Source organism: Megalobrama amblycephala, linkage group LG10 (assembly GCF_018812025.1).
Source record: "Megalobrama amblycephala isolate DHTTF-2021 linkage group LG10, ASM1881202v1, whole genome shotgun sequence".
Classification (NCBI taxonomy): domain Eukaryota; kingdom Metazoa; phylum Chordata; class Actinopteri; order Cypriniformes; family Xenocyprididae; genus Megalobrama; species Megalobrama amblycephala.
Genome location: NC_063053.1, coordinates 20,893,064 through 20,965,152, shown reverse-complemented (window position 1 = coordinate 20,965,152; position 72,089 = coordinate 20,893,064). Strand labels below are relative to the sequence as shown.

Here is a 72,089-nt window from a genome sequence, read left to right as displayed (position 1 = left end):
TTGTGTATTTAAAACAATTGTATCACAAGTTTCCTTGATCTTTGAGATAAAAGCTCATTGTATGGTGGAAACAGAATGATTAAAAACATCTCTAATGTTTTAACAATGAATTCTGGTTTTACAAAGAGACTTATTGAAAATAGGGGCAGTTAAAAACTATATTGAACATGACAACAAACCTGTAACTTAATAAGTTCAGCAAAACATGTGAAGAGGGCCTTTGAATAGGAGTCCGAAGGGTCAGTTAGAGGGTAGAAAGTGGGCATGAACAGATTATTTTTTTTTAGCAAAAAACTTGTTTAACATTTTAAGTGGAACAAAATCTATAATAAAAAGTATGGTCTGTAAACACCTTAAAGGGATAGTAATTTGATGTTTATCTGCTTACCCCCAGGGCATCCAAGATGTAGGTGACTTTGTTTCTTCAGTAGAACACAAATGATGATTTTTAACTCCAACCGCTGCCGTCTGTCAGTCAAATAATGCATGTGAATGGGAACTCTATCAATAAGAGTCGAAAAAACTTGCATAGACAAATCCAAATTAAACCCTTGGCTCGTGACGACCTAAGACACGAAACAATTGGTTTGTGCGAGAAACCAAACCGTATTTATATCATTTTTTAAAACACCACTATGTCCAACTGCGTTCAGCACTCGCTTAGTGAGGTCTTATCGCGCTCTGACAACGGCAGTGATGTCTAGCGCACTCATTGAAGTCTATGCGCGAGACATCACTGCCATTGTCAGAGCGCGATAAGACCTCACCAACCGAGTGCTGAACGCAGTTGGACATAGTGGTGTATTAGAGGTAAAAAATGATATAAATACTGTTCGGTTTCTCACACAAACTGATCATTTTGTGTCTTAGGACATCAATGTGTCGTCACGAGCCGCAGGGTTTAATTTGGATTTGTCTGTGCATGTTTTTTTTTTTTTTTTTTTACTCTCATAGATTTTGTTACCATTGATATGCATTATACGACTGACAGACTGCAACGGTTGCAGTTAAAAATCATCATTTGTGTTCTACTGAAGAAACAAAGTGACCTACATCTTGGATGTGCTGGGGGTAAGCAGATAAACATCAAATTTTCATTTTTGGGTGAACTATCCCTTTAAATTAAGAGATATAAAAAAGATAAAATAAAAGGTATTGTCTCAACCCATTTTCATTGTGTTTATTCAGAGGTAAGTTGACCAAAATGTAACTGCTGGCTCATTAAAATTCAGTGAAAGGAAAGTAATATCCATACAATCCCACTTCTTTAGTTCTCATCTTTTCATTTCTCTCTGTTTCTCCTTGCATTTCCTCTTTTCTCAGCGTTCACCATTCAGAGCAGAGAGTTGCTCTCCACAGCAGTCATTCAGATCTCCTCTATTGTCACAGCTATTTAAAACATCTAGTTTTACTGTAGCCTCTCTCTCTGGATGGTCAGCGTCTGTTTTTGTGTTTATTTGTTTATATTTGTTGGTCGACTAAGGCCTGAGGGACAACAGAAGACGACCCTTGGGTGAGACTCCACCTCTCTGATTTCATTCATTTTTCCAAAGTGAATATATTTGGATGATACGGTGTATTACAGATTTCTGCAAAACTGATTCAAGAATAAATCAGTGAATGGAAATAGTGGATTTTTGCAGCAGTGTTTATTGTTACACTATGAGAGAAATACACAGGGTTTGTAGAGATTAAGAATGTGCCAGGTCAATACTAACATTAAAAAGTGTAATAATAATACAAGTCAAATCGGTACCCAAGGGCTGTCTGACTGACAGGTGCGTATATCTGTGTGTGAACGGTCAGTTCTTGGTCAAAATGGACGTTCTGGAGAGGTATTCGTTAAAAGGGTCAGTTTGTCTTATATGAATGGACAAAAATATCTTTGCGGTGTAAGTGCAGCCAAATAGATGTTGCTGTTTATTATGTTTTTAATATTAATCAAACACTTCTGTTTACTCTAATAATTAAGCTAAAAAAGCTTTATTTTAATTTAATATTTATATCAATATTTTTACTGTTTAAATAAATGTGCGTAAAGTGTGCATATATGTATGTTTGTATATAAATGTAATGTATGTATACACTACCGTTTAAATGTTTTGGGTCAGCAAGATTTGTATTCATTATTAAATTTTCTAAAGAAATGTATTCTTTTATTCAGCAACAATGTATAAAATTTATCAAAAGTGAAAGTAAAGACATTTATGATGTTCCAAAAAAATCCCATTTCAATTTTTTTTATGAACTTTGTTCATCAAATAATCCTGAAAAAAAAAGTCATGGTTTCCACAAAAATATTGCACAATTGTTTTTAACTGATGATGATAGGAAATATTTCTGAGCACCAAATCAGCATATTAGAATGATTTCTGAAGGATCATGTGACACTGAAGACTGGAGTAATGGTGCTGAAAATTCAGCTTTGCCATCACAGGAACAAATTACATTTTAAAAGATATTAGAATAGAATTTTTTACATATCACAGTTTTAAAATAAATGCAGCCTTGGAGAGCATAAAATACTTTTTTTCAAACACATGAAAAAAATCTTACTGACCGGAAACTTTTGAATGTTGTGTATTTATAAAGCATATTAGTTTTTGCTGTGGTAATGAAATTGATATTGATAATTCAACTCTTATTGGTACTTATTTACAGAAATGGTATCGCAGCAATCCTGGGAGGGAGAATGCTTAAATATATTTTTGTGTATGTGAACTGACCCATCTTTCCTCCTTAAGGCCTAGTTTTAATGTAATTTTTGGCAATAAAGCAATCTCTGACCGCAGAGTGAAAATTCTGCCACAGGCAACGGTGAAATCTTTTTAGGTCAATCAGAGAGAAAGTATCTTTAGTTTAGTGTGGTCTGTTTAAATGCGATCAATATTATTACTCTATTTTAAATATTTCAGATGTTATAATAATAGGATCATATTTTCATCTAATCATGTAGGATGATATTTTTACTGAAGTATCCAATATAATGTAGAATGAGACTTTATATATGAAACTTTATATGGGAGAGGAATACAGTGTATGTGTCTGTTTGAGATTTTCATCACACTGAGACACTGGCTTCATTATTTTAAATTCTGTTTCCAGGGAGATTCTGGAACTTTGCTCTTGTTCTATATGTGTTCTCACACTTACATGAACTAATCTCTCTCTTTCCCCACCGGAACCCTGCAGAAACTAGAGGAGGAGAAGGAGAGAGAAAAACAGCAGATTGAGAAAGAGAGGAAAGAAAGAGATAAAGAGAGGGAGCGAGAGAAAGAGCGACGTGAACGAGAGAGAGAGAAGGAGCGGGAGAGAGAGCGACAGAAGGAGAGAGAAAAGGAGCGAGAGAGAGAGCGAGACCGCGAACGTGAAAGAACAAAGGAGAAAGAGCGGGAGAAAGAGAGAAGTCGTGATCGCAGTAAAGACAGAAGCAGATCAAGGTGTGTATTACTATATAGTCTTTACAAACATCCTATTTGAACTTTGACTGACACGTTACTTAATAAAGGTGTGCAAAGTATGACAGTGCACGATTTTTAAAAAATTTTATTTAGACATTTCCCATATTCCATTTCACTCTTAAATACATCACATTACTTACTATGCAGCGAAATCCCATTCCATGTTATTTTAAAAGACATCATGAAATCGCCTCAGGTTTTGACTGTAACCATGGTTCCCTGAGAAGGGAACGAGATGCTGCGTTTTGGGATGCTATGGGAAAGCTCCTGTGTGATTGCGTCTGAAGCACATGTCCAACTAACTCCAATGTCAATGTCACCCCGTGACGTGTGACTGCATACCACGGAAGCTATAAAGCAGTGGTCTCAAACTGCCGGCCCGCAGCCATTTAGTAAGGTGACTACTATCACTACCTCAATCACACGTGAGCACACAGGTCTTTAGCATCTTTACACTCTCACCGTCCTTCTCAGGTGTACGCTGGTCCGACACAGGATCATTAATACTAACTCAGAGTATTACAGCCTCACCCCGAGGGAGACTCTACAGTCTTCTAACACTATCACTGTCTCTGCTGTGGTCTTTTGAGGGTAGAATCTTTAGTACTTCTATTCCTCTGCTGTGCAGCATACAGGGAGTGCAGAATTATTAGGCAAGTTGATTTTCTGATCATATTTTTTTCCCAAGCACATTTTACCAATTCCAATCCACATCAATCTTAATAACTACTATTAATATTGTTTTTAATCATTTATAAGTGATATATAATTGTTCATGAAGGCTGGAAATGAAAAATGCCTTATATTCAGGTGTGCAGAATTATTAGGCAAGTTTTCTTTTACAGGCAAAATGAGCCAAAAAAGAGATTTAACTCAGACTGAAAAGTCAAAAATTATTAAATACTCATGAGAAGGACGCAATACTAATGCAATACTAGAAATTGCAAAGTTAAAGCATGACCAAGGGACAGCAAAATGCTCATTGGGTCAGTGGGGTCAGACAAAAACAGGTGGAAAAGAAAAGACACGTTAAATGCAAAATAATTAAGAATTATGTGTGAAACCATCAGGAACCCTTTAGTCTCCAGCGCCACCATTTTCCAGAACTGCAACCTACCTGGAGTCTCCAGAAGTGCAAGGTCTCAGGATCTCAGAGACTTAGGTTAGCTAAAGAATCCTAAAAAATGACCCGCACTTGATAAGAATCACAAGCTGAAGTGTTATAAAATACATGAAGACTGGGTTTTTATAGGCCTTATAAACCGACAGCTTGAGAGTGACTCCTGAAGGACCAGCACCACATCCTCTTGTACCACTGTTTGAAGAATTTATCTTCCAGAATCTGGCAGTAAGTTTTGGAAGATCATTTTTAGTCCATCTCTGCAAGACAGACATTTCAGGATAAGAGATGGACTAAAAGTGAACTCAAACACCTTACTGCCAGATTCTGGATAAATTCTTCAAACAGTGGTACAAGAGGATGTGGTGCTGGTCCATCAGGAGTCATTCTCAAGCTGTCTGTCTATAAGCCCTATTAAAACCCAGTCTTCATGTATTTTATAACACTTCAGCTTGTGATTCTTATCAAGTGCAGGTCATTTTTTAGGATTCTTTAGCTAACCTAAGTCTCTGAGATCCTAACACCTTGCACTTCTGGAGACTCCAGGTAGGTTGCAGCTCTGGAAAATGGTGGCGCTGGAGACTAAAGGGTTCCTGATGGTTTCACACTTAATTCTTCACCTTAATTCTTAATTATTTTGCAGTTAACATGTGTCTTTTCTTTTCCACCTGTTTTTGTCTGACCCCGCTGACCCAATGAGCATTTTGCTGTCCCTTGGTCATGCTTTAACTTTGCAATTTCTAGTATTGCATTAGTATTGCGTCCTTCTCATGAGTATTTAATCATTTTTGACTTTTCAGTCTGAGTTAAATCTCTTTTTTGGCTCATTTTGCCTGTAAAAGAAAACTTGCCTAATAATTCTGCACACCTGAATATAAGGCATTTTTCATTTCCAGCCTTCATGAACAATTATATATCACTTATAAATGATTAAAAACAATATTAATAGTAGTTATTAAGATTGATGTGGATTGGAATTGGTAAAATGTGCTTGGGAAAAAAATATGATCAGAAAATCAACTTGCCTAATAATTCTGCACTCCCTGTATACCTGACACGACTTCCAAGTTGCTCTTTGCAGAAATTAAGTTTTATTTACGGCCGGGAGATCACTGGTCAAAACAGCCGAGTGAGTCTCTGATCAGAAAGACACATACAGTTTATAATGATCTGAGCTAATCATGTGACTGTTAGTTCTACTGTGTTAAGTAAGTTTACATGATCTTTGAACTGAGCATCCTTAGTCTGCATTTTCTGTACATTTCATGTTGACATAAAATATTCCTATCACACTATGCAACCATGAACTGTGCTCTCCACGATGACGAGGAAGTTTCAGCAAAAAGAAAAAAAAATTGATTTCTAGTCCTTGCATGAGCTCTACTACTAGATATATTTATGGAGATGAGAAATAAAAACCCGCCCTGTACAGCTATGATCAGCTGTTTGGCTGAGCTTTTGATGTTGTTATGGAAAGGCCGAAGCTCAACGGTTGGTCCTTGTCACATGACCTGCGGTGCGCTTGCAGCATTCTGAAAAGTTGAGATGTTTTCATCTCGCCACGGCATAGGCGTGCCTAGTAAAACGAGCGTGCCGTGTTGCTTCTATTATGAGCATGCTTGCCTAAATTACAGTAAAAGCACTCGTGCACGTTGCGAGCGTTGAATTAAACACCAAACATGCTACCGACAAATGTTACCGATGCTCAAACAGCATCTTGGACAAATGTGGCTCAACTGTGTGAGCAGAAGCGCTGCCAGGTGTCTGGCAAGAAATAGTATAGTGTATAAATGTATTCAGGGATTGCATTTGTTCAGTACAGTGTTGTTCAGTGCAAGATTTTGATGTTATTTAAGCTAAAATAAAGGGAAAATATTTGCTCTAACTGTTAAAAACTAATGCTGTATGTAACAATGATAGAGACACAGCTGTTTAAATTTTTTTTTTAGTATGGCAAAAATATTTTAGTCAATGAAATTTGAAGTAAATGAGAAATAATGCAAAGGAGAGTAAATTTTCAGAAATTTTACGCATTCTTGTGCTTGAATGTTAAAATGGCCCTCCTATGAGGTGTCAATCACAGCAATGGCCCCCAGCCAATTTGAGTCTGATACCCCTATTATAAAAGGTACCCAGAACACAACAGCGTGAGCTTCTGATTGGCTGACACAAGTCCCTCATAGGCATGCAGGAAGTATGGTAAGGCGAAGCAGCATCTCGTTCCCTTTTTGGGGAACTATGGTTACAGTCAGAACTTGAGGCGTTCCCTTTCGAGGGAAGTCTACGCTGTGCCATACTGATGAAATGCCTCTCCTAGTGTGAATCACATGACCACAGCTTAGGACGAAAGCACTTGAGACCATGGTGTAGAGTTCAGATCCAGGGTATAGAATCTGCTGAATGTGTGCAGAAAGGACCAGCCCTCCACATTACACACTTCTTGGAGGGAAACTCCTGATAGAAGAGCCTTTGATGCTGCCATACTTCTGGAGGAATGGGCCCTCACAGCCAGAGGCGAAGGAAGGTCACGCGCCTTGTAGGCAGTAGAGATGGCCTCAACTATCCACTTGCTTGGATGTCCATTTGCAATGTCTGCTTGGAAGCTGGGGAACCCCGTCTTGGTGAAAGCATACCAGCAGTTGTTCAGTCTGAGCAGTCAGACTGCTGAGTGGACGTAACACTCAAAGGCCCTAACGGGGCAAAGTAAGTTTAGCTTCTCTTGGTCCGCCGACATGAATGGTGAAAAGTTAAATGCCTGCAAGTTTAAAGGATGTGCTACATTAGTAGGAACTTTCGGCACATTGCCCAGTCTAGAGTGAAGGATTGCTTTGACCCCACCGGGAGCAAATTCTAGGCAGGGGGAGGCAACTGACAGGGCCTGCAGATCTAGTAATAGTAAGTAATAGTAAGCAGGAGAGCCATCTTATGTGATAGGAACTTTTCTGGAACCGAGTCAATAGGTTCAAAGGGTGCCAGGGATAACCCTTCTAGAACTCACATGATAAGCAAGCCACGAAGGAAAGGAGTTACAAGATAGTGTCTCCCCGAAGACCCATTGCCTAACAGTGCATGGTAAGCAGCTATGGCTGGCACGTAAACCTTAAAGGGATAGTTCACCCAAGAATTAAAATTCTGTCATCTTTTACTCACCCTCAAGTTGTTCCAAACCTGTATACATTTCTTTGTTCTGCTGTACACAAAGGAAGATATTTGGAAGAATGTTTGTAACCAAGCAGATCTCACCCCCCCCATTGACTACCATAATATTTTTTCCCCCTACTATGGTAGTCAATAGGGGACGTGAAGGGGGATAGACCGGCAAAAAACGATCCTGAAGAAACTCCAGCACTGAATCAACTGGGCAGTTAACTGGGTCCAACTGGTGGGTCTAAGATGGAAGACTCTTTATTTCAGGGCATAAAGTTTTCTCATGAAGGGAACTCTAGAGATCAGGATAGTCTCAACAACCTAGTTTGAGAGACCAGCGTTTATGAGTTGATTTCCCTCGGGGCCAGGCCCGCAGTTTCCACTTCTTCTGCGACAGAAGGTCCCTCCTAATTGGAATCTCGTAAGGGAGCCGTCCAGGAGAGATAGGAGGTCCGAGAACCAAACTCGGGCCAGCCAGAATGGGCTACTAGCAGTAGACAAACCCCGTCTTGGTGAACATGCTCTAGAACTCCTGGGAGCAGAGCAATCAGGGGAAAATGTGTACAGACGTAGCTTCGGCATCCAACCCCAGTGGTCTCTTCAACCCTGGGCATCGCCCATAGCCATGCTTATTCAGTTCCATGATCATGGAATAATTTGAAACCATTGGAACTAAAAAGCCTAGTAGAAAACGGCTTATTCCAGGTCCTTGACACCTCAGTGTGGATGTCCAGAAAGAACGGAAGGCCCCGATGTGGAGGCTTTGTTTTGCTGGACAGGAAGCATTTGTCTAGCTTACTTTTTCAACGAACCTCCTGCTTTTCGGCCGGGCAGTCAATGATTAACTTGGCTACGACACGAGTCCGAACCTCAACTAGCTCATCGTATGCAGGGGAGAGAGATGGCAACTCCTCAAACTCCATTGCTTTGATGCTGAAGATATCCACCTCCTCAGAGCTAGATAATGCCAACATCGGGCCTTTACTCTGGGTGGAAGAAACCGCGGAGCGTCCTTCCAGGTCCCGAGTAAAGGCACTGGAGCCCGCAGGTGACAGCTGAGAAAGTGACAGGCCCGTCTCAATTTGCTCTGCAAGCTTCATTTGGGACCTCTATGATCTGACCCGCTGTGCTGCCTTGGCAGACACCGACCCGAACCACGAGGGAAGCGAGCCCACAAACTTAACTGCTTAGTCACCATATTTTTTTTCTAATATTGTATACTATTTCATGTCTATCCATGTCAAAGAGGTTGTTTGTTTGCTAGTGTACTCCTAAAAGTTCAGATATCAGAAATATACACATTAAAATGTATAATCTTTATTCTTCTTCTGTGAAATCAGAAGTGAACAAACCAAAATAATTGTTGATTTGTTCATTTATTTGTGTAGCACCTTTCAAGCAGTGATTCTCGTAGTGCTTCACATGACAGAATATATAGAAAAAAATTAGAGTATAAAATACCTGCTTATATTTGTCGTATTTGTAAAACCATGAAATATTTTAAAGAATAGAGTACGTTTTTTTTTCTAGAAGTTGTTTTTCAAGAGTTCCATCTAAAAGCTTTGTCTAAAATCTTTCTGTATATCCTTGTGTAAGTGTTGTTTATCTTCTGTAAGTAGTGTAATTGCTAGTTTCTAATGTACAGAATAAATGTTGTGTGTGGGCGCATTTTTGTTTTGAAGGGAGAAGAGTCGAGAAGAGAAGAAAAGGGAGCGAGAGGAAGATGAGGAGGAGGCATACGAACGACGGAGGTTGGAGAGGAAACTACGTGAAAAGGAGGCAGCCTATCAGGAGGTTTGAAATCTTTATTTTACTAGAAGACTATAAAGGAACATCAGGGGAAACAACATGATTTATGTGCTCTTTACAAATTAAGAATTTTATATACTTTAAATGGTCATGTTAAAATAAATTATTAGGTTTTGGGCCCATAAAAGTGCAGAAAAGCTGGTGAGACAAAATCTGTGCCGTTTCCAGCTTCTGTTACTTCTTCTGTCTCTGGAGCTCTGTAGTGTCCTGCTTCTAGATCATCTGACCTCCTTTATTCTCAAATGCCAAACAGGACAAACAGAATTGTGCTTGAAACCGAGCACAGTAAAATACTGTGATGTTTGTCTTTCACAGCGCCTGAAGAACTGGGAGATCAGAGAGAGGAAAAAAGCAAGGGATTACAGTAAAGAAACAGAGAGAGAGGAAGAAAGACAGAGAGAGATGGTAAGAATAAATGGATAAAACCATTAGTTATCAGAATGTTTTTATATACATGATGATTCAAGTAGAACATTATTATCTAGTTTTTTTTTGTTCTCTTCTCAGTCAGATAAACCATCATTTTATCCAATCAGTCATTCTAGCTAAATAGATTTAAATTGTTTAGATTATTCAATATTACTTTTTGCATTATTTAAAAATAAACAAGGCATGTTTTCCATACTTTTTTAAAATAGATACATAAATGAGCTCAAGGAAAATATTTAAATTATGTTCATGCATTATTTATATGCACCAATTTAAATTGGTGCATATAAAAATTGCAAAGCTGAATTTTCAGCACCATTACTCCAGTCTTCAGTGTCACATGATCCTTCAATTATCATTCTAATATGCTTATTTGGTGCTCAAGAAATATTTCTTCTTATCAATGTTAAAAACATTGTTTATTCAGAATTTTTTGATGTATATAAAGTCCAAAAGAACAGTTATAAAATATATATTTTTTTCATTAATAAGTAAATTCTTTACTGTCTGCAATGTTTTAAACAGTGGTCATATTTTTACTAAAACATTTTTTGCCATAATTTGTCTGAACAATGTCATGTTTTTGAGTCATAGTACAAGGAGTAAATTAGTCTAATAACTGTAGTTAAAAATTATGTAAGTAAAGCTTTGTTTTTTTTCCTTTAGACTAAAGAAGCCAAGCGCCTGAAAGAGTTCCTGGAGGATTATGACGATGACAGAGATGATCCTAAATACTACAGGTACAAACCTACAGAAATGATGGTATTGCTGCTCTGTTGCATGTCAGGGTAATTGAATAACAGTACTGCAATTTTTAAGGTTTGTAAGATTACACAAAAAGTGTGAAAATATTATTGAAACATAATTATTTTACATTTTAGGTGACTAGTTGGAGAAAAACCCATATATTGTGTTCTTGTTCAATTACGTCTGTCACCCTGTCTGTTTTACTTGTCTTGCTCTCTCTTTGTCTCTCTCAGGGGCAGTGCATTGCAGAAGCGATTGAGAGATAGGGAGAAAGAGCTGGAATTAGATGAAAGAGATCGAAAAAGAGAGAAAGATGAGTTAGAGGAGATCAGACAGAGACTCCTAGCAGAAGGACACCCAGATCCTGATGCTGAACTTCAGAGGGTACATATGTGTGTACGTTTTTATGTCTGCATTTATCTGTGTGTGTGTGTAACTGTGTGTTTTTTGCCTTAAAGATAGAGCAGGAGGCCGAGAAGCAGCGGCAGCCGCCTCTAAATCAAGAGCAGAGTGAGGAGGTGCTGCACGTCTCCCGTGAGGAGCATCAGAGAAAAGAAGGTGTGGAGAAAGAGGCGTACTCCTCAGACAATAACATCACCGACCAAGAGGAAGATGAAGAGGATGATGATGATGATGATGATGATGACCGAGAGGTTAAGCCATGCCTGAAGCCCACACTTAGACCTGTTACTACGGCACCCTCTGTCTCTTCAGCCAGTGGGAATGCCACACCCCTCTCACCCAGCAGCGAATCACCTCGCGGCATCATCGCTCCGAATGAGAACTCTTCACATGAGGTCCCGCCCACAGAGGAGCTCAGGCCTAAAATAGGCCTCAGTCTCAAACTAGGTCTCTGTGTTATTAAAATGACTGTCACAACAACATTTAAGCCGATGTACAATACTGTTCAAAAGTTTGGCTCAGTAAGATTTTTTTATTTATTTATTTTTTTATAAATCTTTTAGAAAGAACTCTCTTATGCTTACCAAAGCTGATTTTTTTTTTTTTTTATTAAAAATAGTCAAAATGGTAATATTTGAAAATTATTACAGTTTAAAAGAACTGTTTTCTGTTTTAATATATATTTTTTAAATATTTAAAATGTATTGATTTGATGCAAAGCTGAATTTTCAGTATCATTACTCCAGTCTTCAGTGTCACATGATCCTTCAGAAATTATTCTAATAGGCTGATTTGATGCTCTAGAAATTGTCTTATTATTAAATATGTTGAAAACAGCTGTGCTGCTTAATATTTTTGTGGAAACCATGATGCATTTTTCCAGGTTTCTTTGATCAATAGAAAGCTTAAAAGCACAGCATTTTTAAATAGAAATATTTTGTAACATTATCAATGTCTTTACTGTCTCTTTTTATCAATCTAATTTGTCCTTTCTGAATAAAAGTATTAATTTATATAAGACAAATACTGACCCCAATCTTTTGAACGGTATTTTAAATTAAGATTGTGAAAACTTCAGCAGTTACTTCAGCCTGAACCACTTAGCAACTTGATTCAAACTTCGTTTTTTTAGTTAATTTTACCCTTATATGTGATGCATTTATTTTTTTAAACTTCTGGTTTACATTGATACAATGTTTAACATTCAACATCTAACTGACAGGTGATGTCATCCAAGTATTTACATACTAAATTGCAGTTGGTCTTTTGTTTTACATTTACATACTGAATTGTGATTGGTCTTGTCTTGTCTTGTTTTCGAATCCATTCAGCCGATCTCCAGGTCTGGCGGTACCACTTTTAGCATAGCTTAGCATAGTTCATTGAATCTGATTAGACCGTTAGCATCTTGCTCAAAAATGACCAAAGAGTTTCAATATTTTTCTATATATATATATATATATTTTTTTTTTTTGTGAGAGACGCTGCATAATATCATTGCTCCTGCTGCACCCATGGTACGACAGCAAAGTTCCTTGATTATTACGCCGGAATGAGAGTATAGCTCCTAGCCATATCGGCCTAGAAAATCACAACTTTTCATTTTCCGTCGGTCTTAGTACACGATGTAACTACAGAAGAGTCAAGTTTTAAATTGGAAAAATATTGAAACTCTTTGGTCATTTTTGAGTGAGATGCTAACGGTCTAATCAGATTCAATGAACTATGCTAAGCTATGCTAAAAGTGGTACCGCCAGACCCGGAGATCGGCTGAATGGATTTCGAAAACGGTAAAACTTTTTAACTCTAGGGGAGTTGGAAAATGAGCCTATTTTCAAAAAAAGTGGAGTGTTCCTTTAAATCACAAAAGTTTTTCTTCTCCTTCACATTAAATTGCTTCTTGTCTCTCAGGTGCTGCAGGAAGTCCTAAAATGCCGCAGGCAGTAAGACGAAAGGCTCTTGCCGTGGTGGACAGCGTCTTTAATAAGTTTGATGATGAGGAGACAGAGGAAGCACCCAAGAAGAGGAAGCTGGTACCTCTCGATTACAGTGAGGATGAGAGGGGAGGCCTTAGCCTAGATGGAGCAGAGGTCACGGGGTCACGGCCTGGTGTAAACACAGAAGAGAAACGAAAACATATCAAGAGTCTGATTGAGAAAATTCCCACAGTCAAACAAGAGCTGTTTAATTATCCACTGGACTGGAACATGGTGGACACGGTGAGAGAAAAAGCTATTAGACAAGCCATTAGAGTGACTGCTTTAAACTGCAGTTTATTTGTTTAATGTGCCCTGTAATTACTCAGCCTAGATATTGAACTGTGTGTTTTTGTAGACATGAATGCAATATATCGATGACTCTTTTTCCCACACAGACATTGATGGACAGGAGGATCCGCCCCTGGATCAATAAGAAAATCATAGAATACATCGGAGAGGAGGAAGCCACACTAGTCGACTTTGTCTGTTCTAAGGTATGTTTGTGTCTCTATCTGGGTGGATATGTTGTCTGTTCTCCTTTCTTGGCATCAGTTTGTTTTTTGTCTTGTTGCAGGTCATGGCTCACAGCACACCAGAGGGAATTCTGGATGATGTTGCCATGGTAAATAGCGCATGGAAAAGTGTCTACACACACACACACACACACACACACACACACACACACACACACACACACACACACACACACCTAATAAATATTATTTGGTGAATCTCACAGAGCTTGTAAAGTCAGTAAATTTAAATGTCAGTATCATATTTCTCCCCAATTCTATTGTATATAGTAGAACCATTAAGGGTTTTTTTGCACTGTAAAATTATTTTCATGACAATTAAGCACATTTATCATTCCCACAGTGTGAAAAATCTTATTGAATCCCATCAAATTATTATTGTTCTCATATCAGTAATGCATAAAAAAATCTATAATTTACAATTATTTAAATGAAATCAGATTTTTATAGTTTTTTATAGTAATACAGTTAATATTACGATTGCAGTAATGATGAGAACTAAAGAGAATAATGGGAAATGTTTCATGTCACAATGTAATAAATCTTAATCGTTCTAAAATAGCCTATATTTTATAAAAAAACACTAGTAACACTTTATTGCAGTGTCCATGTTTTCAATCAGAGCCCGAAAAAGAAAGCATAGTACATGTAGTTCATTAATATTACTCAGAAATATTAATAAGTAGCAAATTTGTGAATACACATGAACACATTTTTTTCTTTAAATTTTGGCTTGAATTGTGACTTGGACATGTTTTTGTGGCATTCATCCTTTTACTGTTTGGATAATCGGAGATGTATTTCCTACAGGTACTGGATGAAGAAGCGGAAGTGTTTATAGTGAAAATGTGGAGACTTCTCATCTACGAAACCGAAGCCAAGAAAATCGGCCTGGTAAAATAACATGAACTGAGAGAGAGAAACAAGCAGGAGAGGGTGAAGTTAACCTGGCTTCTTCTGCTTTTAGAGCCTTTAAATTAAAGTATGGTGGATGAACGCCACAGACTGATGCACTTCAACTCTTCCTATATACTCCAGAGGATTAACTGCACAGCTACTGGTGTGTGTGTGTGTGTGTGTGTGTGTGTGTGTGTGTGTGTGCGTGTGTGCATGTGTACACTGGTATGAGGTTGTGTGTGTGTGTGTGTGTGTGTGTGTGTATAACAGGCATGTGCCAGTTGGTCTGAATGCATTGCCAAAACTGTGTAAAAGTTAAAAGCTTATTTCATGCCCAGATTAAACGGGGAATCTAGTTTGGCTGGCTGTTTTCCATTTGACTTAGTTGTAGGTTTTATTTAACTCTCTCAAGTCTCAATTGTAGCTCAGCCAAGTTCAATCAGCTTACGTTTTTTTCTCCTTTTATTATTTGAGTGAACTCAGTTGGATTTTACTGTCTACCTGCCTCATTACAGAAAAGTATGATAATTTTTGTCTGTGTGTGTGCTGTATCAACAAAAAGTAATGTTTAAATAGGGATTAAATATCTCATTGTAAACAAGCTGAATGAAGCCATACCTGTGGAGATGTGAGATTTTCTCCAAGTTTGTCTGGTTTTGCAGCAGTGGTTTTGAATGTGGTGTATTTTGCACATACCAGCCCATTTGAAGGTTTGTTTCCATGGTGATTGCTTTGACTTTGAAATATTAAAATGTTTGATTTTCTAGACTGGAACCAGTCAGTACTTTTTGCTACTTTTATCTCATTCACTTTATTTTTTTATAGTTTTCAGATCTAAAATCATGCAGATACAAGTTGCTTTGAGATTTCACACTGCCATGTTGACCACAGAAGTCACCAAAGATAAGTAACAGTATTTTTATGACTTATTGGTAAAAGAGATCAGTATTTCATATGTATTTACCAATGAATTGTGGAGAAATGGGGCAAGTTGTCACAAGGCAACTAAGATTATAGGTACACTGTAATCCCCCCCCCCCCCCTCAAATTGTGTTATTCATACAGAGTATTTTTCATAAATGTCATGTGTATTTTTTTATACAATTCATTTTTCATCTTGCAGTTTTCATATATATATATATATATATATATATTTTACTGTTTTCATTTTGCATAAAAGCCTTTCACTAGCAGCTAATATGGAGTTTAATTGCAGGCTCCCATTGTGACCACTTATTTCATATAAAAGCGTGTCAGTAAGTTCGTTTCCTGCGTGGAAATGGCGGAAGTGTTCGATAGTCCTTAATTTTCTTGGTTTGAAAAAACTAACAAACGACACGGCCACATCTATGCTATCTATTATTGTAATTCTACTGAATTTTCTAAGGGTGGCGCAATTACTCGGGGTTGCAGATGGTCGTCTCTTTCTGACAAACCGGGGAGAACTAAATGTTGATTGACTACTAATTCAGAAACGCTCTATTCAGTGTTTGTATTTATCACATGCGTTCTGTCATGTATGAATCAACTTGAACTTGATGGAAGTATCCAGGTTTTTGTCGTGCGCTGTGCATGTATCTCCAGGTGAGTCAAGTGATCAACCAGGGTGTGAATTATTCAAACTGTTGTACTCGGTGCTTTGGTGTCATTTCCTCATGTTGCAACTGCCTGTGAGAAAAGAAAAAAATATGTTCACATGTAATGTGTTTTTCACCATTGTTGTCAAACATCGTTTCAGTAATCACAAAAGTTTAGGGCAACAAGATCGGAGCCCATATTTTCACTTGTCGCCAAATAGACGCCAGTGAACATAAGTAACTACAGTATTTTACTCGCTAGCTTTCCGTGGCGAACAGCGATAAATTGAAAAAGAAAAAAAAAGTCACGTTCCATTAACAACAGTGTATTGTTTAAAAAGTGCTTAACCGATGTGTTTGCGTTGCGCGAGAAAAATCACAACACCTCACTTACCCCGAAATCACATATATATATATATATATATATATATATATATATATATATATATATATATGATAATATAAATAAATTTCCTATATAGAGTTTCTTTTAAACTGATTTAAATGATTTTCTTTAAATTCGCACCCTAATCTAAAAAGGCTGGAAACACCAAGAGAGATAAATTTATTAAGAGTTGGGGGTTATAGAAGGAGAGAGAGAAAAAAAAAGAGAGAGAGAGGTGCGCATGGAGGAGGGGGGAGACCTGTTACTGCTGTGCCAACTGCGCGCTTTCACTGCGCAAAAGCGCACAGAAATGTTACCGGCTCGAATCTAGATATCAGTCTCCCGATTCTTTTCTTATCAAAGCTTTTTCTTATTTACAGAACAAAATGATTTAATTTTACTCTTTAGCATGTCTTCAGTATTTATGAAGTCAGTCCTCTTTTGACATGAGGATCCTGCGTCTCCATGCGCCTTTTCACTACTCATCGTTTCTAACATTTAACTCGTTTTAAATGTTTTGAGACCAGGACTGCGAGGATGTGGACGCTACCGAGGACTCGGTTCGCACACTGTAACGGCTCGTCGAGCAGCGATGAGAAAGAAATCGCCGTGAACATCGGCGGCGTGCGGCTGGTGCTGTGCGGGGACATTCTGAACCGCTATCCGGACAGCAGGCTCGCCGAACTTGTGAACTGCTCAACTCGGAGTTTTGATGTCATTTCATCACTCTGCGATGATTATGACCCTGGGAAACGAGAATTCTACTTCGACAGAGACCCTGACTCGTTCAAATGCATCGTAGAAGTGTACTACTTCGGGGAGATCCATATGAAGCGCGGAATCTGCCCCATTTGTTTTATTAAAGAGATGGAGTTTTGGAAGATTGACTTAAGCTACTTGGACGAATGCTGCAAAAGCAACTTGACCGAGAAGGAGGAAGAGTTGGCGGAGATTGCAGACAAGGTGAAACTGATCCTGGATGATTTGGACTCTGACCCTGACGTGAGCCGCAATGAGAGATGGCAGAAGTTCGTCTGGAAGCTCATGGAGAAACCAGAGTCCTCGCTCCCCGCACGCGTAATTGCCGTCGTGTCGTTCCTGTTCATTCTAGTGTCATCTGTGGTGATGTGTCTCGGGACCATACCGGACCTCCAGGTGGAGGATTCCGAAGGTAACCGCGTTGAGCACCCGACCCTGGATGCTATCGAGACGGCATGCATCGGATGGTTCACGATAGAGTACGTACTGCGCTTCGCATCTTCCCCTAACAAGGTGCGCTTCGCGCTTTCCTTCATGAATATGATAGACTTCCTGGCCATTCTGCCGTTCTACGTGGTGCTGGTTCTCACGTACCTCGGCACGGCCATGATGGAGCTGGTCAACGTGCAGCAGGCGGTGCAGGCGCTCCGCATCATGCGCATTGCACGTATCTTCAAGTTGGCGCGCCATTCTTCTGGCCTACAGACGCTCACGTACGCGCTCAAACGCAGCTTCAAGGAGCTGGGTCTGCTCCTCATGTACATGGGAGTGGGCATCTTCGTCTTCTCCGCACTCGGGTACACCATGGAGCAAAGCCACCCGGAGACGTTGTTCAGAAGCATCCCGCAGTCCTTTTGGTGGGCCATCATCACCATGACCACCGTCGGCTACGGGGACATCTACCCAAAGACCACTCTGGGCCGGTGCAACGCGGCAATCAGTTTTCTGTGCGGGGTGATCGCCATAGCTCTGCCCATACACCCCATCATCAATAACTTTGTCATCTATTACAACAAACAGAAGGTGCTCGAGACCGCCGCTAAGCACGAGCTGGAACTCATGGAGCTGCGCGCGCTCGAACTCGCAGTCAGAAGCGCCTCGCGCAGGTCTGACGCGCCCGGGAACGCGTGGGAAGGTGCCTTGCGAGCATCGCGTAGCGATACATTCATCCCGCTCCTTTCTGGAGCGCACAGAACTGAGAGGGAGCCCGTGAAGAAGAAAAGCCTGACTTAGGACAAAAAGTGAAAGAAACTCGATAGGCACTTTAGGTTTCAAGAGAGCTTGTGTTATTATGGTCATTGTGCGCTATAAACTGCTGTGCTGCAATGTGACCGTCAAGCTGCTTGTGCTGTTTTCACTGGACATCAAAAATGAGTTCCTCTTCAAAGTGTTATTTTGTCTTAATTAAATAAAGTGCATGTCAAACTTCATGCCTAATGTGTTTCAGATAATTATGGCGCAAATAAAATACTTAGACTTATAAATTCAACATTATCAAAATGATCTTTAACAAACACACAATGAGCTACAGGTGTGAAACATGACCTGAGGTCACGGTAGAAGTTGTGTTTGTATCAAGGATTTATAGGACAAACAGCAAATTTGAGGTAAAGTATAATTTCACATTTTTATCATTTGATTTGTGATTATGTTGATGGTGAATGACTGAACTGCATGAATTGGCAGGTTCTGTTGTTTAATTTGACTTAATCAGTTAGAGATGATGGGGGTATAACATAATAAATTATTTTGAACAAGTTACTTTGTTTACAAAAATAAATGCATGCACAAAATATAACATTTTTACATGTTTTTTATTAGTGTTACTACTCTTCCCAGTAGTGGTGTAATTTTCAATAACATCATTATTTGTACTTGCAAAAACTGTTTATATTTGAATATATTTTATAATGTAATTTATTCCTGTGATGCAGCTGAATTTGCAGCAGCCATTACTCCAGTCTTCAGTGTCACATGATCTCCTTCAGACTTCATTCTACTATTTAGATTTGGTGCTTGATTATTATCTGTTATTATTATTATTATTAGTGCTAAAATATTCTATGCTCAAATATAGTTTCTTATTATTATCAAAGTTAAAAAACCTTTTTAATAACAGTTTTTTCTGCTTTTATTGATATATTCTTTGAATAAAAAGTTCAAAAGAACAGCATTTATTGAAAACAGAAATATTTTGTAACATTATGAATGTCTTTACTGTCACCTTTGGTCAATTTAATGCGTCCTTGCTGAGTAAAACCATTAATATCCCCCCCCCCCCCTTTTTTTATTTTTGCTTACACCTAACTTTTGAATTACAGTTATATATATTATAGCATCTTAGAATGATATATTTCACAATATTACTGTTTTTGCTGCCTTGGTGAGCATAAGGAACTTTATATATATATATATAAAATATATAATATATCATGTTGCTAGGAACCTGAGACATGTAAGCACCAAATGTATGTCTGTTATTATAAAGACTTATAAGCATTTAGACATGAAAGACAGATATTCTCAGACATTCTTTACTGGGAGGAAGAATAACTCAGGTGATGGCGGAGTTACAGGTGAGTCTTACGTTCCTCAAATCAAATGAAATAATTCACATAGTCTCTGTTTCTCATTCTCTCTCTCTCTCTCTCTCTCTCTCTCTCTCTCTCTCCCTCCATCTCTGTCTTCTAACCTCTTCACAGTAATCCGATTACTAGTGGTCAGTGCTAAATACAGTTGTATATGGAGTCAAACAATTTCTGTTCAGAGGTCCAAATTCAGAGGTAGTCAGAAATGCATATGACCACGTTGCATTTGTAGTGTAAAAACATGGTCTTTGTCTTTGCATTATAGTGTCATTCTATTGGCTGCAGCCTCTTCCGCCCTCAAGTGCACTGTTTGTCCAGGTTTGCACGCTGTGCAAACGGCCAGCACAACAGATGTCTAAAAAAGTAGGCTGAGATTCTGAAATGTTGCTTTTGCAACTTGCAAGAGATTTACTCTCATCTTTATTCTGATGTCCAATTTCTGACTCAACAATCCAGCACAGAGATAAAAACAAATGAGTCACAGAATCCACCCAAACATGCTGGAATTCAGCAAAGAGTCACCGGAGGCTAAGAATAGGACCTCCAGCATGATGTGGGCTGGTGTCAGTCATGAGAACGATACAGAGCGTTTATGGAGGGAATGTGTGTCTGGTTGTTATATAGAGAAGCATTTGAACATGTCTGCACGGCAGGGGGTTCTCACATACACCCTCGAAACGCTCAGACAAGATGGCTACCCTGGCACCTACAAGCGTGATGAGATAGCTGACATGGTTTAGATTCACAGTGTGAGGAGTATGGGTGTGCTTCTGTGTGGGTTTGTGTGAGTAGTTTAAAGGTTTCTTTCGAGGTGTACATTTATCTTAGCCCCTGCAGTGTGTACTTCATTTGGATAACAGTTTTAAGCGTTCCTGAAAGTTTATCCTGTATCCACCTGTGCTGTTCTCCTATTCCATTCCACCAATCATCTCTCTTGGTCCCCCATCACCATGGGAACTTGGTTAGAGGACTATGGTTAGAGTCCTCAGAACATCTACGCCAATTAACAAGATCTAAATGAAGTTCAGCCATAATGATGCCACCAAAGTTTGTTGTGTGTGACATTCTGCTATTGAGAATTAGAGGTAGAGTGTGTTTCCTGGTGTGTTTCCTGAAATTCCTGTAGAGTATTAATAGAAAAGGTTATGGAATTTTTTTTTGTTGTCAATAATGTGTGGTAACCCATTGTCACAAATTGACATTTCTTATTTTTATATAAGGAATATTGCAGTATTTATTATAAAAGATTTATCCGTGCACATCATTATTTTTAAAAAAAATGTATGTGCCTTGTAATCTTTCATTAAAAAAATATCTTACCCTCCCTCTTGCAACAGCCTCGCTTCTCTTCTCTTCTCTGATACTGAGAGTGAGTAAGACTGCATTGTGATTATATGTACAAGTATGCATGAAGCTACATGTATTGTACATATGCATGCCTTGCATATCACAGCTGTGCATTGGTCCGTGAGATTGAGTAACAGTTTTTGTCCCTGCAGTCACATTCACACATCATTCTCACAGTAAGAGTGTTCACATGCTTTTCTATCTGAACATTACACTTTCCAGTTAATGCTAACATTATTACAGCTATTCCACTGGCATGTTCACAGCATGTTATATAATGGATAAGAAAGTTACTTCCTCATGACTGTGCACAGGTTAGAAATGTGAAGTTTGTTTGTGAGAGAGGCAGAAAAGAAAGCAGTTGGGAGCGCTTAGTGGTATTGTAGATTCACTTAATGAGTGTGGATGTAATAACTCTCTACAGGCCGGTAGCAAACACATACATAAATTGTGAGTTGTTTTCTAATTTAAGAAATTAAAGGCATATTTAAAGGCATTGGCTATTGGCTAAAGGCATTGGCATTATTGGCTATTTTAAAGCATTTAAAATAGCCCTAACCCGTAAGATCTTCGTTCATCTTCAGAACACAAATTAAGATATTTTTTATAAAATCCGATGGCTCAGAGATGCCTCCATTGCCAACAACACAATTAACACTTTCAATGCCCAGAAAGCTACTAAAAACATATTTGAAACGGTTCATGCGACTACAGTGGTTCAACCTTCATGTTATGAAGCAATGAGAATACTTTACAAAATAATGACTTTATTCAACAATATCTAGTGATGGGCGATTTCAAGACACTGCTTCATGGAGCTTTATGAATCTTTTGTTTCGAATCAGTGGTTCGGAGCGTGTATCAAACTGCCAAAGTCACACCCCCTAGTGGTATACCATTGAAATTTCGAAACACTTATGATGTAACAAAGCCTCGTTTACTGAAAAAAATTGACTTTGTCAGTTTGATACACGCTCCGAACCACTAATTCGAAACAAAAAACGTCTGTTGGATCGGACCACATGGGCCAGCCTTCGCTCCACACGTGCATCATTGAGCCTTGGCCACCCATGACCCTGTCGCCGGTTCACCGCTGTTCCTTCCTTGGAGCACTTTTGATAGATACTGAGCACTGCAGACCGGGAACACCCCACAAGAGTTGCAGTTTTGGAGATGCTCTGACCCAGTCGTCTAGCCATCACAATTTGGCCCTTGTCAAACTCACTCAAATCCTTACGCTTGCCCATTTTTCCTGCTTCTAACACATCAACTTTGAGGACAAAATGTTCACTTGCTGCCTAATACAGTATATCCCACCCACTAACAGGTGCCAGGTACTGTGTTGTTCACTTCACCTATCAGTGGTCATAATGTTATGACTGATCGGTGTATATACAAACTTTTTTGTTAGATGCGATTAATCACGATTAATCAATTTGACAGCACAAATTTTTATAATTGTTCATATTTTGTAAGTTTTGCTCACATAATATATATTTTATAACAATATATTTGCTCACATAATACCTTTAACTGTACTAAATGAACTTTAGCTCAGCTGATATATTTTGTTCAATCACCGCAGAGTATCAAAGTGTTTTTGACAATGGCTGTAAGAGAATAATGCCCTACTAAAACTTCCGTTCCTTTTAGTTAATGTCACAGCTGAAAAAAAAAAAAAAAAAAATGGAACCATTTCACTCATTTATCTATGCAATTTAATCATTCTGTCCATTCTGTCCCCCAGCAGCGTAACTGCCATTATGTGACTCAAGTGTTTGTTGACATTTAAACATCCAATTCTGTGTACTCTCAAGCACTTAATGGCATTTAATGCATCGCTAAAAATAAAACTCAGTGTGTTTTGGAATCATGCGGGATAAAGAAAAAACTTTCCAGCATAGATCTTGGTATCTAATGCGCTGTGAAGTTTCTGGAATTGACTCTGTGATAATGAGAAGTAGTTTAGTGAGTCGTTAAATGCTCTTAGTTACTTGGGTGAAATCATCCATCCATCCATCCACCCATTCTCTATAAGTTTTATTCTGTGTCTTCAGTCTCATATGAAAGAAAAATCACAAATGAGATCTCTTTTACCTCCATCTTCTAGACCGCAATCAAAAATGAAAGCTTTGTGTGACCAGACTTCAGTTCAGCTTCACTTAGCTCACTGCAAAGGTGGCATTAGGAGCACAGCTGGGTGTTTTGTGATTTAGAGCTTGGCTGAATGTGTGTGTTTTAGTGTAAAATTTAGGAGACTGCCTGATTGTTAGTGTTCATTGTAAGCACTGATCATGTTCTGCCAGGAGCCGCCAGCTCACGCCTACAGTTCTGCTGCTCGTTAGGGTTCTAACAGCAAAAATAATTAGTCCAAAACTCTGGCAATTCCAGTCCGAGATAATTACTCAAACATGGCACAGTCCTTCACACAGACAGAACAACTTGACCTTTTACTTCAGAGCCCAAGAGAGAAACGAGTAATGATTGTCTTTTATGAGATCGAAAAAAATGCTTTTTACATTGTGCCCTCAACCACCTCAACCATTAAAGAAATGATTAGATGAATGGAGGAGAAGATAGTTGGATGAAATCCTTTTTTCATTAGCATATTTGCTGTTTCTCCTATGTTGTGTATATTTCTGCTTTGTGTCAGATCTGTGCCCAGGAGAGAGGGCAAGCTCTCCACAGGGGCATTACGGGTACTGTCATTATAAACTTAATCAGTGTTGTGTCTATCTGAATATGGTGTGTAGAATGTATGTAGGGTCAGGTTTTGCCATCATCGTGGGACTAAATGTGCCCAAAAGTATAGTTCAACTTGTGATCACCTGCATGGTGGAGAGTGGCTAATGATCCCTATCAGGAAAATAATTTTAATCAAGCATACTAAATAATGTCTTTAAGGCATAGTTCAGCGAAAAATTACAAATCTGTGAACATTTACTCTTCCTCATGTCCTTTAGAACTGTTTTTTTTTCTTCCATAGACCACAAAAGGAAATGTTTGGCAGGAATTTCATTCTCATCAAGAGGTCCCGGGTTCAAATCCCGGACGAGCCCCCATTTGTTACGAGTCCCTCTTTAAAATCACTGGGAGAGAATGAGAGAACCGCCGTCTCCAGGTCCCAGGGCAGGTACAATAATGCTCAATAACACAAGATTCAAAGGTAACAATATAATGTATAATGAAAGTGAATTGTGACCACGGGGCTGTCAAAATCATAAAAAAAGGTCTGTAGGACCTGCACAACATTTTTCTGAAGCCGCAGTTGTGTATAATGAGGTTGAAATTGGCATGTTATGGTTTTTGATGTCAAACCTGGAGTTTTGACATGTGCAAATGTGAATGAAATTTGAGAACTGTGGTAGAAGAGATGTTCAGCGACCTAAATTTTAGTGCTTTCTACATTCTGCTATTTTTGTGTTCCATGAAAAGTATATACAGTCAAACCAAAAGAAACATTTCTTGAACATTTCATTAATACAGTTTATTCACTATAGTTTAAAAAATGGTAATAAAATATGACAAGATCTCAGAGATAAACTGTCAGAAAAAAATAATCTTAATTATGTCAGATAACACTTAAAGGTGCCCTAGATTTAAAAATTGAATTTACCTCGGCATAGTTGAATAACAAGAGTTCAGTACATGGAAATGACATACAGTGAGTCTCAAACTCCATTGTTTCCTCCTTCTTATATAAATCTCATTTGTTTAAAAGACCTCCGAAGAACAGGCGAATCTCAACATAACACCGACTGTTACGTAACAGTCGTGATCATTAATATGTACGCCCCCAATATTTGCATATGCCAGCCCACGTTTCCAACATTATAAAAGGCATTAGACAAGGGCAGCCAGTATTAACGTCTGGATGTGCACAACCAAATCATCAGACTAGGTAAGCAAGCAAGAACAATAGCGAAAAATGGCAGATGGAGCAATAATAACTGACATGATCCATGATAACATGATATTTTTAGTGATATTTGTAAACTGTCTTTCTAAATGTTTCATTAGCATGTTGCTAATGTACTGTTAAATGTGGTTAAAGTTACCATCGGTTATTACTGTATTCACGGAGACAAGAGAGCCGTCGCTATTTTCATTTTTAAACACTTGCAGTCTGTATAATTCATAAACACAACTTCATTCTTTATAAATCTCTCCAACAGTGTAGCATTAGCCGTTAGCCATGGAGCACTATCAAACTCATTCAAAATCAGAAGTAAACAATATAACAGTATACAATACTCACATAATCCGCCGCATGCATGCCGCATGCATGACGAACACTTTGTAAAGATCCATTTTGAGGGTTATATTAGCTGTGTAAACTTTGTTAAGGCACTATTTAAGGCAAGCGCGAGCTCTGTGGGTGGAGAGCATGGGATTTAAAGGGGCTGCAGCATAAAATCGGCGCGTTTATAATGATGCCCCAAAATAGGCAGTTAAAAAAAAATCTATGGGGTATTTTGAGCTGAAACTTCAGACACATTCAGGGGACACCTTAGACTTATATTACATCTTTTAAAAACACAATCTAGGGCACCTTTAAGCAACACTTTTTATCAATTTTACTGGTAGTCCACTGTATGAAGAATTTTTGGGTATAATATGTCACAGTTTACTTTATTTTGCTATCCTCACTTACATAAATGAACTATAGTGTCCTGCACCCACTAGTAAAAATATATAAAAAATTCTGAATATTTTTTGGTTTGACTGTATAGTAGTGGCCAAAAGTGATGTCTGGACAGGATATTTGCTTTTAATGACACTTCAGTTTCTATTAAACAGTCAAAATATGAGGAGTATATTGGGAAGAAGAATACACTAAACTTTAAGGTATTAAAATGGCAAAATTCAGCAATTAAATATGGGTTTAATTGTATTGTGCAAAAATTAGAAAAATAAAAAGCTCAGGAATCTCAGGCAAACATTGACTACAATGTAATCAGTTATTAATATTTTGTCGGTTCATCCTTGTTTTTGTTTACAGCAGCCATAGGCATAACTTTGTGCATGTGTCGTGCTTAACTTATTTCCAACCCTCCTTAAGTTCTTCCCAAAGTTGAGCTTCATTGGAAGACCTTCATGAAGACCTTTTCACAATTCATGTTTCTATTTTCCCAAAGATTTTCAATGGTTTTAAGGTCAGGGGACTGATAAGGTTGGAAAATACACATTTGCTCTCCAAAAAGATCCTCCATACTTGGCTGCATTGTGTTCAGCAGGATTCCCAAGTATTGGTCCATTTTAAAAGTGCCAGCAACTTTGTAGATACTTCCAACACCTGCTGCAGACATGCGTCCAGTACATTTCCCCTACTGTGCTTAATGGCGCCAAGCATGCATTTGGTATTAAAACACTCCAGTCGTTTCCTACTAACATACCTGAAAAGGTTGTCAAATTTTGACTTGTCAGACTGCAGAATGCGGCTCCAATTGTTATACTCCATTTCTAATGTTCTTTGGCAAATGCAAGGTGTTAAGACTAATATATGGTTTCTGTACTGATACACAACTTCCTAATCCATCCTCTTATAGTCATTGGCTTACAGTTAAAGATAAAACTGGAGATTGGAGGTCTCATCCAGTCTTTAGAAGCTGGTCTTTTTGGGGTGGTTCCACATTCAGGTGTTTTCATCCTCCTGTCAAAATGCTCACTAGTCTTCCTTAACCAGCCACAGCGTGTTACATTCCGCATGGCAGTGGTGTCATTGAAATGATTCTGTGGACACTGTGACTATTCACATCCTGCAATATCCAAAACCGACTGACCAGATTTAGCCATTTTAACAATATCCTCCTTCGTTGCAGAGGACAGCCCCTTCCATCTGCCCATTTTCACTAAATACCATCTAATAATATAGCTTATACTTGCCACAACAGTGGTTTATTGAATTATAGGCTGGGAATAATGAGTGCAAGATTGGTATGACCACTTGGCCCAAATTGATGTCCACACAATTTGAATTGTTTCATTGCATCATGACAAATAAAACAGTTAGGATGTGTTTACATTCAGGCACAACTTGTGTACTACTGGCCACTACTGTATCTAAACTCAGCCAAAAAAAGGAAAAGAAAAAAAAAAGTCTTCTTACTTTAAACTGCTTTTTTCCCCCAGCAAATGTCTTAACATGTAATTATTTGTATGCACATAAAAAGATCCAACAACTATCAAAAGTTAGCAGTCAGTATGTGGTGTGGCCTCCAGCTGCTTTAAGTCCTACAGTGCATCTTATCATCATGGACTGAGCCAGATTTGGCCGTTTTTGCTGTGAGATGTTAACATGACATGAGGTTTGGCACTGAAAGCATAATCAGTTTTCCTTTGTATTTTTCTGTAGCACTTTCTTAAATTATGGACATTGCAGTTTATTGTTCTGGCCACATCTGCAGTTCTCATGCCTCCCTGTAGCAGGACTATGGCATGTTCATGCAGGTACAGTGGGGATCGAAAGTTTGGGAACCCCTTTCAGAATCTGTGAAAATGTGAAAATTTTTAACAAAACAAGACAGATCATACAAAATGCATGTTATTTTTTGTTTAGTACTGTCCTGAGTAAGATATTTTACATAAAAGATGTTTACATATAGTCCACAAGACAAAAAAAATAGCTGAATTTTTTAAAATAACCACATTCAAAAGTTTGGGAACCATTGATTCTCAATACTGTGTGTGGTTAACTGATGATCCATGACTGTTTTTATGTTTTGTGATGGTTGTTCATGAGTATCTTGTTTGTCCTGAGCAGTTAAACTGAGCTTTATTCTTCAGAAAAATCCTCCAGGTCCTGCAGATTCTTCAGTTTTCCAGCATCTTTTGCATATTTGAACACTTTCCAGCAGTGACTGTATGATTTTGAGATCTGTGTTTTCATACTGAGGACAACTGAGGGACTCAAACACAACTATTAAAAAAGGTTCAAACATTCACTGATGCTCCAGAAGGAAACACGATGCATTAAGAGCCGAGGGGTGAAAACTTTTGAATTTGAAGATCAAGGTAAATTGTACTTCATTTTTCTTCTGGGAAACATGCATGTATCTTCTGTTGCTTCAGATGGGCAATACTAAATGAAAAAAAAAATATCTTTCAACAAAATAAGAAAAATGTGGACATCTTCATCCTGTTCAAAAGTTTTCACCCCCCAGATCTTATTGCATCGTGTTTCCTTCTGGAGCATCAGTGAATGTTTAAACCTTTTTTAATAGTTGTGTTTGAGTCCCTCAATTGTCCTCAGTGTCAAAAGATGAATCTCAAAATCATACAGTCACTGCTGGAAAGGGTTCAAATATGCAAAAGATGCTGGAAAACTGAAGGATTTGCAGGACCTGGAGGATTTTTCTGAAGAACAGAGCTCAGTTTAACTGCTCAGGACAAACAAGAGACTCATGAACAACCATCACAAAACATAAAAACAGTCATGGATCATCAGGTAACCACACACAGTATTAAGATCCAAGGGTTCCCAAACTTTTGAAAGGGGTTATTTTAATAAATTCAGCTATTTTTTTGTCTTGTGGACTATATGTAAACATCTTTTATGTAAAATATCTTACTCAGGACAATACTAAACAAAAAATAACATGCATTTTGCATGATCTCTGTTGTTTTGTTAAAAATTTTCACATTTTCACAGATTCTGAAAGGGGTTCCCAAACTTTCGATCCCCACTGTAATTAAGGACTCTGGGCAACATTTTTCTGGTGTTTTCAGTGTCAATAGAAAGGTCTCTTTAGTGTCCTAAGTTACTGGAACTGTGACCTTATTGTCTACTGCCTGTAAACTGTTAGTACCTTAAGAACTCTTCAGGTGCATCTGCAATAATTGTTTATGGTTCACTGAACAAGCGTGAGCATGAACAAATTTTTGTTTAAATCTATTCCAACAAAATTTTCTCTAAAATTCAGTATCCTGAAAAAAGGATGTTTCTTTTTTTAAAATGTATATGTATACTGTGTGTATATAATATACACACCCGAGATGTACACTCTTTACAAAGGCACACACTGTATAAAGGTCTTAAATCATGTAACTGTTTTATGGATTTTTTTTTTTTCTGGAAGACGTTTTGTCAGCTAAACAATTGTTAAACGCAATGTATTCTTTCCCTCGCAGCCTCGTTTTCATTCTTGTCAGAAATGAAATATAGCGCTACCCTGACTAAGGTCTATCATTTGATTCACATAAACCCCGTCCCTTTTGTACAATTGACTACAAGCTTGCATTCAGATCTGCTGCCATCCAGTCAACAGATGATGAATTCACTCTGATTCTTTTGGAAGAAAGGATCTGTTGCAACTTCAGTATTAACTTTAAATAAAAAAAATCCAAAATCCAAAAAATACTTCTGTGAGGGAGAGGCTTAGGGTTAAGCAATAGAAAATATAATTAGCTCAGCTTAAAAACAGTTGAAATCAAAGAAAGTGTGTGTAGCAGAGAGAACTGAATACATGTTAAATGGCAAGATAGATGTGAGTGTGGGCTGTGAGAGAAAAACAGTCAGGAGGTTCAACTCATGGATTTATTGACTGATTCCTGGACAGACAGACAAAGAATAATGTTGGTGTTTGTTGACAGAGCTTAGATTGTGAGCAACAGAAGACTGACGAGGAAAAAAAAAACAGCAATTCATTATTTAGCTATCTAAATTTAATCTGGTATGTTTAAAAAAAAAGAGCCAGGAGATAAAATGTTATACAGATGGACAATGAATAACCGATCACTTCAATTAACCTGTTTAGTGGTGCAGGAAGTGAGACTGTTAGGGGAATGATCGAAAGTCACATTTAATTAGTTCCAAGGACTGTGATTACTTGCTTCAGTACCCAGCTGACAAGAAGAGTCAGTGAATAATCTTGCAAAAAATTAGGAATACGGATCTGCTGGCATCTTGTTCTGACTGAAGATTCTTCAGAAAGGACAAAGAAAAAATGACAGAAGATTCACATTGAGATCAATGATAACAGCATGCAGGTGTCTAATGAACTGCCTAGACTTAGCAGGGCATGAAATAGCAGTGCAGCTTTCAGTATGAGCACACACAGGGATGCTGAGATCTGCTTTCTAATATGCTGCTGGTTTTGGAAATGCAAACAGTGGGCGGGGCTTAGAGGGAGCGGGATGGAAGATGTGACATATCTGTCAATGATAATAATGTATAGGTGTGTTGTTTAAAAATGTTCAGTGCTGACTGATGCAGTTACATATATAATCGTTTTTTCCCTGTATGCATCTCTCTCTTACAGTTTACACATTGGAAACCATTAATCCAGGATGATCAATACAGTCTGACAGAGTCGACATGTTCCTCATTTTAGGCATGCACGAGCACGTAATGCAGAGTGTTTCTGCACTCGTAACCTGTCAACTGGATCATTAATTATTTCTTTGTATAGTGAGGAAATATTGAGATAAAATTAATTGTTTTTATTTGTTTGTTGATTTTTAATGCTGATTTAATGACTTTTAATTGGTCTTGTTGTACTGTATATATTAAGTTCATGTTGATGCAATTTTTATGTACTTGTGTAGACTATAGTATAGATAGTGAAAAGCATAATCTATATCGCAGGAGATTGATATTTGAATTGAATTGGTTCAAATTGCCAAATAACCATTTTTCAATTTATCTGTGCTGGACCATGTTCTCCGAGCCTCTGCTCTACTCTTGTCTGCCCCTTAAGTCTGAGTGGAGTGGCATCCCATAATCCTTTTCAAGATTGAGATCTGCATCTTCAGCCTTTTACAAAGATTACACTTGTTGATTCTGAATAGGGAGAGAGAGTGATTGATGATGGACAGGCTTGAGTTAAAGGACATTTTGAGTTTGATGTTATAGCAGGGACTAAAAAATACCATACCAGCCAAATACAAACAATGTCTGCTGTGTTATCTAGTTCATTTACAGGTAGGCTATATAGATTTTGACAGTGTAATATTTTTATACTACTGTGCAAGATTGTGGTCTGTAAGATGTTTTGATTTTGAAAGAAGTCTTTTAAAGTCCTTGTGTAGTCAATAATTTCATCCCTTAAACCAAAATGAAATCTCCAAAATTACATATTTAAACGTTTTTTTCCTGTGAAAAAAATGCTAATGCCTTAAAATATATTGAATGTAACTCTACACCTTTGCCTCATTCAATATACACGGATCTATGAATATGATAATTAGCCCCGCCTCCACTCACTCGCACGAGCTCAGAGGAGATCCAGTCGGTGAACTTACTGAGGTAAACGCTGCACAATGGTTACGTCGGACACATAACGGTAATTAATATGATTAGTGCTTCGGTTGGCTACATTATTAAACAGCTAATAATGTGTTGCTAATGTTACACAAACCATGTTCACATTCATAAGTCAGACAGCTGCTTTCTAACAATCAGTATCCTTAGAAACGCTTTGAACAACTCAGAACATCAGTGGAGAAAGGCATATAGTTCATAACATTGTAAAATATCATGCCTGTTATATAGACCAATTTGGTGTTTGCAAACAGCGATGACGTTTTTTGTGGGCGGAGCCTAGCTGGTTGCAGAAAATGACAGTTGAGCAGTAGAAGTCTATGGAAGCCACGAAATAAAAGAATAAAAAAAGTTAATTTCGAGTTTATATCTCACAATTCTGACTTTTATTTCTCGCAAATCTGAGTTTACATCTCACATTTCTTACAAAGAAAAACAGAATTGTGAGATATACTCGTTATTCTGTCTTTTCTGAATTGCAATTTATCCCGCAATTCTGACTTTTCCCCCCTCAGAATTGTGAAATAAACTCACAATTGCGAGTTATAAAGTCCGAACTGGGAGCAATAAACACGCAAATGCAAGAAAAAAAAAATAGAATTGTGAAATAAAAATTATTATGTTTAAAAGTTATCTATGTAAAATATTATAGGTTTAAATTATTTTAATTATAATTATTTCATGCCGTGTAACTGCTATGTATGTATGTCCTCTGAGCTGCATATGTGAATTATGTAGACTTACTGTTTACATCAAATTCCTGCTTTAATAGTAGACTAATCCTTGCAGGTGTCATCAGTCCAGTCTGTGAAACGTCTCTGTTTATCTTCAAAGGACGTTTTCAACGATGATTTTCTTTAAAAATGAAGACTATATTTTTTGCATTCCGATTCCAACATCCAGAGGCACAACAAAACATTTTTCTCTTATTCTGTGGATTTTGCACATTTTCCTTCAATTGCTACCACTATTTTTCTGCAACCAGTATGCGCGCGCAGCTGCAAGTGACGTAATTGTGACGTCTGCTCCAAAGTGGTCTATTGCTAAATCTTACCTGATTTTTCATATCAGGAAAAATATACCGGGATAACCTTTTGAGACTCCCTTGCGCGGTCAGTTAATGATATGCTAAGGGCCGCCGGCACGTTGACGTGATTGGTTACAAGGTAGTTTGTGACGTCAGAAACACCAGCGATTTCAAACCGCGTTTTTGAGACTGTCTTTGGTTTACTGCAGTTTTAAAGAGAAAATACTCCTCAATGGTGCTGACTTATGAATTTGCACATGGCTTGTCTTAAAGCATATTAAAAACTCTAGGTAGACATATGAACAACATTAAAAACTTGATTTTCACTACAGGGGGACTTTAATAAAAATTCTTACTACCCAAAACGTTTGAACGTTAGTGTATGTTACACTATTAAATTGGACAACAATCAGTAAATCTGTTAAATGTCTAGGCTGAGAAATACATAATGCAATATGAGCAACTGGTTTTAAAATTTGACAGATGTGGTGACCATAGTATAAATGGCTTGGTGTGACAATGTTAGAGCCCTTTTTCCCTTTGTTTGTTGCTAAATTTAGTATTGACCCGCAAGTCGACCAGCCCCGGTGCTCCCCATGGTCAGCCATTGCCCCCGTACTGATTGATTGGAATTCCTTCTCTGACTGGCCTCTGTCCTTGAGGTCCTGCTGTAATTGAACACACCATTTCATGCCCTCTGCTTCTTTGTGGGTAAGAAAATCAAAGTTCTTTGTACACTAAATGCATACTATAGTATTTTTCAGGAAAACCCCAGATTGAAGAAAAATATGTTAAAGGTGCCGTAGAACGTCTTTTTAAAAGATGTAATATAAGTCTAAGGTGTCCCCTGAATGTGTCTGCGAAGTTTCAGAATACCCCATAGATTTTTTTTAATAAATTTTTTTAACTGCCTATTTTGGGGCATCATTAAATATGAGCCGATTTAGGCTGCGGCCCCTTTAAATGCTCATGCTCCCCGCCCACGGACCTCGCGCTTGCCTTTAACAGCATAAACAAAGTTCACACAGCTAATATAATCCTCAAAATGGATCTTTACAAAGTGTTTGTCATGCAGCATGTCTAATCGCATAAGTATGGTATTTATTTGGATGTTTACATTTGATTCTGAATGAGTTTGAGGCTATGCTCCGTGGCTAACGGCTAATGCTACACTGTTGGAGAGATTTATAAAGAATGAAGTTGTGTTTATGAATTATACAGACTGAAAGTGTTTAAAAATGAAAATAGCGACCGCTTCTCTCTCCGTGAATACAGTAAGAAACGATGGTAACTTTAACCACATTTAACAGTACATTAGCAAAATGCTAAAAAAACATTTAGAAAGACAATTTACAAATATCACTAAAAATATCATGATATCATGGATCATGTCAGTTATTATTGCTCCATCTGCCATTTTTCGCTGTTGTCCTTGCTTGCTTGCTTACCTAGTCTGATGATTCAGCTGTGCACATCCAGATGTCCTGCCCTTGTTTAATGCCTAGATCATGGGCTGGCATATGCAAATATTGGGGGCGTAAATATTAATGATCCCGACTGTTACGTAACAGCCAGTGTTATGTTGAGATTCGCCTGTTCGTCTGAGGTCTTTTAAACAAATGAGATTTATATAAGAAGGAGGAAACAATGGAGTTTGAGACTCACTGTATGTCATTTCCATGTACTGAACTCTTGTTATTTAACTATTCCAAGATAAATTCAATTTTTAATTCTAGGGCACCTTTAAAATTTATGCTACTGTTTAAAAGTTCAAACTTTTTTTGAAAGAAATTGTATTCACCAGGATGTACTAAATTGATCAAAAGTGACAGTGAAGACATTTACAATGTTGTTCTTTTGAACTTTCATCAAAAGAATTCTAGAGAAAAATCTCGTTTTCCACAACAGTATGAAGCAGCACAGCTGTTTTCAGCATTTATAATAATAATAAGAAATGTTTCTGAGCAGCAAATCAGCATATTAGAATGATTTCTGAAGGATCATGTGACACTGAAGACTGGAATAATGATGCTGAAAATTCAGCTTTGCATCACAGGAATAAATGACATTTTTTAATATAACACAATAATAAACACTTGTTTTAAATTGTAATAATTTTTCATAATATTACAGTTTTTACAGTTTTATAAATGCAGTGAGCATGAGAGACTTCTTTCAAAAACGTCAAAAATTTGTACCGACCCCAAACTCTTGAACGGTGTTGTATATTGTTGCCCCTTAAATCTATTGCTCAAAGTCCCTTTTTCTCTGAGTGTTTAAGTCATAAATTTGTCATCTTCTTTTCTCTAAATGTTCCATTAATGTATGGATTTTAAAGTGCTGTGATCCATTTCTGTCTGCTGCTCACTGAATAATTTCCATTTGGGAGCAAAGATGCCTCTGGAATTTGGTTACACTGGTGTCTCGTCTCAGAGAGTGATTTTTTTGGACTGCGATGGATTTGTTTAATCACAAGCCTAGACAAGTGTGTGTTTGTGTGGCCACTGAAGTGTTGACCTCATCCATCTCTCCATACTGTCATTTATTGGTATTGCTTCTCATGTGTGATTCACTTGTGTGATCTGTAATTCACTACAGGACAGCAGTGGCACATATGCATTAATCAGAGAGAGATGTAGACAAAACACACAAGTGTGTGCGTGTGTGCATGTGTTTAAGACACTCATGTCATGTATCACAGAGATTTATGCTGGCTAACAGCGAGAGAAGATCAACCAGTCACTCATATTGATTCACTGTTAGTCTCTTTGACAAACACATACAGAAACCCATGTGCTGTCCATTCTGTTGAAGCTGATGTTAGATTAAACAGGAAGTGTAACAGGCAGAGGGATAAGAGTGTGTAGTTAGTTTGTCATTATTCTGTGTCTGTGTGTTTTGTATGCTGACCCAAAACAGCACAAAAAAAGCAAAATTGGTGGATTTTGCTCTTGTAGCCTTTTGTGTGGGTTTTTATTGTCCATGAATATGCGTGTGCACCAACATGAGGATTGAGTAAGGGTATCTCGAGGAACTATGAATTTTGATTTACAAACTTTTTACAGTGGATGTGCACAGGAAAGGTACTTCACTGTGTTGTGTGTGTGTGTGTGTGTGTGTGTGTGTGGTCAAAATTTCAGTCCCCATCAAATCATCAAATTATGTTTTAGTATGCAGAATGTTTTTCTGAATGGGTAATGTTTAGGGGTAATATTAGCTTTGTTCAGTATAAAAATCATTATGCATTACTATAAATGCATTACTATTAAAATGCATTACTGTCCAATGTTCAAAAGTTTGGGGTCAGTTAAGATTTTTAAATGTTTTTTAAAGAGAAGTCTCCTTTGCTCACCAAGGTTAAATTTATTTGATCAAAAAATACTGTTAAAATGGTAATTTTGTGAAATATTATTACAATTTAAAATAAATGTTTTTAAAAAATATATATTTTAAGATGTAATTTATTCCTGTGATGGGAAAGCTTTATGAGTTTTCAGCAGTAAGTCCGGTCTTCTGTGTCAGGTGATCCTCCAGAAATCTTTTTAAAATGCTGATTTGGTGCACAAGAAACATTTCTTATTATTATCATTAGCTGCGTCTCATTTAGGAGGCTGCGTCCAGAAGATGTCGCATTTGAAGACTACATACGTCATCAAGGATGTCTTATAAGGAAAGTAACTAACAAAATTGACTGTTATTCCTTGTGAGGTGTAAAATACTTTAATTGTTTTCTTAACAGTTATTTTTTCTTAAATGAGACCACTTCGATGACGAATGCAGCCTTCAAATGCAACCTCCGGAGGACGCAGCCTTCGAAATGAGACGCAGCTATTGTTGAAAACAGTTGTGCTACTTAATATTTTTGAGGAAATTCTGATACATTTGTATTTCAGGATTCTTTGATGAATAGAATGTATGAATAAAAAGAACAGCAATTATTTAAAAAAAAAAAAAAAATTGTAGAAGAAATTTATAAATTTCTTCATTGTCACTTTTGATCAATTTAATGCATCCTTGTTAAATAAAAGTATTTGAAAAGTATTTCTTTCAAACAACAACAACAACAACAAAAAACCTTACTAACCCCAAACTTTTGAATTGTCTATTTTTTTAATTCTAAAATTATTTTAAAAATTAAAAAATATAATGTATTTTTAATTATGCATTTTAAAATAATTGTACTTTTTTTGCCTTTATTTAAAGGACAATAGAGCAAACAGAAAAGTATGGAAAGAGGGGGAAAACGGGATCAGGTCACGGCTCAGGTCGAATTCAAATCTGAATTCCTGTGAGCCACAGCTTTTGCGTCGTGAGCTAGTGTACAACCCGCAAAGATTCTCAAAAAATAAAATAAAAAAATAAAGTACAAAATAAAAAAAATAATTATTTTAAGGTTAGCGTTATTCTGTAGTCATTATAATCAGCTTTATAAAAAACAATAAAAGGTATGTCCTAATTTAGGCATGTTTGTGTGAGTTTTGGGGAGGCACAAGCCCTTATTATCATGAGAGTAAAATAAAGGAGAAGAGTCTTATCACATAGAAACAGGTGTGAAAATGACAGTGTGGGGGCGGAAACACTCACGCGCGCTCTCTCTCTCTCTTACACACACACACACACACACACACACACACACACACACACACACACACACACACACAGACACTGTGAACAGGCTTTGAAGCCGTTGTGCCTGCAGGCTCTCTGTCCGCCCTGATGCACATTTATTTCTTGGTAGCAAGTGGTCTGATTGGTGTATGTGTGTGTATGACAAGGTTTTTCTTCCTCCTTTCTTTCCTCTAACAATAGTGTATTGATTTATATTCAGACGGACATACAAAAGTCAGAGCACTGGTAAAAATGCTTCTCGGTTACGATCTTTTCTATTATTTAATACAACATTTAAATTCTTTTTTTAGCACAGCAGTTTGAGTGGAGAGTTAAAGTGAAAATGTTTTAATGAATTACATAATGTCTCAGTATTTGGTTTGTCCCTCATTTGCTTTAATGATAGGACAGCTGCACTTAAGCTGCATGAGCTCCACAAGTTTTTGTAAAACCTGATGATCATGTTCACTAGCATGGTTTGACAGTGAAAAGCATCCTCTCAACAATGTTGTTCACATTAATGTCACAATGTTTTGCAGAATCTGGAATGTTTCTTCTTTTAAATCCGAATTCTTTATTTGCATTTTTGCATCCCGCAAACTAATCACCAATATGAAAACATGCAGAAATCTACAGGTGTGTTTGGATATACTTGTCGCTCATGCACTCCTGCTATCTTTTCAGTGAGATCTGGGAGCAGCAGGTCTCTGAGGGAGCGTTTGTTGGCTCAACAGGGTGCAATAGGTGTTTTTATGGTTACTGGCAGATCCCTTGTGTTTCTGAGAAGTGTGTGTTTGTGTGTGTGTAAACCTCTGCTTTTGTGTGTAGCTGTGATCATCCACCAGAGCCCTGGGAAGACAGCACAAGCTCAGATACACAAAACAGTATATAAATGACACAATGGGATGCATATCTCTCAATTCAATATGATGTCTTAGCCCTGCAGAGTGTTTTGGTTTGTGTGCATCTCACATTCTCTCTTTTTCGAAAAGACAGACTGCGCCATCTCCCTCTGTAACGCAGCAGCAACACAGCAGTAACTCGACACTAACTGTTTGGCAGCACATTTTCCAACTTTTTAAACTTTAAAAAATCTTTATCAGTCAGTAGTAGAGAGTATTTTTTTCTTTGTGGAAGTTTTGCATAGGGATCTTAAAAAGATTATTTTAAAAATTAGACTTTTTTTTTTTAACTCTAGTGTTTTTAATCATTGATGATTTGCTTTGATACTGCACAAGAATATGGAGAATAGCTAATTGTGAGCTTGCCAAAAGGAAGTTTTATTATGTGTGGATATTTTGGATTTTTGGATTGGCCAAGTGTATGGTTCTTTACACGTAGTAACAGTTCTATTTAGAACCGTAACTCTTTATATGCTGAAATGGTTCTTTGTGTTAGAGTTTAGGGTTCTTTTTTCCCGCCTTTTTGGGGTTTTTTTAACTGTCAAAGTTAAAACTGGCAGCCATCCAAAATACACAGACTGCCAACACACTCTTAACTAGTAAATAATTTCTTTCTTAAAATGTCTATAGATTTTAACTTTCAAGTTGGTTTTCTACCAGTAATGTCTTTTTCTCTTTTTAGTTTAGAACATTTAGCTCTATTCACTAAAGGATACTTATCTTCTCTTCTTCCACTAAGTAAGAGAGATATTGAATTCATGATCCATATATTTTTAGATTTTTTTAAATTAGTACTTTTATATATCACTTGTTCCTTTTAACATTGTAAAGGGCTCGCATATTGCCAATTTTTGCTAATTTCGGCCTTAATAAACATTGTTTTTACATAAACAAATAGAAAAGACATACTGTAAATGTAAAGATACTAATATAAAATAAACTATAATAAAAAGGTTATTTATAACATAATTGATGACTTATATAGCACTATCAAAGCATGGTTCTTTATGGAACCTTATAAAAATGGTTCTATTTAGCACCAGAAAGGGTTCTGCTATTGTTACAAGCAGAAGAACCCTAATTTGGTACTGTTTAGAACCATTTTTCTTTAGAGTGTATTGTTCATAAACGAAAACTCAGAACTTGGCGACATTAGGTGAGCATATGCGACATAAGATTCAAAAGAAGCATGTAAACTTTTATGGTGATTGCGCAATAGGTGGTGAATATATACAGGTGCTGGTCATATAATTAGAATATCATCAAAAAGTTGATTTATTTCACTAATTCCATTCAAAAAGTGAAACTTGTATATTATATTCATTCATTACACACAGACTGATATATTTCAAATGTTTATTTCTTTTAATTTTGATGATTATAACTGACAACTAAGGAAAATCCCAAATTCAGTATCTCAGAAAATTAGAATATTGTGAAAAGGTTCAATATTGAAGACACCTGGTGCCACACTTTAATCAGCTAATTAACTCAAAACTCCTGCAAAGGCCTTTAAATGGTCTCTCAGTCTAGTTCTGTAGGCTACACAATCATGGGGAAGACTGCTGACTTGACAGACCATTGACACCTTGCACAAGGAGGGCAAGACACAAAAGGTCATTGCAAAAGAGGCTGTCTGTTCACAGAGCTCTGTGTCCAAGCACATTAATAGAGAGGCGAAGGGAAGGAAAAAATGTGGTAGAAAAAAGTGTACAAGCAATAGGGATAACCGCACCCTGGAGAGGATTGTGAAACAAAACCCATTCAAAAATGTGGGGGAGATTCACAAAGAGTGGACTGCAGCTGGAGTCAGTGCTTCAAGAACCACTACGCACAGACGTATACAAGACATGGGTTTCAGCTGTCGCATTCCTTGTGTCAAGCCACTCTTGAACAACAGACAGCATCAGAAGCGTCTCGCCTGGGCTAAAGACAAAAAGGACTGGACTGCTGCTGAGTGGTCCAAAGTTATGTTCTCTGATGAAAGTAAATTTTGCATTTCCTTTGGAAATCAGGGTTCCAGAGTCTGGAGGAAGAGAGGAGAGGCACACAATCTACGTTGCTTGAGGTCCAGTGTAAAGTTTCCACAGTCAGTGATGGTTTGGGGTGCCATGTCAAATGCTGTTGTTGGTCCACTGTGTTTTCTGAGGTCCAAGGTCAACGCAGCCGTATACCAGGAAGTTTTAGAGCACTTCATGCTTCCTGCTGCTGACCAACATTATGGAGATGCAGATTTCATTTTCCAACAGGACTTGGCACCTGCACACAATGCCAAAGGACCATGGTATCCCTATTCTTAATTGGCCAGCAAACTCGCCTGACCTTAACCCCATAGAAAATCTATGGGGTATTGTGAAGAGGAAGATGCGATATGCCAGACCCAACAATGCAGAAGAGCTGAAGGCCACTATCAGAGCAACCTGGGCTCTCATAACACCTGAGCAGTGCCACAGACTGATCGACTCCATGCCACGCCGCATTGCTGCAGTAATTCAGGCAAAAGGAGCCCCAACTAAGTACTGAGTGCTGTACATGCTCATACTTTTCATGTTCATACTTTTCAGTTGGCCAAGATTTCTAAAAATCCTTTCTTTTTTATTGGTCTTAAGTAATCTAATTTTTTGAGATACTGAATTTGGGATTTTCCTTAGTTGTCAGTTATAATCATCAAAATTAAAAGAAATAAACATTTGAAATATATCAGTCTGTGTGTAATGAATGAATATAATATACAAGTTTCACTTTTTGAATGGAATTAGTGAAATAAATCAACTTTTTGATGATATTCTAATTATATGACCAGCACTTGTATTATATACCAGTTATCACTGTAAAGCTGCTTTGAAACAATCTGCATTGTAAAAAGCACTATATAAATAAAGGTGACTTCACTTAAAGAAACATATTTCCTTAGTTAATTGCTTGTATTGGCCATAAATGGTATTTTCCATCTCAGATAGGTGGTCACAGGCTTGCTAAATGAAACATAATATCTTTTTACACATGTGCTTAAAGGCCTTAAAAAGCTTGAACCCTGTTAATTGCTGCTTGCAGCTATATTCATCTTTGTTTTTCCCTTAATGTTTTAGTAAAGCAATAAGCCACTCAAGCCAATGTGTTACAGTAATTTTTTTTACCATAGCTAAGGGTGAATTTGTACAGAACCTGTCAAAAGTTTGGAAACATTGTATTTTTTATATATTTTTGAAAGATATTTATTTAATCAAAAATACACAAAAACAGTAATGTTGTGAAATATTATTACAATTTCAAGTAATTGTTTTCTATTTTAATAAATTTGAAAATGTAATTTATTCCTGTGATGAAAAGCTGAATTTTCAGTATCATTACTCAAGTCTTCAGTCTCTCATGATCTTTTAATAAGCTGATTTGCTGTTCAAGAAACATTTATTATTATTATCAATGTTGAAAACAGTTTTTCCTGCTTAACATTTTTGGAAACAATGATACAAAAAAAAAAAGAGAGAAATTAATACTTTTATTCATCAAGGATTTATTAAATTGATAAAAAAAAAAGTGACAGTGAACACATTTATAATGTTACAAAAGATTTCTATTTAATAAATGCTTTAATAAATTTAATAAATGCAAATAAATGCTGTTAATTGAACTTTCTATTCATCGAAGAATCAAGAAAAGTGTTAATTCAAAATAGAATTTGGAACTATTTTAGAACTAAAATTCAGTTTTGTAATTGTCTGTTTGATCATTTTTACAATTTTTAAGGGATTGATTTAAAGAAATACCACCTCATAATCACCTCCAAGGTCAACTGGTTTGTGATTTACTGGAGTATCTACCATGACATTCAACATGGCATTGGAACCACGTAGCACTTTTACTGTTCAGGGCCTGTCAGCCAAATTGAATTACAGTCTCTTTAGCTCTTCTTGCTAAGCCAAATCAGATTTACTGATGTTGTATTTAAATATTTATTAGATATATCTATCAGATTCTCAGTCTGAGAAACACCAGCCATTAATCACAGCATAAACTGTTACATATTCAACATGCAACACAATCTCCAGCTGAGGCGACTATACAGGAACCCAAATAGTATTTCAATGTTCTAAACCCCCCATCAGCTCTGTTGTGGCCCCTCTCAACAAACAGATTTTGTTTTTAGCATTTGTAATCTATTGTCTCTTTTTGCTCTTGCTTTCTCTACATGACTTTGCAATTATTTGTACATGTGTGTGTATGATTGGTTGCATCCTCTTTCTACTTAACTGCCATCAACTAATGTTATTTTCTCTGTCTCGGTGTGTGTGTGCATTCTTCTTTGTGTGTGTGTGTGCATCTGTCATTTTCACACTTAATGAGGGCTTGTTTTTTCAGTTCCCATAGTAACGTCAAGATAATGATGCCTCTGTGTCTTGTCAAGATGTCTGACAACACAGTGGGTTGTCTGTGACATCCTAACTTACATAGCATTGTGGGAAATGTCCCATGTGAGCTTGCAAGTGGCACCACTTCACTCATGGGTGAAACTAGAGGAACTCCAATATATCGGAGTCTGTTAAAAATACAAAACGAGGACAGATAGAAAAGTACAATGAGGAAGCGAGACAGATATTTTTCTTGTAAGGTGTAGTTATAGTGAAAAACTTGCTGGTTTAAATCATGACAGCTCTCAGTCTCTGTGGTAACTGCAGACTTTATACCAACACAACAGGTTCAAAACAAAACTGCCTCTACCTACATTTTTGCAAAACTACTAAAATGTACCAATAAATACAATTCGCTGCATTTTCCACCAACATCTTTTATTCTTTTTGACACAAATTGTGATTACAGGGGCATTAATAAAGACTTATTTTATACAATTCCATTCACAATACTGTTTGACCATACTATATGAATGCTTTTGTCCATGATTTGTAAACTAATACATTTTGATGTTTACCTCACATAACTGGCTTTTCTGTCATAGTAAACTTGTTCAGTAGCTCACCCGGTACAGCACTGCATTTGCAATCTGAAGCACTTGTGTACGAGTTTAAAGCAATGTTTGACCAACAGGTAAGAATGTTGAACCAAAACATTTAAAGAGAAGTAATTTCTTGACAATTAAAAGTGTTATATAGCCCACTGAATCATTCTCAGACTTAATGCTGACAACAATGGAAGCACTTGGTAGAGAACTGTCAGGAGACTTATTTCTTAGCACAAAAGAGGACAGTGGTACAAGAGGATTACCAAATCATTGTTTTAAGTCTGAAAATATAGCAAAAGTAACACAGAAATTCAAAAACAATGGACTTGTGACAAGGCCCCTGAAATAATCTGGCCTTCATTTTAAGCTTTCATTTAGTGATGAGGGATTTTTTTGCTAGACAAAGAGCAGGAGAAATACTAAGCGAGTGTCTTAGAGCCAGCAAAAGCTATGAAAAGAGTGACTGTTTATCTCACAGAGTAAGATGCAGCCTGCAGAAATGACATGCATGGTTGTTGTTCTCACTGGAACTACCTACTGTAGCCAAAGCACATTAAAGTCAGCCATTTCCAAAGCCCATATTTACAAAATATAGATTCTGGGAATCAAGACTCATGAGACCAAATCAATAATTTTGGATCTAATAGCATCCAAAATGTTATGGTGTTGCTAGAGGAGTTCACTGGTTCCGTGGTACACTGTTAAAAAATTACTGTAAATTTTACAGTAAAATACTGGCAGCAGGGTTGCCAGCCAGTTAATGTAATTTTTACAGTAGTGTTTCTGTAATTTAATTTACAGAATTTTACTGTATTCTCGATTACAGTAAAATTCTGTAAATTAAATTACAGCAACACTACTGTAAAAATTACAGTAACTGGCTGGCAACCCTGCTGCCAGTATTTTACTGTAAAATTTACAGTAATTTAAATATTTTGTATACTGCATTTTTACAAAAAAATATATTGTATACTGCATTTAACATACTTCTTTAAATAGCAAATACACACATTCAAGTAGTTTAGTCAAGTAGAATATGTAAAATGCAGTATACAATATATTTTAATGACTGAGAGCTGAATTTTAAATTTAAACTATTAACTGCATAAGCTTTAAACAAATTTTAACTGCATAAAGTGTTGTATAATGCATAACTTAATTCACCCCCCCAAAAAATGCTTCTTAATCTTGAAAAACAGGTCAAAATGTAATATATATCTTTCAAATTTACATAAAAAATGCCATAAAAAGTGTATTATTTTGAATTTATTTTTTATTTAGAAAATCATTTTATTTTTTAAATGGACAAAATTTTGTCATGAAAATGTTTTTAAATTACTTATTGGCCATCATGGCCCTTCACAAAATGAAATACAATTATAACTATAACTTGACCAACAGGGTCATATAAAAACATTTCTTAAAATCCGGATCATTTTTATCACTTCATGAACAGACCAACATGGCCAAACAACAAGTCCAACAAACTTGCGATCAAAAAAGAACAGTTCTGCTCCAGATGATGTTCCATCCCAGGATGGTCAAGAGAGGCTAGAAATATTGAAAGGAACAAAGAGGACAATACATTAGATATATTACAAAACATAGTACTTTCAGAGACTGATAGAGGGATGACAGATACAGTCAGTGACAGATAGAGGGATGACAGATACAGTCATATACAGATATAGAATAATAAAAGTATAGAATAAAATAGTGCTGGGCGGTATACCGGTTCATATCGAATACCGGTATTTTTGTTATGATATGAATTTTGATGATACCGCAATACCGGTATGTGTCGCTTAACCAATGTTAGGAACGCGGCGCAGCGTCACTGTTTGAGAGTGTCCCGTTTCACTGTTGCACTGTAGTGAGAGCACAGCTGAGATCGCATCACAGTCTATGGTAAGTCCGAAATCACCCCCTAAAGCCTCGTTCACTATTCTCTATGTTATCCACTTATATTGTTCACTTGAAAGAGTGAATGAAAACGAGTGAGTGAATTCGGACAGCCATTGTGTGTGCATCGGCTGTACACTCATTGCGGTGCAATGTGAGATTGAATGAGTGCACTCAATAACGTCCACTATGGTTTTGGACACCACAACAAATGGCTGTCCCCTCAAATAATGCCCTATTTGAGGTTATAGGGGGCGATTTCAGATTCAGCCCTTGATTACAGCGGGGAATTCAAACTACACGCGGCGCGCGCGAGAGAGCGGTTTCTGTGCGGATTGCCGTGATGAGATTAACAACTTTCTCCACATGGATCATATTATATAGACCGGAGCGAGCGTGTTTAAGTTTTTTATGGACCTATTTCATATACTCTAGTGCTCTAAACATGAACCAGCAGCATGTATGCGCACATATTTCATCACGTCTTCTTTAAATGAAATGTAACGTTATGCAAAGGACACTGAACTTTATGTCTGTTCACGACCGCGATGACACGATGGGTTATTCTGCTACACAGAAGACGATGTAAGTTAATAAATAGACTGACAATTCAAAAAAGAATGGGCAAAAATTTAACTGCTTTATTCTTTCTATGTTAAACTTACGTGTGCCATTTGTTCAGAGACTGTAGTGCTCTTAAATGTACTGAAAATATCCTTAGACAGTTTAAACGTTCTTCCGCGTTTCTCCCTTGTTTTGGCAGTTTGTTGTTATCCGCTTGTTAAATCGTGACGTAAAGAACGCCGTTTCCGGGTCCAAGCCTCGACTCGTTTCACTTGAGAATGCCATCGACGGCCGTTTATGAGCGCTATTTATTTATATTAAACATCAATCATTTAAAAAAGTTAAACATTTTAAATACTTAAAGTCTACACAACAGTCTCCGTGCTCACAGCGTCACAGATATTAATATTTTAATGATTTATAAAAGATGAATCATTGTCTGGCCATCTGGAATTTTGGTATGGAGATAAAGGTTATAATTATATATTTTTTTTGTAGTATTACACCACATCGTGTATGTATATTAGCACCATTTGTTGTTTTCTTGTGGTATGAGATAGAGCGTTAGGACCCGGAAGCGCTGCCGCGTGACGTCAGACTTAACAACCGGATAGGGTTATAGGCTCAACTCTTTTTTTTTTCTATCTCCATGGTCATATTTTAATATTCATGTGTCTGTAATGAGTGTTGCAGGTCTGTATTTTATTGGTTGTTGTCTAACCACAGCATAACTTTGTGGGGCTTTGTAAACCTGTATTAACTCTAGTGTGGAATTTTTCTACAATATTCTCTCATCATGACAGTAAAACAGGGCATTCTAGTCAATCTACTGCAGTATTTCCTCTCTCAATCAGTAGAAAATGTGGTTAACGCCCGGTCATGCATAGGGGAAAAAAAATACCATCATATACCGTGAAACCGATATAATTTTGAAAAATACTGTGAGATAAATTTTTGGTCATACCGCCCAGCACTATAATAAAAGGAAAAACAGATCTTGGTGTGTGTGTATTTCTTACATTTCAGAAATTCCACTGAAAATCCATCACTTTCCACAGAAGAGTGGCAACATGTAGGTTGAACGCAACCCGTTTCTTCTGAACTGTCTGGCCTGTTGTTTTAGATGGCACTTTTCCTTTCGTCTTTGTTCCTCTCTCCGGATAAATACCTACAAAGTGCCTAAAGGGTCAGGAATTCAGATTGGTTTTAGCTTTTAAGGCATGTAAATAATTTTTGAAATTATACCATGTGGTAGAGCAGTATTGGCCTACAACTCCAGTCCTGAAGACTTACCTCCCAGAAAGTTTTAGATGTCCCACTAATCAAAACACCTTATTTAACTAATTTGTTTGCCAGTGTCAAATTAGAGAGACATCTAAAACATTCACCCTAAAAAATAAATGTCTAATCTAATTGAGAAACATCGTGTTAAAGGCCTCAATAGATATAAAATGTATATCTAAAAGGCAAGTACAGGATGATCAGTTTGTTCATATCTGTAAATAGCACATTTCATTTCAAGTTAAAAAAGATTTGGTTTTGGTAATGGTAATAAATTAACTATACAAGGCAAACTTATATCAAACAGAGATGTTAAAGTGTTTGCATTACCTTAAGTTAGCAAATGTCCACAAATACATCACATCGGTTACGTTAACAGCATGAAGCAGCACCATTTTGCGTGACACATCCTCCGTGAGCGGCCTGATCGCGTCGCGAGGCTTTTTCGTTTCGGCCCGTTAACAGGTGATTGTCTGCATGTTCAAATGTGATTTACGCCATAAAATAATCACGACCAAGTGCGCTGATGAACACGAAGTTCCCGTGAATTCCAACTATTTCTAATTATGAATTTTCGGTCCATAGCCGCTATGCTAAAGCAACGAGGAATGTGTGAGATCCTAGCGCGACCGCGCTGAGGAAAACCCCGCGCAAGTCTGCTTCGCGCCCCGCGGACGGAGGATGCGTCAATCCGGGGTTACCAATATGAATCGCGAATGTAGATACATACAAATTTACCAAAGACTGAGGGGGAAATGAAATAATAAGTCACTTACCACAGTTGTAAATCACTCCTCTTGCTGCTACCCGAATCTCGACCGTTGAAAATCCCACAATGCCTCTGTATATTTGAAATTTACAGCAATATTCTGTAAATTTGATTCAAACCGCCACGCCCCCGGAATTCATTGCAGTTTACAGCAATATGCTGTATTATTAAAATACAGCCATCGGCTGTAAAATATTGCTGTAATTTTTACAGCAATTCATTACAGTGTAGTAAAGCTCTTACATAGGGATGTATGAGTGCTGAAGGTGTGATGGAGTTGTGCTTTATCAATGCTGTCATGAATTCCCACACCACTGTGTAATTTAATACACAAACTTGAAACAGAAGATGTAACCCTTTCCTCATTCCCTGCATTGTTGGACAATTTTTCAATATGACAATGAGGATATGCATTCTCCCAAGGTGAAAAACCTTCTGTGGACATGTATTGCACTCAGTCTTAACACTCTTGAGCGCCTGTGGGGGATTCTGTAGAGACGAGTTGAGCAACACTCCACATTAAAGATCAGGGCATTTAAGGAGCTCATCATCCAGGAGTTAAACAGGACAGATGTGACAATTTGTCATGAACTTGTGCACTCCGTGCCAAGAAGGGTCAGAGCAGTATATTCAAAATTATGGAGGGCATACTAAGTACTATAATATTATTGAATTCAATCGAGGGTGTACTCATTTCTGCAATCCTTAAACAAAATTGGCTAATTTACTTATTTTATGGCTATTAATGACATATATTTCTGTTTTTATTATGTATATGTTTAATACATTTTAGTTTTGGCATCTTTTCATGAATTGTATTAGTGATCATAAAGAAAATACACCTTTTGTATTTGTTCAGTATTTGCTCATTTATGCTGTGCACTGTAAGTAACTGTTTCAAATAAGAAACGCAAGTTACTTTTTCACATTTATTGACTGGCAGCTCTCCTGTCCCCATGTTGAGAGAAATAAAGTGCAGAGGCGTTGTGTGCGCTGTGTGAACATGATGGTTATTGTAGTACTAAATGTGAACTTGCACGAAAACATTCAGTGTTCCTCAAAATGAATAAAAACAATGAAATGCAATCTCAGAATTTTACGCAAACATGGAATAATTAACTATATTAAATTTCACAGATATACTTGTATTTAACCTCACTTTATTAAACAATGTTTTTGCTGCTGACCTTCAATGATCTAATTCAACCATATAATAAGCAAAAATTAGATTAGATTTAGAAATAAGAGTGTTGAACATTCTTCTCCTGTAGCCTATTCTTCTTTAATCCAGAATGGTAGCACAGCTGAAAGAGTTGTTTGAGCTGCGCCCTCTACTGTACAGGTGTAAATATGCATTTCCTTCAGCCTGGGAATTATTCATTTCATTTTTGGTGTGAAAGGGCCTTAACATTTGCCAAAAATATAACTTTTTTATTGTTGTTATTAAACAAACAAGCAAGCTCAGCTCAGGTGAAAAAACGTAACGCAAACGTAATGTAACGTATTACTTTTCATAAAAGTAACTAAGTAATGCAATTAGTTATTTTTTTAAGGAGTAAAAAGTAACTTTCCCCAACACTGGAAGAATTAAACATTGAATGTGTTGGCATGAAACTAGTGTGATAAAATGATTTACTTTTCTGTGTAGAGCAAAGCAATATACAATCTTTTAACTTTAATGCTAAATTCTGTACAATATTTGCAAGGATAACAATAAGGAATGTGGCGTTTATTTATTCATCTCTATTCTAGCCTGTACTCCTCTGAAGAGCTTTGTAACTTTGTGTTTTAGCACTTCTCGTGTAATAGAGTAAGTTGCTTTGGATAAAAGTGTCTGATAAATGAATAAAAGTAAATGAAAGCTAAATGTTGTAAAGCACCCACAGATGTTCATCCACCTAGAAAAGTAGTCCTTTCTTAAAAAGTTATACAGATAAAAAAATAAACATTTTTAGTGAATAATGTTTGTGACAAAAATGCAAGCTTCACATTTCTGAATTTGAACATTCATAGTGCTTTGCCCTGTGTATGTCCATTTTGAGAGCTTTACAGTAACTATGATTTTACAAAAAGTTAAAATAGAAAAACAGGAACAAAGAAGTGTGAAAATTGTATTAAAACTGCAACCAAAAGAACCACAACTTGCAGAACGAAAGCTGGAGAATGACTCTGCTGGAGGACAAAAGTGCAAAAATTGAATTGACCAAAAACATGATATGCAGAAAACAAGCATCAAAGAGACATAATGAAAAATAAGGATAGACAAAAGAAATCACCCTTTCTTGTTTTCTTGCTTTGGTTTTAAACTCATCCCTCATTTATATGCAGCCCAGTTGTCAACACAGTCCTTTCACACAGTCAGGCTGCTCACACTGATCTAACATCTGAGAACCAACGCTTTCATCAACACACCTGATATGAAACACTGTGACAGTCCATTTTGTTTTAAATTAACAGACATTCAGGGACAACGGGTCGCTTGTCAGTGCCCACAGGCAGAGCTATATTCACCAGAGAATCTGGTGGCGATTTAAATGCACGCTCACGCACACATGGGACACGAGGGAACGTCATCCCCTGAGTGAATCTTTCATGCTTCTCCGCTCTATTCCTTCTAAATAAAACTCTCTGCTGAAATATTGACGCTGTAACTTTTGAGCGCTTCACTTCTCTACTCTAAAACCTCAATAATGCTCCTTGAGATTCTCAGCAATCCTTCAAAGACTTTTTGTCTTGACTCATTCACTTTTTCAAAGGACTTTTTCAGGAGAAGAGAAAGTCTGACTCTCTCTCTCTCTCTCTATATATATATTATAAATATATATATATGACTTTTTATGGGAGCTACAGGGTCACTGTTCTGTGACCTTTTGCTCCTTTTTGAAAGTTTTGGTTATTATAATTTAGAATTTTTCACTCAAAAATTGTTCAAAACCCATATGATTTTTTTTTTTTTTTCATGCACCAGAAGTTGAAGCAATTATAAATGAGCAATGGAGTGAAATCACAAGTTTGTGGTCAGTTTTTTTGTTTTATTTTTTTGGCATGCTTCTATTCTGCATTGATAAAAAATAACATTAAAAACATTATTTTTTATTTTTATTTATTCCAATAAAAATAAATCCTCTTCATTTTAACTTTCTATTCATCAATAATCCTGAAAAAAAAAAGATCATGGCTTGCACAAAAATATTAAGCAGCACAACTGTTTTAACATTGTTAATAGCAAATGTTTCTTGAGCACCAAATCAGCATATTAGATTGATTTCTGAAGGATCATGTGACACTGAAGACTGGAGTAATAATGCTGATAATTCAGCTTTGCATCACAGGAATAAATTACATTTTAAAATATGCTAAAATTGATTTTTTTTAAAAAACTGTAATATGTCACAATATTACAGTTTTACTGTATTTTTGATTAAATAAATGCAGCCTTGTGAAAATGAGAAACATCTTTCAAAGAACTTTTGAACAGTAATGTATATGACCATCATCCTGTTAAGATAATTCAAATGAAAGTTGTAACACTGTGTACAAATATAAAGAATTAATGGGACAAAAACTGTTTTGAGGTAAGAAAGTATAATTTCACATCTGGTATCATCGGAATCAGCAGGCTTTCGTCTTTGTTGTCCTATACAACAAAAACACAAAATTTCCTTCGCTTCAGCAAAATACATAGCGGTGTGTTTGATCTCGCCATGACATTTGAGAGAAGCTGTGTAATAATAAGGGTTTATGAATGAGAGCTCATGATTTTTTCTCTCTGTCATCCTGCAGGCTGAAAAACAACCTCATCTTTTGCACAACAAACAAATGAAAGGCACAGTGTGTGGAGAACAAGCCGAGTGAATCCATAAAGCTATCCTCTTGACAGTAAGTCTTGAATGCTCTTTGAAGTATATACTGTGTTTTTGTATTAAGAATAACAAGAGTCTGGTCAATTTGACTACTATAAAATGATTTCTTACAGGATTCACATGATCCATGGTAGATTAATTATCTGCTTCAGGTCGAGCAGTTAGCAGATGCTTTCACCACGGTATCTGTCTCTCTGCTAATTGCTTTAATTTTTAGTGTTTACATGCAAGCAGAAACTGAAAAATTATGCACATGGCATTTCTGTGAGCAAGAGAATGTCTCTTGCATCTTTACACATCATATTTAATTAATTAAACTTTAGTCATCTAATATTCTACCCAACAAACCATGATGATACCAATCCCTAGGAAAAAGGGAAAAAAAGGAGAAAAAATATCTTGGCAAAAATAGTGTTTAAACAAATTGCAGTTATTTAAATCTGTTAAAACTTTATATAAAATATATTAAAGGTCCCGTTCTTCGTGATCCCATGTTTCAAACTTTAGTTAGTGTGTAATGTTGTTGTTAGAGTATAAATAAAATCTGTAAAATTTTAAAGCTCAAAGTTCAATGCCAAGCGAAATATTTTATTTAACAGAAGTCGCCTACATCGAACGGCCAGTTTGGACTACATCCCTCTACTTCCTTCTTTAATGACGTCACTAAAACAGTTTTTTGACTAACCTCCGCCCACAGGAATACACAAGAGTTGCGTTTGTAGTTTGTCGCCATGTCGTCGAAATGCTGTTATTTTCATCCCGCAGTCCAAACACCGGGTCTGATTCCGGCTCAAATTGATAGGGTAAAATTAAAGACATGTTTACAATAACACTGAGCGCGTGCATCTCCACGTTATGGTAAGAGGCGTGACCTTTCCGGGCAAGATGCGCTAAACTGCTGTTGAATCACAACACAGGAGCTGCTGGCACAATCAGAACTCGTTACGTATTTCTGAAGGAGGGACTTCATAGAACAAGGAAGTCATCAGCCGTTTTTATGACAGTGGAAACAGCGGTATACAGATAAGTAAATTATGTGAAAAATACTGTATTTTTTTACACGCGAAACATGAACACATGTTATATTGCACACTATAAACACAATCAAAGCTTCAAAAACCCACGAAAAACGGGACCTTTAAAATTAATTGAACCATTTTTCGAGTTTTGTTTAAATTCAAAATTCATACTTAATTTTAAATCAAATACGTCACATAATGTGTACACTATTTAAAGATGACTTAGTGCAGTTTGATGGTAAATCTTTTGAAAACAGGTCGGGTTTTTTTAGTGTAAGGGCTTTGAAAAACATGGTCGAACAGTGGAATGGGGAAAAACATTCTCGAGACCCATTATTTAAAAGTTGAACTGGTTTTCACTTGAGCACCACATTTTTAGAATGCCTGGTCATGCGCGAGACGCTGCAAAAGATGCAAGACACGAGCGGAATAGTCATACATGTCCGTCTAGCGTGTTTACTTAGAAAAACAATGGGAAAGTAGTGCATTGGAATGGAAAAATGCATTCTATGTGAACAGCCTCTAATACTGCTCATAGTTTAATACTGATATTTTAAAGGACTTCCTTTAAGAGCCCCTATTATGCTCATTTACAGATTAATCAATTTGTTCAGGGCTTCTACTAGAAAGATTTACATAATTTAGTGTTCAAATTTTTTTCTTATAATTACCTGTTTTCACTCTCTGTCTGAATACTCTGTTTACAAGGGTACGTTTACATATCAACAATGTACTAAAAACAAAAGAGTTTTTCCTTTGCGCTTTTCGTGTACAAACAATGTTGTCAATATGATCCCTGTTTACACATAATACACTGTATTTTGCGGCCGGGTCAGTAGTTGGTGAAGTCACTTTGACTGCGTAACACGCATGTGCAAGATGTCACCATTTTCACAAATTTGCATTTTCAGGCCCCCAAAACGCTGCTGTCAATGAACGGCGAAAACACATAAAAAGTTTTCCAGTCTGTTGTGATTTGTCTACTGCTTAGAGCATGTGTCGGAAATGTAACGCGACTTACCATAACCGGCGAGTATCAGCTCCGGAGGCTGCCTAGGAAAAAAATAATTTCCTTGACATAGTGATAGACTCTTCCATTACATGGCGACATAATCACATTACGAAAATAATAGCAGGAATAAATAATACAAGGCTTTTTAGGCAGGTGTTTTCTGTTGGAGAGATTAACTCCCTTTTTGGCATGGACTTTGTGCTTTGTAACTTTGCAGATAGTTTACATGTGCAAATGGCTATATTACACTCTAAAGGAATGGTAAAAACAAAACAGCATATTAGGTCCCCTTTAGAGGAAACCCAAAAATGTAAATTCTGTCATTTACTCAAACTGATGTTGATACAAACCCATGTGGTTATTTTGTGTGTGTGTGTGTTTGTGTGTGTGTGTGCTTGTTTTCATGATTTATGAGGACACAGATTTGTATAATGACATGGGTATTACACTGGTATTACTCACATTTCGTGAGTTCTCATATTTAAAATAGCTTTAAAAACATATTAAACAATCTTCTATTAAAAATGTAAAAATGCAGAATGTTTTCTGTGATGGGTAGGTTTAGGGGTAGGGGTAGTGTAGGGAGATAGAATATAAAGTTTGTACAGTATAAAAACCATTACGCCTATGGGATAATCTTTGAAGAAAGCTCCAAAAAAAACACCATAAAACACTATAAAAAACCAGCTGAACACCATAAATGTCCACATGACTTATGTGCTATGTTCCGGGTCAAAAGATAATGATGATGATAATGTGATCAACAAATTGAAATTTTTTTTTTTATTATTCACTGAAAATCTTACTATCTTACTATCTTTTTTTTTTTTTTTATCAGGATGTTGGAGGTTCTTGTTTGATGAGAATCGGTGAGTGGGATATGAGTCAATGAAGCCCATGCAGATCGGATCAATTCCAATTAGCTATCCAGCAATTTCTGTATTGCAAGGCCACTAAGCAGCTGGACATTTTAATCACATATCTCAAAGTGGCCGACCTGAAAGTGACCTCTAAAAAAGACTGGTAAGTGCTCGCTTTCAGCTCTAAACATGCTCGAGTAAAAAAGTAGAATGCAGTGAACATCATTGAACCACGAACGGAAAATCCTCTTTTTTTTTTGCCCTTCCATTTTTATAGTCATACTTAAAGATCAGCCTCTCTTCAAGTAGCAGAAATATATGTTCTTTGTGGAAGTGTATCAGACTTAAATGTCAAAAGGCTGTTAAAATGATAGGGGGAAAAAGACTGTAATCTCTTTTATTCTCCTTCTTCTTCTAGGCCTTTCTCTCCACATTCACATTCTGCTTTTTTCTCTCCCCCCCCCCCCCCCCCTACTTTCTCTTCTGCTTTAATGTCACTGTATAAAGTCAACATTAAAGAGCTGCACCAGTCAGCCAGAAGCTAACAAAGATTATCTCTCTCCCTCTCTGTAAGAAACTAAAAAGATGTACACAAAATTAAGGGAAAATAAATTAGCTTCTTCAAAGTAACCACAGCCAGAGGGGGCCAAATAGAGCTACTCGGTGATGAGAAGAGGAAACACACAAGGGCTGTGCACAGGGGGAAATCTGTTTTAAACTCCAGTTTTGGGGAAGTTACTTTAAAACTTGTCAAACTAGAAGTTGCTCCGTCACGAATGCGGCCTCTGTGGCTCCCTCCGATCACCACCTGAGGGTACTAAATTCATCCGGACTTCATTTCCCATAACCCACTGCCTGGAATATAAAACAATCTCACACACACACCCACCGCGAAGTCTTGTTTTGCCACGGCTAACATTTCTGAGCGTTTACCCTTGTTATAGTTTTCTCGTGTATGACCCTGGATTGTTTATTCTGTTACGACGTCTCGCTGCCTGCCCATCTGACTCCTTGCCTGTTTATCTGGATACCGCTAGTTCTGTCTGCTGCCAGCCCCGTCCCTGTGCCTGTCCCCTCGTAATGTTTCTGCCTTGTCTGTGATACTGTTGTTGTCGGTGATTTACCCTTGCCTGTTATACCACGTTTGTCTGCAATAAAGCTGCAAATGGATCCCATATGGAGTCAAATTAATGCCTTGAAGTTTTGCACAAAAATAAAGTTTTGCAAAACAAAAAAAAGAATTGAGCAATAAAAAAATGTTTTGCAAACAAAAATAAAGAATTTCAAAGGAAAAATAAAGTATTGAGCAGAAAAAAATAAGTTTTGCAAACAAAAATAATAAATTGCAAAATAAAATAACGTAGTGCAAAAATAAAAATATAATCAATTACAAAAATCAATGACAGCTGTAATCCTATTTTATCTTTGCCACATATTTTTCATGCTCAAACCTACTAAATCATTTGCAATGCTCATTTTATTCTGCGTTTCAGTCAAGCGTGCGCTCACGATACCGGTTTTCCTTTGCGCTGCACTTTTCTGTGCGGTTCTCTTTCTGGCACTGGTTTGACGTGGGGGTGGAGTCAAGAAACAGGGGCACGCCCCCGCGAAACACGTCATCGGCAGAACAGAACAGATCAAGCATAGAGACAGAGCGCATTTATTATAATCTGAAAACCACGCCCACCGGGGGAAAAACAATCCAACCGTCTCCAGGCTGCCTTCTTGTCTTTTCTGACTCGTTACAAAAAACAGAACAATGCATAAAAGGTGCTGTGTGACAAGGTGTACAGCTAACAAGCTAAAAAAACCCAGAACCCAGATTACGTTCCCCTCCAATCCATTTCGCGGGGGCGTGCCCCCGTTTCTTGACTCCACCCCCACGTCAAACCAGTGCCATAAAGAGAACTGCACAGAAAAGTGCAGCGCAAACGAAAGCCGGTATCGTGAGCGCACGCTTGACTGAAACGCAGAATAAAATGAGCGTTGCAAATGATTTAGTAGGTTTGAGCATGAAAAATATGTGGTAAAGATAAAATAGGATTACTGCTGTCATTGATTTTTGTAATTGATTATATTTTTATTTTTGCACTACTTTATTTTATTTTGCAATTTATTATTTTTGTTTGCAAAACTTATTTTTTTCCGCTCAATACTTTATTTTTCCTTTGCAATTCTTTATTTTTGTTTGCAAAAATTTTTTTTATTGCTCAATTCTTTTTTGTGTTTTGCAAAACTTTATTTTTGTGCAAAACTTTAAGGCATTAATTTGACTCAATAATCCCATGGCTTCGGACCCTTCGTTACATGCTCATAATTTAAAGTAGTTCAAAAACAAAAAAGTATAGGCACACTACAAACTACATTGGCGCCAATATTGTTCATATTGCAAGCGTCAAGTTATATAATTTATAATTTAAAGCGGAAATTAGGAGAGAGGAGAGCAGCTAGTATCTTGCAACTGGAAAAGCTACAGTATTTCAAAAACCGCCGCATCATGCAGAAGCAGTGACATTAGTCATTGAAACACTATGTATTCCATATCAGTTCATATTTCATATTTCTCAGATCGTATTTCCCTCTCTTTTTCACCGTCTCTTCTTTCGCCTCACATGGACGCTTTCAACTTCCCCATACATTCATAATTCAGTTTTGCCCCATATTTCCCCCAGTATTAATAGATTTGAGTCAACCGAGTCATCCACAATCATTCATCTCTTGCGTGCCATTCACTTTAAGTAAATGTTTTTTTTTTTTAAAGCTCGGACTTGATTAAAGGCTGATGAAGATTTTTTTTTATGTGACTTTAATAATCAGTAATGAGGAGTTCAAACAGTACATGAATCTGTATAGAGGGCTCTATGAGAATCTAGAGACATTGAAGATTTTATTGAGAAAAATCTGAAGAGAATTAAGATTTCATTTCAAGAGTTAATTTCAACACCGACATCAGCTCTGGCTGTCCTAAAACATTCATTTTAAGCACAAATCTCCAGTTTCTGGCTTATGAATTAGTTCGTTTGTGCTCATGTCATGTTAGACTTTTTCTCACTAATCTTTAAATTGTCTGGATAACAGTCAGCTTTGCACTGGAAGTTCCTGTGTGGCATCCACTTGAGACTTCCTGTCATTCTGGCCACATTGCTGCACTGATTACTGACTCAGCATTGTAACAACATCTGCTTGATATCAAAGCTCAGAAACTCAATACCACCTCTTTGTGTCTCCTGGATGACCTGTTCAGAAAAATCGTTTTCCTATTTTTGTCTCGGTGTCTGATAAATGTGTTAATGAGAACCTTTTTTTTCAAGCTGGTCATGGGAAGATTCTGTGAGAGAATTCAGTGTTTTAGTGTTAGAAAGTAGACCTTGCACATGCACTATGTTCAAAAGTTTGGGATCGGTAAGATTTTTTAAATGTTTTTAAAAGATGTCTCTTCTGCTCACCATGGCTGCGTTTATTTGATCCAAAATAAAAGACGGTAAAATATTGAAATATTATTACAATTTAAAATAACTTTTTTGTTTTCTATTTGAATATATTTTGTAAAATGTAATTTATTCCTGTGTCGAATTTTCAGCATCATTACTCCAGTCTTCAGTGTCACATGATCCTTCAGAAATCATTCTAATATGCTGATTTGGTGCTCAAGAAACATTTCATATTATTATCAGTGTTTGAACCAGTTGTGTACAATTATTTTCAGGATTCTTTGATGAATAGAAAGTTCAAAAGAAAAGCATTTTTCTGAAATAGAAAGCTATTATATATATATATATATATATATATATATATATATATATATATATATATATATATATATATATATATATTTGCATTTGATTAACTTGTCACAATATTTGTTATTTTTACTTAGTTTTATAGGTTTGTTGTCATTCGCAGTTACATTCAAAGTGGTAAAAAGTGGAATGAACTCCAGTACTTTGATTTTACCTAAAAAGTGACATTTTGTATAGTCTGTAGTACCATGTAAATACCATGGTACATGAATATGGTAATGATTCAGGATCATGGTACCACCACTGTACTGTAAGGGATGTGTTATTTAATTCTGTGAATTTAGCTGAATATAACAGTATTATAAAGGCTTTTTAAGAGATTAAGTCAGTTCTTTTGCTTCTCTACATGAATATTTTGTACCAATCCAGTATAAAAATGTGCACTTGTTTAGCACAACAGAGCTGCTCTTCTAAGAGGAGTTTTAGAGATGCTCAGGTACTTGTTTTGACAAGCAACGACTGGAACGTCTGAGCCAATGGAGGTTTACTGTCTATTATTGCATCCCACAAACACACACATTAAGTGTGTGTGTGTGTGTGTGTGTGTGTGTGTGTGTTCAGTTGGATGTGTGAGATGCAAATTCCTGCAGTGTAACAGCTCTAACATAACAAGACCTGCCGCAATGCAGTGCATGTATTTGTGAATTGAAGCCCATAATCTCTTTCAAATGTATTGCAAATCAAAAAGCAGTCTCATTATCACTCTCCCCGGTCTTCTGTAGATAAAATAAAAAAAGAAAAAAGGCCTGGTTAATTATTTAAACAATTTCATATGGTGGTTGTTGATTTTCCCACTCGCACAATCAAGATGATGTTGCTTTTTAATGATTTCCTTGAGCTGTTTCAGCCACAAAGAGTGCTGTGGTTGTTGATTTTATCTCTGGTCCTTGTTCTGTATTGAGCTTTTAATTGAACCCATCACACCCTGAGTATGTACTGCTCACATTGCAGCATATTTTTATTTCCTTTCTGAACTCATTACTGCTTGTGGTTGGGAATGCATTGTCTATGCAGGGTGGAAATAAAATACCCTTGCATATAAAGGTATTACATATTTAGTAACAATGATCAATGACCATGGGCATGAAATAACCTAATTGTTCTGAATTTTTTTTAATAAAACATAATATATATATATATATATATGTTTTATATAAGCCCACAGATCTCATTTGAGAGAAATGTTTTTCTCTAATACACACTGCTCACAATTAATCATACTCTTTTATTCAATACTTTTTGCAACCTCCTTTTGCCAAGATAACAGCTCTAAGTCTTCACCTATAATGCCTGATGAGTTTGGAGAACACCTGACAAGAGATCAGAGACCATTTCTTCATGCAGAATCTCTCCAAATCCTTCAGATTCCAGCTCCATGTTGGTGCTTCTTCTCTTCAGTTCACTCCACTCGTTTTCTTTAGGGTTCAGGTCAGGGGACTGAGATGGCCATGGCAGAAGCTTGGTTTTGTGTTCAGTGACCCATTTTTGTGTTTGTTTTGATGTTCATTTTGGATCATTGTCCTGTTGGAAGATCCAACCACAGCCCATTACATGACTTCTAACAGGGACAGTCAGGTTTTGATTTTTTACCTTTTGCTGTTTGATAGAATCCATGATTCCATGTATCTGAACAAGGACCTCCAGCAGAAAAATAAGCCCACAACAAAAATTTGCTAAAAAAGCCTTTTTTTTTTGCTTCATCTGACCATAGAACATTTGAAAAGTAACTGACACTACTGGAACTTCAAACAGGATGGATTCTATAGTCAGATGAAGCAAAAAAATTTGCTTTTTTAGCAGCAAACACTTAAGATGGGTTTGGTGCACACAGGGGTAAAAAGTACCCCATGTGTACAATGAAATATACTGCTGTATCTTTAGGGTACATTCTGCATGAAGGAATGGTCTCTGATCTCTTGTCAGGTGTTCTCCAAACTCATCAGGCATTATAGGAGAAGACTTGGCAAAAGGAGGTTGCAAAAAATATTGAATAAAAGGGTATGATTAATTGTGAGCAGTGTGTATTAGAGAAAAAAAATTCTCTCATAATGAGATTTTCCCCCCATTTAAAATTATTATTCTCCAATGAAAGGTTGGATTTTTGTAGATTTTTTAAATAAAATATCAAAAATATTAAAGATGCAGATTTATTTTCACAGCCTTCTTTGGTCATATTTACCAAGGGTATGAATAATTTTGAGCACGACTGTATACACACACACACACAGTATATCAGGCATAACATTATGACCACCTTCCTAATATTGTGTTGGTCCCACTTTTGCTGCCAAAACAGTCTTAACCCATCAAGATGATAATGTGATCAACAAATTGAAATTTTGTTTATTATTCACTGAAAATCTTACTATCTTACTATCTTTTTTTTTTTTTTTTATCAGGATGTTGGAGGTTCATTGGAGAATAATAATTTGAAATGGGGGGAAAATCTCATTATGAGAGAAATGTTTTTCTCTAATACACACTACTCACAATTAATCATACTCTTTAATTCAATACTTTTTGCAACCTCCTTTTAAATAAAAGATCAAAAATATTAAAGATGCAGATTTATTTTCACAGCCTTCTTTGGTCATATTTACCAAGGGTATGAATAATTTTGAGCACGACTGTATACACACACACACACAGTATATCAGGCATAACATTATGACCACCTTCCTAATATTTGTTGGTCCCACTTTTGCTGCCAAAACAGCCTTGACCCGTGAAGACATGGACTCCACTAAGGAATACCGTTTCCATGAAAGGGTGTACATGGTCTGCAACAATGCTTAGGTAAGTGGTACATGTCAAAGAAGTAACGTCCACATGGATGGCAGGACGCAAGGTTTCCCAGCAGAACAACGCCCAAAGCATCACACTGCCTCCGCTGGCTTGTCTTCTTCCCATAGTGCATCCTGGTGCCATGTGTTCCCCAGGTAAGCGATGCACACACACCTGGCCATCCACATGATGTAAAAGAAAACATGATTCATCAGACCAGGCCACCTTCTTCCATCCAAATAAGTTTTCCATTGATGTATGGTTCGTTAGGTTAGGACAATATTTGGAGATACAACTATTTGAAAATCTGGAATCTGAGGCTGCAAAAAAATCAAAATATTGAGAAAATTGCCTTTAAAGTTGTCCAAATGAAGTCCTTAGCAATGCATATCCACTCACAAAAATACATTTTTTTTGTAAATACATTTACAAAATGTCTTCATGGAATATGATGTTTACTTAATATCCTAATGATTTTTGGCATTTAAACACACACATATATACATATATATATATATATATATATATATATATATATATATATATATATATATATATATATATATATATATATATATATATATGTGTTTGTCACACTTTAATGTTTCAGATCATCAAACAAATTTAAAAACAAAGATAACACAAGTAAACGCAACATGCAGTTTTTAAATGAAGGTTTTTATTATGAAGGGAACAAAATCCAAACCCACATGGCCCTGTGTGAAAAAGTGCTTGCCCTCTGCTGTTAAAGCATAACTTAACTGTCATTTAGTTGTTGAGTTCAGTTTCTCTAGCCACACCCAGGCCTGATTACTGCCACACCTGTTCACAATCAAGAAATCTCTTAAATAGGACCTGACTGATAAAGTGAAGTAGACCAAAAGATCCTCAAAAGCTACACATCATGTTGAGATCCAAAGTAATTGAGATCTATTAGTCTGGAAAAGGTTATAAAGCCATTTCTAAAGCTTTGGGACTCCAGCGAACCACAGTGAGAGCCATTATCCTAACATGGAACAGTGGTGAACCTTCCCAGGAATGGCCGGCCGACCAGAATTACCCCAAGAGCACAGCGACGACTTATCCAAGAGGTCACAAAAGACCCCACAATAACATCCAAAGAACTGCAGGCCTCACTTGCCTCAGTTAAGGTCAGTGTTCATGACTCCACAATAAGAAAGAGACTGGGCAAAAATGGCCTTCATGGCAGAGTTCCAAGACGCTGCTGAGCAAAAAGAACCTAAAGGCTCATCTCAGTTTTGCCAGAAAACATCTTGATAATCCCCAAGACTTTTGGGAAAATACTCTGTGGACTGACGAGACAAAAGTTGAACTTTTTGGAAGGTGTGTGTCCCATTAAATCGGACGTAAAAGTAACACAGCATTTCAGAAAAAGAACATCATACCAACAGTAAAATATGGTGGTGGTAGTGTGATGGTCTGGGGCTGTTTTGCTGCTTCTGGACCTGGAAGACTTGCTGTGATAAATGGAACCATGAATTCTGCTGTCTACCAAAAAATCCTGAAGGACAACGTCTGGCCATCTGTTCGTGACCTCAAGCTGAAGTGAACTTTGGTTCTGCAGCAGGACAATGATCCAAAACACACCAGCAAGTCCACCTCTGTATGGCTGAAAAAAAACAAAACAAAATGAAGACTTTGGAGTGGCCTAGTCAAAGTCCTGACCTCAATCCTATTGAGATGCTGTGGCATGACCTTAAAAAAGCGGTTCACGCTCGAAAACCCTCCGATGTGGCTGAATTATAACAATTCTGCAAAGATGAGTGGGCCAAAATTCCTCCACAGCGCTGTAACAGACTCATTGCAAGTTATCGCAAACGCTTGATTGCAGTTATTTTCTGCTAAGGGTGGAACAACCAGTTATTAGGTTTAGGGGGAAAGCACTTTTTCACACAAGGCCATGTGGGTTTGGATTTTGTTTTCCCTAATAAAAATCTTAATTTAAAAACTGCATGTTGTGTTCACTTGTGTTATCTTTGATGCATATTTAAATTTGTTTGATGACCTGAAACATTAAAGTGTGACAAACATGCAAAAAAACAAAATAATAATCAGGAAGGGGGCAAGCACTTTTTCACACCACTGTATATATATATACATATCATATGAGGGGTGCGCATTCATATATGAAAAACTGTTTTTCTTTGTACTTTTGTCAGTTAAATAAAGGTTAAAGAGAATGAACAAATCACGGATTGTTGATTTTATTGCATTGTAAAAATGTTTTCTGATTTGGCATACATGGCAGGGAAATTAGAGCTTGAGTTGAGACCTGTTTAACTTCATGGATTACGTGAGACATGAATATTTGTGATTTCTTTTTTTTGGTACTGTGAATGATTGTGGCAGAGGGAATCGCTTGAGGATTTGTCAGAGATGCCATATGGTGCATTATTAATTCAGCATTGCAGTAATTATACAATCTTGATAATCAGCATGGATACAAATGTCTTGCCCTGCTGATAATATCCATCATAATCTTCACTCTCCCTTCGCTTCCTCTTTGCCTCTTCTTCTCCTCACATTTTTCAGCTTCCTTTGAAGCTTCAGTTGAAGCAGAAATAAAAATTATTTCAGACTGCCTTCAGCTTCGAAGACAGCAATGCTTTTGAAGAGCTCATTTCAACAGGAAAACTCTGACCACCACACATGGAAGTTCTTGCGTTGTTAGTATTTCTAGTTTTATATTGAGAATACTGAAATAGATCCGCATACAGCAGCGAGTCTTGGGTAAAGTTCACCTCATCCTTTAATATCCCTGGAAATGAAAGAAGAAACTCTTCCTTATCTTCTCCATTTCACCTCACACCACTAGAGTACATATTATTACAAATGTTTCTATATATAGATACTTGTAATAGAACTAAATACTATATAATTCAAGGTATTAGCTGTATGACAGGTGGCCTAATGCACTTAAAGGCAGTAGATTTTATGACTTCAAATAGAGGCAGATGCTATTGAAGTGCAAATAGCAATAGATGCTATTTACAGTAAGTGCAAATATTTGTACTTTTTAAATATTATCTTCAGTTTTTTTTTTAAAGTGGAAAATAAATGCCTCTCTGAGCTGATATGCGATGGGAAAAAGGATAAAATTGGGATTGGAAAAATTCGGCTTGAACTTCCTTGCTTCTCAGTACATTTTTTTTCTTACAGTGCATTTGACAATAAATGCATACTGTTTATGTATTTAGTCAAAAAATTAATTTTACCCCCATAATCTGATGTAATGTTGTTTTAGAGGAAAAGGTATTTTGTTAAAGATTACAGAGACCGTTCTGTTTTAGATTAGCATGAACTGTGTATAAAAAAGTTCTGATAAGTTCTATGATAATCTTTACTTTGCAATGGATGATGCACATGCACTCTCTTGTTTTCTCTCTCTCCCTCCATGTTGTTTGTTTCACATGATCTGTTAGAGGACAGCAGGTGAAACTGGATGGCTATTATATTTTGACCTTTACATGTCCTCATTCCCACCTCTGTCAGAATCTCTCTCTCTCCGTCTATAACAATATCCTTCACTCTCCTTCCCTTCTACCCTGCCTCTCTTTCCATTTAATTCCTCTGTTCAACAGCCTGGTGGCATTTGGAGTTTCCTGCTGGGCTGAGGAACATGGAAAATGTTCAGAAAAGAGCTTTCCCCCCCCCTTTTTTTCTTTCTTTCTTTCTTTTTTTATTTTGAGAAAGGGTCTATATTTTGTGGCCTGTGCACTTTACATTGATCAATAATCCATGGGCTCAGTGGAGAGGTTGCTGTGTATGTGTGTTTCAGTGAGAAAGATAACGGCTGAATTTTCCCTTGCAGATGGACGTGGGGAACAGCGGGAAGCCTTCTGCCAGTCCACTCAACCTTGGCACAATAATTTCTCTGTCTCACAGACAGATCCAGACGACTCAATTTACATGTTTTTAATATTTAGTGAGAGTTTACAGAGATGTGCTGGTGGTTGCTGCAGCTTTTATAACATAACATGTACAGCAATGCTCTTAGCAGATGCATTCCTACCCAAACGTTTTACAAGAAAGTGCCTCTGTCATGTTTGTGAATATTATGTGTGTTATGTTTTGGAAACACTCTGCAGGTCCAGTACTAAGAGTAAAACGTCCATGCTTATTTAGCTGATATAGAAATAATAATAATAATGACATTTGCACTTGTTTATATTTTAAGAGACAATGGTATTTGAATTGATCTAAACTATGCACATTCCTGTATCTGCATGGCAGATTTCAACACACACACAAAAAAAAAAAGTAAAAAAAAAAAAAAAAAAGTTTTCCAGCTTGTGTTATTTAGCATTTATTTATTGGTTGTGACTAATTTATATACAGATACAGATACTGAATATTAATTATTAGCAATTTATTGTGTTTTTAATTATTTCTGTATCATATGGAAATGTAATTTATTTATTTGAGGCAAAAGAAGATTGAAACAACAATTGAAATTGCACTGCACTTCAACCGCTTCTGCTTACAGATATAAAAGCTGCTTATTGAAGGTAAACCTTTCTTTCATTCTTTCTTTCTTTCTTTCTTTTATCCCTAATATAATTTCCCTCTTAAAAGGGTTAGTTCACCCAAAAATGAAAATAATGTCATTTATTACTCACCCTCATGTCGTTCTACACCCGTAAGACCTTCGTTTATCTTTGGAGCACAAATTAAGATATTTTTGATGAAATCTGATGGCTCAGTGAGTCCTCTATTGCCAGCAATGTCACTGAACCACTCAAGATCCAGAAAGTAATAAAGATATATTTAAAACAGTTCATTTGACTACAGTGGTTCTACCTTAGTATTATAAAGCGACGAGAATACTTTTTGTGAGCCAAAAAAACAACAATATCTAGTGATGGCCGATTTCAAAACACTGCTTCGGAGCTTTACAAATCAAATCAGTGGTTTGGAGCACCAAAGTCACATGATTTCAGCAGTTTAGCAGTTTGATACGCGATCCTAATCACTGAATTGAAACAAAAGATTAGTAAAGCTCAGAAGCAGCGTTTTAAAATCGGCCATCACTAGATATGAAAAGTCGTTATTGTGGGGTTTTTATGGCGCACAAAAAGTATTCTCGGCGCACAAAAAGTATTCTTTATACAGATACAAACAGTAACAAAACACAGTACACCCCTCACATTTTTGTAAATATTTTATTATATCTTTTCATGTGACAACACTGAAGAAATTACACTTTGCTACAATGTAAAGTAGTGAGTGTACAGCTTGTATAACAGTGTAAATTTGCTGTCCCCTCAAAATAACTCAACACACAGCTATTAATGTCTAAACCGCTGGCCACAAAAGTGAGTACACCCCTAAGTGAAAATGTCCAAATTGGGCCCAATTAGCCATTTTCTCTCCCTGGTGTCATGTGACTCATTAGTGTTACAAGGTCTCAGGTGTGAATGGGGAGCAGATCTGTTAAATTAGATCGCTCTCACTCTCTCATACTGGTCACTGGAAGTTCAAAATGGCACCACATGGCAAAGAACTCTCTGAGGATCTGAAAAAAAAAGAATTGTTGCTCTACATAAAGATGGCGTTGGCTATAAGAGGATTGCCAAGACCCTGAAACTGAGCTGCAGCACAGTGGCTAAGACCACACAGCGGTTTAACAAGACAGTTTCCACTCAGAACAGGCCTCGCCATGGTCAACCAAAGAAGTTGAGTGCACATGCTCATCGTCATATCCAGAGGTTGTGTTTAGGAAATAGATGTATGAGTGCCCGCAAACAGTTTGCTGAAGACAAGCAAACTAACGAGATGGATTACTGGAACCCTGTGCTGTGGTTTGATGAGACCAAAATAAACTTATTTGGTTCAGATGGTGTCAAGCATGTGTGGCGGCAACCAGATGAGGAGTACAAAGACAAGTGTGCCTTGCCTACAGTCAAGCATGGTGGTGGGAGTGTCATGGTCTGCGGCTGTATGAGTGCTGCCGGCACTGGGGAGCTACAGTTCATTGAGGGAACCATGAAAGAGCAGAGCATGATCCCCTCCCTTCGGAGACTGGGCCGCAGGGCAGTATTCCAACAGCATAACGATCCCAAACACACCTCCAAGACAACCACTGCCTTGCTAAAGAAGCTGATGGTAAAGGTGATGGACTGGCCAAGCATGTCTCCAGACCTAAACCCTACTGAGCATCTGGGGGGAATTCTCAAACAGAAGGTGGAGAAGTGCAAGGTCTCTAACATCCACCAGCTCCGTGATGTTGTCATGGAGGATTGGAAGAGGACTCCAGTGGGAACCTGTGAAGCTCTGGTGAACTCCATGCCCAAGAGGGTTAAGGCAGTGCTGGAAAATAATGGTGGCAACACAAAATATTGACATGTTTGGGCCCAATTTGGACATTTTCACTTAGGGGTGTAATCACTTTTGTGGCCAGCAGTTTAGACATTAATGGCTGTGTGTTGAGTTATTTTGAGGGGACAGCAAATTTACACTGTTATACAAGCTGTACACTCACTACTTTACATTGTAGCAAAGTGTCATTTCTTCAGTGTTGTCACATGAAAAGATATAATAAAATATTTACAAAAATGTAAGGGGTGTACTCACTTCTGTGAGATACTGTACATATTAAGGTAGAACCACTGAACTCACATGAATATGTTCTTAGTACCTTTATGGATCTTGAGAGGTTTGGTGACATTATTGTCAATGAAGGCCTCACTGAGCCATCCGATTTCATCAAAAATATCTTAATTCGTGTTCTGAAGATGAACGAAGGTCTTACGGGTGTGGAACGACATGAGGGTGAGTAATTAATGACAGAATTTTCATTTTTGGGTGAACTTACCCTTTCACCCATTGCTGTTCTTTTACCTCATCCTGTGTTTTCCTCTCTTTCTGTTATCACTGCCTAATCAGGTTGTTCCGATACTGACCTTGCTGCTGCCACAGTCCACAGCACAATCATCAATGGACACGAATCAGTAATTAAAGCACATAAACTCAAATGGAAACACCATCATTAAATGCTTATTAAACTTTTATGTGCGACATTCGTGATGTGGAAGGAGGACAAGAAATGCAGAGTACTGCTTACCGTCACACACACACACACACACACACACACACACACACACACACACACACACACACACACACACACACACACAGAGACACAGAGACACAGAGTCAGAGTGGGAGGTGAATGACTCAACATCATATCAGACAGCTGTGACTTCAGAGGTCTGTAGTCATGTTGCTTTACTTGGCAGGGAGGTGATTTTTCAGCCCTCAATTATTACACACAATAAAGGAGAGCTTATTACCATCCATCTTCTCATCGCTTCACCTTTAAGCTGCGGAGACCAGAATAGATGTAAATGGGGTTCAGAAGTCTGAGAGCACTGAAAACGCTTGTATTTTGCATTCTTCTATTGTATATTTTTCTTCTATTGTATATTTTAAATTAAAGTTACCAATTACCATGAATGTCAGAATGTCTCAGTAATGTTTTGTCCATCTTTTGCTTTAATGACAGCAACACTCAAGCTGCATGAACTCCACAAGTTTGAGTAAAATCTGATAATCATGTTCACCAGCATGAGTTTACAATCATCCAAAGAGCATCTTGAGCTTCAATGGAAGCAAAAACCTTCTGTATAAAGAAAAAAGATATATTTTGTATAAAGAAGTTCACAAAATTGAGCCGTCTATGACAAATGTGCAGAAACAAATGTTTTGCTTTTCAAAAAAAATCCTATTCCTTTTTTTTTTTTTTTTTTTAGGTTTAAATAAAAAACAAATCACATTTTCAGTGTTTTCTCAGACTTTTGGACACTATGAATAAAACCCTGAGTGAAAGATTGTATGAATCAATGGATGCTTGAGGATAAAGATAAAAGTGTGTGTGAGTGTGAGAGAGAGAACACCAGAGCATTTAATAAGACTGTCTATTTTCAGTGAGCCTCAGTGAAGAAGAAGGTCTGCATGGTGAGAGGTTAATGAAGGAAGGGAAGACTTGTCTAAATTATTCACACCATCCCCACTCCTCTTTTTCATCAATATATCACTGACCTCTGCCTCTCCTCCAACTGCCCAACTGTGTTTCTGTATTAATGCCTTCAACTAAAGAGTGGGTGAGACTGCTTACTTTTTTTCATAATAGATGCTACTTGCTTTTGTCTGTCAATTCAAATGAAACAAAGATGAGCGCTTCATGTTCAATGTTCCATTTACAAGCTTAAAGTTTATTTTTAAACAAACAGGCCGAGTTTCAAGGGGAGATGAGATCTTTGAGCTGTGAGATTTGGATGTGTGGTGCATGTGTATTGAATCTGCTCTTCACAGATACTGATGTGCTTTTTCGAGCAGATTTTGTCCATATTTCCTATAGAGTCTATAGACCTTTATACAACAGAGAAACAAGCACATACTTAGCAATCTTTAGAATTTTTAGAAGACCGAGCAGAACACAATGAGAGCAGTGCTGAAAAGGGGCAGGATAAGGTTTTTATGAGTGAAGGGCCATGGGGCACAACTTTAAGAGCCACTGGACTCCTCATGGTGACTTGTACAGAATAGGACTACTCCGCTTTTCATTTTACAAACCACTACTGGTTTGTGTGTCCTAACTGTGACTTTTTTATATTTTTTATATGCTTACAGCATTAATTAAAGGGGACCTATTATGCCCCTTTTTACAAGATAAGTCACAGGTGTCCCCAGAATGTGTCTGTGAAGTTTTTTAGCTCAAAATTCCACACAGATAATTTATTATACCATGTTGTAAATGCCCATTTTTTTAAGTGAAAGGAAAAACAAGCCGTCTTCGTGCATGTATCTTTAAATGCAAATGAGCTGCTGCTCCCCACCCCACTTTCCAGAATAAGAGCGGAGCCTGTACAGCTTGTGCCTTGAATACTCTGCCAAAAAGTAACAAAATATCTGTTTGGTTTTGATTATAATCTCTATTGCGGCCACGCTCACGTGACATTGCAGTTCTTTGTCATCATGAAAGTTATTTATATATGTATATATATATATATGTATTTTGAAGCCATAACAATTTAAACTTCTGATATCTGAGCGCACACATCTGAAGCACGCGCACAGAAAGCTGGCTATCAGACGACACATCCTGTCATAGGCGCGATCCCGTGGGTGCTCCAGCCCTGATAGCCGGTTGAGCACCCACGGAAAAATACGAGATATTCTCCATTGATTTTAACCAATAAAAAATCGATTGGAGCTTTCAGACACGATCTTCACCCTTTTTTATAGTTTATTTAAGGCTGTTTCTATGGCGATATTTTAATGGAAAACGTCGAGAGCGCATCCAAGTGAAGTACGAGCACAAATGGCTCTGCTCTCGATCAGGTACATGCGCATGCTCAAACTCAAACTCTCCTTGCATCAGTAATCAGCGAGAGCATTACTCGCGACAACACTCGTGAAAAGAATGTTCTTTTGGGTCGAAATTGTCACCTCGCTGCACAGATATAATGCAAATGAAACATTTAGTTGACGTTAATTTGAGTTAAAGAAGAAGCGAACTAGAGCTGAAACGTGTTTTTGAAATCATGCTGAGGAACATTGTGGCTCGTGTCTTCAGACATGCGCGTCAATCTATCGCTTGACTCTTCTTTCCAGGGAATGCACAAAATGCACACAAACATGTCCCTGCTCTTGATATGCAAACATTAATGAAATTCTTTAAACTTAACGAGAAAAAAACTATATGAGGGCAGATTCGAACCCATGAAAATTAGAGCACGGCTGAACCTCTGACTCTATTAACAAAAATTCTACCACAAGACCATTAGAAAATATAAATACTAAGTACGGATTTATCTATAATATAATAAAATATGGATGTAATGGGGGGGGGGAGGTTGGTTAAACACAGTTGGTTATGTCTGTGAAGCAGGGAAATCGCATATGTATAATAGATCTGTGTATTAAAGTGAAAGCAGTGTCATATACAGTACCTACTGCTGTAAATGCTGTTAATATGAACCAAACAACTAAAGAAAAATAGAAAATCACTCACTGCTGTTGACTGAATAATTTTAGTAGCTTTAATAAGAATACATTTCTTACTTGAATGCTGCTGTTAAATGCTCTGGCGAAGAGATAAACATGGTGCACTGTGTACAGCTCACTGAGGGCAGGGTCCATGCTAATAGGGCAGTGTGACGAGCAGGGCGGGTGAGAGCCGTGAGGGAACGGCGCGAGGCCGGTGACGCGAGTGATAATGAGCGTCACCTGCGAGGCGTGCCGGCCTCGAGTCTCTCACGGAGGAGCTCCGGAGGCATAAAAGGAGGAGCGACATCAGTGAAGGATGAGAGAGGACCAGGCCTGGACTTTACGTTATGTTTTATTATGTTTGTGTAGCCGGCAGACGTCCGCGAGGGTCTGCCGGCATTACTTTCGTTTTGTTTGTTTGTTTTGAGATTAAATTTTTGTTCAATGTTCGCCGGTTCCCGCCTCCTTCTTCCCATATCTACTAACCTTGTTACATTGGTGCCGAAACCCGGGAGGAAGGAGGGACATGCTGTCGAAGAGCCCTCGCTGCTGAGGGGGATCGCGGTGCTGCGGAGTTCGGGCAGCGCGGGAGTGTGTGTAGATCGCGAGAGGCTGCCCGAGGCGGTGGTGCTGGAGCCTTGTGAAAGGTGGGACGGAGACCCGGATGCCGTGCTCCTGGGACGAGGTGGGGTGGCTGCCGTCCTGGACCTGGAGGGAGCGGAGGAGTCGCCGCCGTCTGCCGTGGGCCGGAGCCTGCTGCCGTCCGCCATGAAGGGGAGGAGCAGGGGACGGGGGACTCGCTGCCGGCTGCCCTCAGTCGGAGGAGCCATCGCCGGCCGCCAGGAGGCGGTCGAGGATCGGGCCGTCCACCGAGCGTCCAGTGCCACCGCATGGCACCGCGAGGAAGAGCCTCCCGGCTGGCTGAGGACCGGGCGGCAGTGTGTCTGGGAACCGGACCAAGAATTTTTTTTTTTTCTTTCTTTTTCCTCTCTCCCCTCTCTCGTCCTGTCGCTCCCTTGCTTCCGTCTCCTTTCTCTCGTCTCGTCTGTCCTTACCCCCAGGTGCTGCGGCCGCCGAGACAGGCCCCGGGGGGGAGTAAGCGCAGTCGCGGGAGTACCCCCCGGCCTGCGAGGGGCGTTGGGGGTATGTGACGAGCAGGGCGGGCGAGAGCCGTGAGGGAACGGCGCGAGGCCGGTGACGCGAGTGATAATGAGCGTCACCTGCGAGGCGTGCCGGCCTCGAGTCTCTCACGGAGGAGCTCCGGAGGCATAAAAGGAGGAGCGACATCA

At 37.5% G+C, this 72,089-nt stretch overlaps 2 protein-coding genes and 2 long non-coding RNA genes across 5 annotated transcripts in view; 3 read left to right on the top strand and 1 right to left on the bottom strand.

Moving 5' to 3' along the window:
* The window catches only part of rbm25a (RNA binding motif protein 25a), a 22,612-nt gene extending 7,314 nt beyond the window's left edge, over positions 1 to 15,298 (top strand). The window contains exons 9-18 of the mRNA XM_048205352.1: positions 3,193 to 3,440; positions 9,411 to 9,522; positions 9,853 to 9,942; positions 10,633 to 10,706; positions 10,947 to 11,097; positions 11,172 to 11,562; positions 13,027 to 13,334; positions 13,490 to 13,588; positions 13,669 to 13,716; positions 14,438 to 15,298. Of these exons, the coding sequence (XP_048061309.1) occupies positions 3,193 to 3,440; positions 9,411 to 9,522; positions 9,853 to 9,942; positions 10,633 to 10,706; positions 10,947 to 11,097; positions 11,172 to 11,562; positions 13,027 to 13,334; positions 13,490 to 13,588; positions 13,669 to 13,716; positions 14,438 to 14,530 (1,614 nt within the window). The 3' untranslated portion in view covers positions 14,531 to 15,298. The remainder of the gene's footprint in view (positions 1 to 3,192; positions 3,441 to 9,410; positions 9,523 to 9,852; positions 9,943 to 10,632; positions 10,707 to 10,946; positions 11,098 to 11,171; positions 11,563 to 13,026; positions 13,335 to 13,489; positions 13,589 to 13,668; positions 13,717 to 14,437) is intronic.
* A 419-nt stretch (positions 15,299 to 15,717) lies between these two features.
* On the top strand, positions 15,718 to 21,631 carry kcnf1b (potassium voltage-gated channel, subfamily F, member 1b). The gene has a single exon (XM_048205351.1). It carries the CDS (start codon positions 17,024 to 17,026, stop codon positions 18,476 to 18,478), a length of 1,455 nt encoding a protein of 484 aa, XP_048061308.1. The 5' UTR covers positions 15,718 to 17,023; the 3' UTR covers positions 18,479 to 21,631.
* Positions 21,632 to 32,776: 11,145 nt separating this feature from the next.
* On the top strand, positions 32,777 to 65,307 carry LOC125277103. Of its 2 annotated transcripts, XR_007186814.1 has the most exons (4): positions 32,777 to 33,179; positions 51,235 to 51,330; positions 54,184 to 54,368; positions 64,622 to 65,307. It is a non-coding gene; the product is annotated as an uncharacterized LOC125277103 (long non-coding RNA). The 2 variants fall into 2 exon arrangements; XR_007186813.1 differs by lacking the exon at positions 64,622 to 65,307 and having other exon boundaries at positions 54,184 to 55,396.
* LOC125277102 lies at positions 44,191 to 47,698 on the bottom strand. The gene is made up of 3 exons (XR_007186812.1): positions 47,459 to 47,698; positions 46,421 to 46,580; positions 44,191 to 44,486 (listed from the first exon to the last, which is right to left on the bottom strand). It is a non-coding gene; the product is annotated as an uncharacterized LOC125277102 (long non-coding RNA).
* Positions 65,308 to 72,089: the final 6,782 nt, after the last annotated feature.

Coding starts and splice junctions, on each gene's coding strand:
- kcnf1b (XM_048205351.1), top strand. CDS start 17,024: ATGTGGACGCTACCGAGGACTCGGTTCGCACACTGTAACGGCTCGTCG.